This window comes from Lynx canadensis, chromosome A1, assembly GCF_007474595.2.
Source record: "Lynx canadensis isolate LIC74 chromosome A1, mLynCan4.pri.v2, whole genome shotgun sequence".
Classification (NCBI taxonomy): domain Eukaryota; kingdom Metazoa; phylum Chordata; class Mammalia; order Carnivora; family Felidae; genus Lynx; species Lynx canadensis.
The window spans coordinates 10,029,268-10,093,108 of record NC_044303.2 but is presented as its reverse complement, the minus strand read 5'-3'; the positions used below and the strand labels follow the sequence as shown (position 1 = coordinate 10,093,108).

Genomic DNA, 63,841 nt, shown 5'->3' with positions numbered 1-63,841 from the left:
GGGGGGCGTGAGGAGAGCTGAGGGGAGCGAGAGGAGAGCGGAGGGGGGCGTGAGGAGAGCTGAGGGGGGTTTGGGGGGACCTGAGGGGGGCGTGAGGAGAGCTGAGGGATGTGAGGAGAGCTGAGGGGTGCGTGAGGAGAGCTGAGGGGGACGAGAGGAGAGCTGAGGGGGACGAGAGGAGAGCTGAGGGGGACGTGAGGAGAGCTGAGGGGGGTGTGGGGGGACCTGAGGGGGGCGTGAGGAGAGCTGAGGGATGTGAGGAGAGCTGAGGGGGATGTGAGGAGAGCTGAGGGATGTGAGGAGAGCTGAGGGGTGCGTGAGGAGAGCTGAGGGGGACGAGAGGAGAGCTGAGGGGGACGTGAGGAGAGCTGAGGGGGGTGTGGGGGGACCTGAGGGGGGCGTGAGGAGAGCTGAGGGATGTGAGGAGAGCTGAGGGGGATGTGAGGAGAGCTGAGGGATGTGAGGAGAGCTGAGGGGTGCGTGAGGAGAGCTGAGGGGGACGAAAGGAGAGCTGAGGGGGATGAGAGGAGAGCTGAGGGGGGCATGAGGGGACCTGAGGGGGGCGTGAGGAGAGCTGAGGGATGTGAGGAGAGCTGAGGGGGATGTGAGGAGAGCTGAGGGATGTGAGGAGAGCTGAGGGGTGCGTGAGGAGAGCTGAGGGGGACGAAAGGAGAGCTGAGGGGGATGTGAGGAGAGCTGTGGGATGTGAGGAGAGCTGAGGGGGGTGTGGGGGAACTGAGGGAGGCACGAGGGGACCTGAGGGGGGCGTGAGGAGAGCTGAGGGACATGAGAAGAGCCTCAGACTCCTCTCCTTTGTTGCCCAAACTGGCTGTGACATCCTGACCTCTCTTTTTAATGTTTATTTATTCTTAGAGAGAGAGAGAGAGACAGAGCATGAGCCGGGGAGGGGCAGAGAGCGAGGGAGACACAGAATCCGATGCAGGCTCCAGGCTCTGAGCTGTCAGCACAGAGCCCGACGCGGGGCTTGAACTCATGGACCGTGAGATCGTGACCTGAGCCGAAATCCGACGCTTAACCGACCAAGCCACCCAGGCACCCCTGACCTCTCCTTTGAAAAGCAAGTGAAGATTTATTAGCTTATGTAAGAAATGAGGAGCCCTGTCAGGAACATGATCTGTGTGGGCTTCAGCTTGGGGTTGTTCTCAGTGGCCCAACAGATCCCTTTGTAGGCTCGTTTCCGGGGGCTGGTGGCAGCCCCCGCCCCGCACGTGCCCTCCCCCGACACTATGAAACAAAGCAAAGCCAGGACTGGCCACGTGTGGATTTCCACTTCCAACCCTGTTATTCCGAAGAGGTCTTTGTGTCATACAACTTTACCGTTTCTGTGAGGAATGGGGTTTGAAATCCACTCTTGACTAAAACTCTGGATAGCACGTGAAAGGGAAAAGACTCAATGCTCGGCTGCAGTTGAGATTCAGGAAGGTCCCAAGTAGGAAACAGGTGGAGGCAATGGGGCAAGGACCAGGAGACACCAGATGGACAGAAGGGAGCACCCAGGATGCTCGGGGTTCGTGCTGGTTTTCATGCTCGTGGCTGAAACAGGTGCTTCTGATTTCCAGGGCCTGTGTCCTCAGTGGGACAAAAGATACGTATATTAAGGCTGACATGGGTCAAACAAGGAGAAACCCAACTTCCTTTGATCCACATGACGCTCACCGCTGGACCTCTGCCGGCAGGCTCTCGTGGGACGCATGCAGTCACTAGAGGTAATTTAGGGTTCCAGTTTACTGCTCACTTTCCTAAGTTTACGTGTGGGAGAATGTTCTGCAAACACAATGTCCGTCGTTTCCTTACATTTGCTACAACCGCTCTGCTCTCAGAAATCACTAGGGAACTTTCTGGGGCTAAGTCGAGTGATCTTTCGGGCCTCCTCTCTGCTGGTGGCTCTGTGGCACTCAGTGTCCCCCATCTGTTGCTCCCCTCTCACTGGCCCGGAAGCCAGCAGTCTGAAATCAGGCTAGGGGTGGGCGCCCACTCCTTCCAAGGGCTCTGGGGGGAAGATCCTTCCTTTCCTCTCCCAGCTTCTGGTGGCTCCAGGGGTCCATTGGCTTGCGGCCACATCTCTCTCCCTTTTTCACATCGTCTTTCCCACGTGTCCCTTGATCTCTTGTACCTCTCTTCAAGGACACTTGTGATGGCATTTAGGGCCCACCCAAATAATCTGGGGTCATCTCCTCCTCTCATGATACCGAGTTTAATCACATCTGCAAAGACCCACTTCCCAATAAGGTCACATCCACAGGCTCTGGGGATTAGAACTTGCTAGCTCTGGGTGGCCATCATTCAGCCCACTACCGTGCCCCACGGTGGATGAGAAAAAATATTGCCTATGTCTTTCTTGCAATATTTTCCTGTCTGTGTTACACCAGAGAGAAATCTCCCAGATGAAACGTGCCTGCTTTGTTGTTGTGTAGGAATATGAAGCCGGTAATTAAAATTTGTAAGCCTTTCGAAATACCTCTGATGGTCATAAGGATGTCCGCAAATGACATCTTTCTTTGTGAGAGTCACCACAACAGGAGGCAGAAATGAAAGGGGAGACTGGAAAGTGTGTTTCGGGATGGGAGGTACAGGAAGGCGTGATACACTGAGCCAGACAAATTATTTCAGACTAGCATCTAAACTATAGAATATTCTCTTTGGGATCCTGGAACTGACGGGAAGGGGAGGGCAGGCCCAGGTTTAATCTGAGCAGAAAGGGCAAGAGGTGGTTTGAGGGATGGAGGGTAGAGGCTGGCCTCAGGGAGGGACCTGGGAGTAGTCAGGATTCAGGTAGGACAGAGTGGCTTCCAGGGTTTGGAGGAATATTCCTGTCCCCGTCCTGAATCTCACGGGCATCTGGCCAAGTATCTAGGAGCTATAGCTGGCCTCCCCTGAGTGAGCGCCTGGAGTGGAGAAAAGACCCCGGTTCCTCTTTGATGGTCCCCTACCTTCTCCCAGAGCATCCTGAGAAGACAGACAGATTGTGCTCCCAGGCTCAGCCAAGTGGTGCTACGCTGAGTTGTCCCAAACAGAGGAGAGAAGACAGTGCCGCTATTCTAATACCGCTGGTTAGAGACTGGGGTCCTGACTGGGCTTCACACTCACGGTGGGTCCCTCAGTCCAGAGTCCTCAGCTCCCTGAAACCTGGTGGTAAGACTTGGGCAGGAGAAGGAAAGACCGCTCAGGCTCTGAGCCTGTCATAATCCCAGCTCTGCTTCCTGGAAGAGTCCGTCTGAAGGACCACCAGTCGTCTCGGCTAAAATCAGTCGTCTTGGCTAAAACCAGTCATCTCAGCTAAAACCAGTCGTCTCGGCTAGCAATAAAATGGCCCTTGTTTCCATCTTCCATTATTCCCTGTTGTGGGTCTCCCTCTGGGATCTCACCAGAAGGGGGGGTTACTGGCGGGCCGAAGTTGGATCCCCCGGGGCCCCTGCTCGAATGCCAGGCACCATCAGCATCTCGGACCGTATCAAGTCTCATCCTTCCTACCAGCTGCCCACCCCACCTGCTGGTCCACGATGCCTCACGCTGTCCTTTACTTACAAAGGGAAGAGGACAGATGTAGGAATCTAGAGACATCATCGGTCCCAGACCTGGCTCTTGCCACCTTCTTGCTTATTATCCTGAGCAAGTCGCCTCTCTGTTATGGACTGAGTGTTGGTAACACTCCCACATCCATAGGCTGAAGCCCTGGCTGCCCTGTGGGGGTGGTGGGAGGTACTGCCTTTTGGAGGTGATCGGCTTGATGTGGGGTCAGAGGTAAACAAATCTGCTTAACGGTCATGAATCCAGCATTTCCCAAACTTACGTCAGCAAGGACCGGTGGGTAATGGCTGGTTTATCTCCGCTCCCGTTGTGACCGCCAGTGGACAGGTGAGAAAGCAGGATTCTGGCTGCAGAGGTAGGAAGAGTGGGAAGGGGGGAAAGAAGAACCGGGTCAGAAAAAAAAGGCAGATGTTTTCCACTGCTTTGCCCCATTTTCTCCCAACAAGTCCAGACCCACTGGAAGTTGCACCTGGAGGTATCTGGAACCCCGCTTGACATGATTTATAAGATAGGGTTTTGTTTTGAATGCCGCTGACTTCATATAATGGCATTATTTCCTCAAGGGATTAGTTAATGGAGGGAACACTGCCCTCAGCAAAACAGCATTAATGCAGAGCTCTCAATTTAAAATAGTACCAAGTAGGCAGGCTAGAACCCTGAGGATTAAACTCGAAATGTTATGGTCCAAAAATAAAGGATTAAAAATGAGTACTTCATTAAAATGGGGAGAGATCCAGTGTTTGAAGGTTTACATAAAGCAGGATGGGGAAAGGGGTCCGGCCAAGGTGGGTTGGTTGCTCAGGAGGCTCAAAGATTCCAACACGGAAGGGCAAAATGCGGGGGTGGGGTGCACACAGCTCCCCCTGCCCTTTGTAGCAGGTGAAGATATTCAGGCTTAAGGGATAAGTAGTAATATACTCTGGCCCATCCGCAAGCTGATGATAAAACTGAGAGTGGGTCCTCTCTGTGCCTCTGGAGCCTGGGTCCAGTAGGAAGGAGAAAACTCGGGATTTAAATCCATGTCAGGAAGAAGGGAAGGAAGAGGGAAGGAGAGAGGGAAGGTGGGGGAAAGGCAGGCAGATAGGCATAGTTTGCTAGTCTGAGGCAGTGGGAATCAATTGTCTAGCTTTCGGAGACACGGAGAGGATTGTTTGTCTACTCAGCACCCTCCTCTTCTCCAGGGAACAGTCCTTGGCATCACTGTGGCTCTACGAGACCAGCCATTTTTAAAGGAACCAGGCTGCGGCCCTCACTCGGTCTGAGCCAAGGTAAGTGCTGACTCAAGATATGTCAGCAAGTCCCTTTGCTAGGGCTGTGAGACTTAGAACCCCAAGAGAACCTGACATCAGTCTCTCTGTGGAGTTCAGGCTACAAATTAAACCCAGAGACTGTTGTGGCCATGTTTCCTGCACCGTGGACAGAACTGGTCTGCAGAGAGAGAGAGACAGACAGAGAACAGACAATATCACAGGGACAAGGATGGGACGTTAGCCCTGATGGGGCTTTTAAGTTCTTGGTCATAATGTTTCCCATGGTTCTACAAACCAACAAATTTCTCATTTTGCCTAAGCTTGGATTGCCTAACGGGTAGCCAGGAGCCAGGAGGGATGCACCTTCCCTAGGCTGCTTCAAGGTTAAATGATGCCCATGAAGAGATCAGCATAGCAAGTGCTCTGTAACTGGTAGTCGCATCATTATTCTTTCTCTACCGCTGTTGGGATCTCTGAGGGGGCTGAGAGCTTTCAAATGGCTGCTTTAGAGCCACACTTGGAAAGGACCCGGCAATTGGCCTTCTGATATTATTCCTGAAACTTGCTTTTCTCTACCCTGAGAGTCTGCGTTGTTGGTTAGAACTTGTGGCCTCTGAATTTTCTTGCGCCATTTACTTAACTGATAACCATCAGCCGGTCATTTAAACTCCCAGAACCTCACTTTCCTTGTTGGTGAAATGGGATAATCACAGTACCTATCCATAGGGGTGTTATTAGGAATAAAGGAGATAATACGTCCAAGGTCTTAACTGAGGCTTGCCTGGCACAAAACAGACTTTCAAAATTGTTAGTTATTTTTTTTTACCAACAGCGTCCCTTTCCTCTCCATGGTCCCACCCCACCTGGGGGCAGGAGGTGTCGGGGACACCTGGGTCGTGACGGAGCTGCAGCCCATCGGCTCTGTGCTGTCTGCACTCAGTGAAATCGAGGCTTCCGAGGAAGAAAAACCTCGAATCTGACCCGTGGGCTTCACTTCAAGCTCTAATTGTTTTGGGAGGAAGCCCACATTGGCAGACATCATTTCTTGTTTTGTTCTTCTTGGGCCCCGTCGGGCAAAGGTTACTCTGAGTCAGTCAACTGGATTAACTGGGGAAGAAGAATTTGCCAAGAAAAGAGCACCCTGGTCTCTTCAGAGCCCAGACACGGAAACTGCTATGTGATCAGTGCTCCTTCTGGGCGGCTTCGCTTCCTCCTTTTTCCTGTGCAGGACAATTTAAATTCAACAAATCCGAGCCGATAATAGGCAAGTCTGGTTTCTCCCCGACAGCCGACATGCAGGCGACCTGGTGGCACCGGAGGGTCTGGTAGGTGCCGGGCCACCCCAGCTCAGGCGTTCTCCGGGAAGGCTGGTTCCTCTCCAGCGGCAGCTTGCAGGAGAAGGACCAGATGAGCGTGTGGATTCCTCAGGCACCTGCTGCCTCCCGCTTAACCGGAAGCCCCCCCTTCGGCACGGTGGTCCTTCCCATCACAGCACCGCTTCCATTAGCAAAAACATGCGCGTGCTCCTCTCTTCGATTTGACCCTCTGTCACCAGCTCTTCTCCCTCCTGCTGAATTTGAAACACCTTGGAAAGCCTTCTACTTCCGCCCCTCAAAATCCTTCCTTCCGTGGTCAAGTCCTTGCCACGGTCACCTCCCCCCAGACTCTGTGCCAGCACATGGAGCTTCTCACACTCCCAGAACTCCTCCACCTTTCTCTCTTGCCCTGGGCCTTGCCTCATGCTCCTCCCTCCCTCCCTCCGCCCTGCCTTTCCCTTTTAATTGCGGTAAGACACGCATAACACACAATTGACCATCTTAGCCTTCGTTAACTGCAGGACAGTTGGGTGGCGTTAAGCCCGTTCACCACCACCCATGACTGGAGCTCTTGCATCTAGATCCCCATTAGACAACAGCTCTGTACTCCCCTCATCCCCCAGCCCCTGCACCCACCGTCCTACTCTCTGTCCCTATGAATCTGACTCCTCTCAGTCCCTCATGTAAGGGCAGTCGTACAGTCTTCGTCCTCCTGGGTCTGGCTGGTTTCACTCAGCTGAATGTCCTCAAGGTGCCTCCGTGCTGTAGCGGCAATTCCTTTTCCAAAAGTTCTCTTTCAATTGGCTGAGTTCTACTCAACTTTCAGGCTGGGGTGTGAATGCCTTTCCTCCAGGAAGCCCTCCCCTCCGTGGGCCCCCCACACTGATGTTCCCACAATGCTTTGCACCCCTGCTGTCAAGGGGCAGCTAAGCGGTGAAGGGTGGGGGAGCCTGGAGACTACCCCCTGCTTCCCTGAGTGTGGACTCCTTCGGGTCACAGACTCCCTCCTACTCCCACCGTGTCCCGCACAGAGCGGTGCTCAACGAATAGTGCAGCATGAATGCTGAACAAACTCCTTGGAAGTACTCACTGATGACTTTCAGCAAAAATCTCGAGACCAAGCCTGAATGTTCTTGATCTACCAGGGACAGGAGGTACACTCACCTACCCTTTGCTGGAGCATGGTTGTCTCTGTGGGGCTATTCTCTGTCTCTCTACTGGATTCCGTGGCCTCGGGCGGCACCCCCTCCACGTCTCTGAGAGCCCAAAGGTACCCTTTCCCTCTCTCCGTTCCATGCACAGCCACTGGGTCATCCGCTCGCCTTCCTGGTACCGTGTCTCTGGAGATGATTTCCCAGTCTGCCTCTCCCAGCCTCACTTCGCCCTACACAGCCTGGGAGCCATCTACTCTTGGCCACTTGGCCACCCCTCTCCGTGTAAGTGAACTCCAGCCAGCGTGTGTTTCAGCAAGTTAACACTAGCGCCATCACTCGGGCCCGCATTCAGGGGAGGACGCTTGATTCCACGATAATCTGCCCCCAGCCAACAGCTTCTACGTAGCGTCTGGAGCATTTTACAATTATGCTTTCCTTTCTGTGCTCAGACCCGAGCCCTTCTCTGCGGCATGGCCTTTCACAGAGCAGTGGTACCACGCGCCTGCCTCGCCACCGAACAGTGGTCTGACTTTGGGCAAACTCGAAGCCTCGGTTTCCTTATCCGTAAGTGTGGATAACACGTCGTACCTCTCCAGGATGTTGTGAGGACCAAACAAAATAATTTCGTGATTCCCACCTGACTGTCAGAGGTGGCCCCGGACAGAAGACCCTCAACATTTTTTGGCGTTGAGTAAGGCGTGTGCTATTGGAGAAGGCCGGGCCCCACTCAGAGAAGGTAGGTGAGGTAGCACCAACGCGGGTAGTGCAGTGACAGGATCTTCTCCCTCCTCCTTGCTGCTCGTGGTCTCTGCTTCTTGTCCTCAGTGCTACAGCCAAGCCGTCCAGGGAAAGCGTCAGTGAGATTTGTAGGGGAATCCTTGCCGCTCCAAGGCTCACATACAACAGACGCCCTCCTGATGGAACTCGCGGATTGACTGACTGACTCTGTAAACACCTGCCAGATGCCCGCAGCCTCCCAACGATCACATCTGGCAGATGGCACGTCTGCTCCCAATGGCCGAGGGTTGAGTTGTACACTTAACAAGGACCTTCTGTGTGTGTTCCCAGACCTGTTTATGCCAGTGGGACATTTTACTGCAATTATATATTTATTTAAATGAGATGAAAATGTGCCCAAAACCTTGTAAGAACTGAGATGAATTCTTTGGAAAGACTAGAGGAAGGGTGATATTGAATTGAGGATAGATGGGACAACTTTTAAAGCTTGGCGGAAAATTGTAAAAAATCTAGGAGTCCGCTGTGCTCATATTGTTTTGCAAACACCTTCAGGTTCTTGCTGTACTTAAAAAAAAGCAAAAAAAGGGGCGCCTGGGTGGCTCAGACTGTTGTGCGACTGACTCTACTCAGGTCACGGTCTCACAGATTGTGAGTTTGAGCTCCATGTCAGGCTCTGTGCTGACAGCTCAGAGCCCGGAACCTGCTTTGGATTCTGTGCCTCCCTCTGTCTCTGCCGCTCTCCCGCTCATGTTCTGTCTCTCTCCTTCAAAAATAAACATTAAAAAAAAAAAAGCAAAACCTGAAAGTCATGTAACGGATTTAAGGAAGACTGTGCTGAACTCATCTCTTAGTTGAAGAAAAAGCCTTGGCCCAACATCCAAAGATTGGGGAATGGGTGTACATTTCACTGTTGCAAGTTGAAATAAAACATTTACTGTACGTACGTTGGTTCCCTGCCTTAGAAAACATACATTTTTCAGTAGCCCAACAACCACAGGTGTTGATCCAGTTGGATGAGAGTATTTCCACTGGTTCCCTTCCTGGTTGGGACCTTCGAGGCAGCCCCGCTCTGGCCTCTTTCCTTCACTGTTCACAGCTCCCCCTTTGCATTCCATTCTTGAGGCCAGTCAGCAGAAAGAGGTAGAGAAACAGCTCTGTGTCCAGAGCCAGCTTCCATGCCAGCCCACTCGGAGTGGACGGAGCGAGTGTCGGTGGCATCTTACTGCTGGCTTATGCTGTTTGGAAGCCTTGCCCCGCCCCACACCCATAACACTCTCCGGTGATGGACTGCAAGGTGTCCCTCAAAGCTCAGATGTTGGAGCCCTAATCCCCAGTGTGATGGTATTTGGACACGGGGTCTTTGGGAGGTAATTAGGGTTGATGAGGTCATAGGATCGGTGCCTTCACAAGAAGAGGAAGAGACATTGTTCGTGTTTCACCCCATGAGGACACGGTGAGAAGGTGGCAACTGAAAGCCAGGAAGAAGGCCCTCACCTGGAACAGGATTGTCCAGAACCTTGATCTCAGACTTCCACCCTCCAGAGCTACGTGAATGAATGCCTGTGGCTTAAGCCGCTCAGTCTGATATTTTGTGACAGCAGCCTGAGCAGACTAATGCTCCCAGGAGGGGAAACTAAAACCCAAGCAGGTTCTGCGAAGGTGAATAAAGAATGACACCGATTCTGCTGCTGCCCACGATGACAGTGATGAAGACGCTGGTGATGTCAAACCCCACGTGTCTGAGGACAGAGGATCCCCTCCCTTTCCCTCTCCGGACCTACACACTGTCACGCTCACCAGCTCGTTGGATTGCAGACCCACGTGGGAGATCTCCATGTGTATAACAGGAAGTTTAAGTGACTTGCCTGAGGTCACACTGTTTTCAAAGACAGACCTGTAACTCTAATCCTAGTCCGTGTCATTTTCCAACTGGCCAAAAATTCTCCCAAAGCCAACTTTAGATTCGTGGCTAAATGATGCCCATGATGGATGGTGTTTCTGTGTGTGATGCTCTCCAATTTTGATAGCATCTGAGACATGTTCCTATGTGACCCCCTGAAACAGAGATTGCTAGCTGTCTACCAAAAATCCTTTGTTCCTTTCCTCCTTGGTTACAGAACTCTGAACTCCTCTTGCAGCTAGGTGTGGCCCACGTGACTGCGTTCTGGCCAACAGGATGTAAGCAGCAGTGTATGGGACCTCCTAGAAAAGTCCATAAAGGTTGCTGATCTGGCTGGGAGGTGCCTCCCCTTTGTCTTGGACGTCTGTTCGCCATGCCTCTGTTTCTTCACACTGTCTGGAAGGTGGGAGGCCCTGGCAGCTATAAGGTGGTAGGGAAGACAGAAACCGGAGCTAAGATAGTGGGTAGAAGTATGAAGAAGGGGTCTGGGCTCCTGATGACCTAGAGCCACTGCACCAAGGAACTGGGCATGGCGGGATGGTGTCGTCACTCACACAGCCCCACGGCCTAGATCTAAATCATGCAGGCAGGATGTTAAACTGGTGAGATTTGAATGGTGACCTCATTATACTCACAGGCTGCGGGGCTTAGGGACAAGTGACTCATGCTGATGGCAGAGTAGCCCAGGATGCCTCAGCCAGGACAGGCCGCCTTACTTCAAGGGGGCCCTCGCTTTGACCTGGCTGTTCCTGTTTGGCTCACCTGCCATTGCAAAATGCATACCATTGATTTATGTCTTGTTTCAGTTCAACTTCAAGGATGGAGTCTTCTGGAGAGCAAGGCTTAGGCGTTTTTTCAGGCCGGAAGAAGGAACACTTGTGGGAATGGGAACCCAGGAGCATAATGGTGACAGGGAACAGAGATAGCTTGTCAGTTACATGCATTTTTCTGTGTTGGAACAAGACACAGGCTGGCTGAATCCGTTAGAAAACAAGAGCATTTTCCCCCGAGCTTTTACTCAAATTTGAAACCACCAACTCCTATGTGATATTTTCCAGGTGAATGATTTTCTGCATTCCATCAACTTACTTCAGTTGTGGTTGTGTTTGATCTGCTGGTATTCGGGAAGAATCGCTACTGACACCCAGAATCCAATCAACACATTCGGTTTTGCAAAACAGACATTCAGAGAAACATAACATTTTTAGAGCTGGAATAAAACTCACAGATCAGCTAATCCCGCCTCTCATTTCACAGATTAATGGAAGTGATTGCTGGAGGTCACGCAACTAATGAAGGTGAATTTAACAGCAGAACTCAGGCGACCCTACCTCATAAACACTTTATTCTGCAATTTCACAGTTTGGGGTCCCATCGAATGGTCCAAATACACTATATAAGGGCTCAGGTTCTTTCCTTTTGCCCTATTTCTCTGGGAAAGAATTTGCAGACTGTTTCCTGGGGGTACCAGCAGTCAAATTGGACAGAAAAATAAACACAGATGCACCTAATGGTCTACCAGCAAAGACCAAAATCCATCCTGGAACGGACTGCCCCACTCTCTTTCACCCTCAGAGAACCAACATCATGTCAATGATCTGTTTTGATTTCTGGAACCGAGCGGCTTCCTCCCCACCCTGCCTCTTCCTTTTCCTCCTCTTCTCCCTCTTCCTCCTGCCTTGCCCTCCCTCCGCTCCCTTCCTGTTCCTACATTACACTTGCAGTGGGATTTCTCTCTAAGACTGCCTTCCAGCCAAGCACTCGCCTGGCTTCTGAGCACATCAGCATTTTTCCCTTCCTCTCGCCTTCCTTTCTTCCCTCCTCCCTCTGGGCTTTTGTTTTCAAATGGCGGGCCCATCAAAATTAATGAACTCATTTATTTGCTCCGTATCAAACGCACACTGAAATTATTGTATTTCTAAATAGACCAATGGTGCTGGGTAGACACATTCTGATCTCCTGAGGGCTACCACCGCACCTCTTTGTTACCTTGGGAATGCTTATGAGAACAGGATCGTGGAAATGTGAGAGGCCTCTGACAAGACAGAAGGTTTTCTTGATCTATGCCTGCCCAGTCCCTTTATTTCCTATTTTGAACGTGTTTGGGGCTCTACACAAAAGTCAGCGACGAGGTCATACCGTGTGATCAGTATTCCAGGAGGCTGCCAAGGAAAAACCCGAGACACATTATTTTGCTGGCAGAGCAGGTGTTCTGCTTTGAGTTGTAACATAACCAGTGAGCAATAGCTCATGAAATGACCTTCTTTTCAATTTATTAAAGGGCAAGCATTTCTTGGAAATCCATATATTTTCACTAAGCTCTAAATCAAGACTGCATCTACCAGGGCCCTCTTAAAATCTCTTTCTCCAGTTTTGACTTTCATAGACTGGGGCACTAACCCATTCATTTCTTCCTTTCACTTGGAAGCCAAGCTTCTGTGTGTATTTCTTAATAGAGAGTGTGTGCCGTGGGCTGAATTTGCAGTGTCTGTCCTTCTCAGATGTGACAGCTGGGCTGAGCATGATCCTGGGTCTCCTTACATTCCAAGGCCATGAATAATTGCCTTTTTATCAGTCAAAGGAGGACAAAGTCAAGCGACGCTAGGGGGATGAGCTTCAGTCATTCCCACAGATGCACCCACAACCACCCCCTCCCCCACCCTACCTGGTCGGAAGCACGATCTCGGGACACACTTTAAATCTCTATGTTTACTTGTTCTCTGGGTCATCCCCTGACTCTTTCAGTCTGCAGTTTGTATTCCATGCTGATCTGCCTGGAAGCCACAAAATCCGAAAATGCAGGTGAATTGGATGGACCAGGACCAACCTTAGCCTTTTCCTCCACCACACTGTCTCGCTCCTCCTTTCCTTTGTGCATAGCAGCAACATCCCCTTCCACCACTGGGGGAGCAGGCATGCTCTGGGGATCTGTCAAAATTTCATAGGGCACTCTAGGGTGGCTCCGGGAGGCAGGAATGAAAATATCCCAGGGGCTATGCTGCCCAAAGGTTCCTGGAGGAATAGAGACAAATAAGCATAGTACAGAAGCTAACCTATCTTCTAATCAGAGCAAAGCTTACTGCTAAGGTTGCTAGGTCAACCTAATCAAATTTAGTTCTGCTTCTGTGGTTCCGTAAGAAACAACTCCAGGGCAGTTGGCTCTGGAGACTTGAGCCTGGAATGCCTCCTACAGAATGCATCACATGGGTGCATAAGTTACTCAGTACTAAACTAAGGACGGACAGGATAAATTCTAAATAGTTTTAGCACTTGCTGCAAGGAATATCAGCTAGGGACACAAGCTGACCTGCTGAAATAGGTACAGAGTCTCTGTACATAGTGAGTCAGGTGAATCTCATTACTTTAGCCCACTCAGGCTAGGCCCTTCCCTGTGTTCTGAATTGTTCCAACCAAGATATGACCCTATGATAACACATTTCCTTACCAAACTCACTGCATTGAGTCTAGGTGAGCTCTCTAAGTTGAAATGTCTTTAATTTTGCCAATTTTTGTGAACGTAGGCTGACGTTAAGGTATAGACTGAATTTTGTTTCCTGCAAAACTCACATGTTAAAGCCCCACCCCCCAGTGCAACTATATTTGGAGATAAAGCCTATATGGAAGTAGTTAAGGTTAAAACGAGCTCATGAGGGTTGGACCCTGATCTGACAGCGATCTGATAAGAAGAGACACCAGAGCCATCTCTCTGCCACGCAAGGATACAATAAGATGACCCTCTGTAAGCCAGGAAGAGAGTTCTCTCCAGAACCCGACCATGTCAGCACCCTGATCTCAGACTTCCAGTCTCCAGAACCATTCTGATGTAGGAAAAGAAATGCCTATTGTTTCAGTCACCCAGTCAACAGTATTTGTTAGGCAGCTTGAGCTGACTAATACACTTGGCCTTAGAGAAGATATGTAGCCCTGAACTGAGACTGAGGAGGCAGCCAGGTAGGATATTCCATACCTATGTACGCCCCATCTCTGCTCCATAGGCACATGGTGCAGTCAAGGGAGGATGAGAGCAGAAACTATTCTTCTATCAGCTCTAAACTAATGAGATAAAAAGGGAGGAAAGATGCTCCAAAGCTGTTCCAGCATGAAAGGGACATTGAATCAATATGTCAATGCTCCATTAATGATGGTTGGAATGTAGAAGGCAGGTCAATCTTCTGAATTATCCTTGGTACCATTCTCTCCCTACCTCCTACCACATCACACCCTCCAAGTTCTCCAGCGCCAGTCCCAAGATATCAAACAAGATACGCCGAAAACCATCTTATGGGTGATAGGTCTGGGGGAAAGATCAAGATAGTGTAAAGAACAGCCCCACCAGAGTTCAGGTTGTGCCCTTAGCACTGACTCCTTTCAATTCAGTAAGAAAAAAAGGTGGGGGGACACCTGCACCTGGGTGGCTCAGTAGGTTGAGTGTCTGACTCTTGATTTCAGATCAAGTCACAATCAAGTCAGGTTCGTGGGATCAAACTCCGTATCAGGCTCTGCGCTAAGCGTGAAGACTGCTTAAGATTCTCTCTCTCTCCCTCTGCCCCTCTCACCTGTGCTCTCTCTCTCTCTCTCAAATTAAAAAATAAATTTAAATTTAAAAAGTAATAAAAAGATTAAATTTACCAAGTGTCTAAACTTAAAGGAAAATACCAGACCAATTCACGGAAGACGATGATCCATTTACAAGAAAAATGAAGACTTCCAATGGCTTCCTTTAGTCCTGTGCAAGCGGTACATACATCTTGTTTTTCCCAACAGTAGGATTCGGGATTACAATCCCGTTTTCCTATTTTGACTAATTCAGAGGCCTTTTGAGAGGGTTGATTTGATCAAAGCAATGGGAAGTATTTTAACTCTTACAAGTTCTTGAACTCTAAAATAGACGGTACTCGTGACGTCACAACACTGACATGGGCCGTGCGGAAGGTCACATCTAAATCAAAAGAAAGAACACACCTGAGTACAGTGGGAGAGTTAATCACCACAATGTTAGATGCCATACAGCAGTTTCATGGGATGGGGTCAGATCTGGGTGAGTGTCCAGCAAGGGAGAGGTACCGGTGTGGCAGTCATTGGTTTTGCTACACTAACTGCTAAGTGTTTATTGAGCACCTAACTACGTGAAAGACCCCATGCCAGGTCCAAAGACATATAAAATGGGTCCCTTGCAAGCTGCTTATGCTATGGTTTCCCTCAGTGCTTAGGGTTTGGAAAGCATGCAGGAGTAGACAAGTAATCAAAAGTGATTTGTAAAGTAGCCTGGCAAGTGCTATGCACCCAGTACTTGGAATAGAAGTCGGAGGCTAGGCAGGTGGCTCTTACTTCTAAATTCCAATTTCTCTTGCTGTAGCGTTTAAACTTCTGTGGGGAACAAGAAAAGGTGACTAAATGGAAGTCTGTATTTACCTCTATATTGGCCTTCCAGAAACGTGTTTATTGGGATTCTATACAGCCATTTAAATATGTTAGATTCTAAATATGCCGAACGGAGTTACATGTGCTTTTTTGGAAAGTTGTCTAAGGGATGCAAAGGTAAAAAACAAGTTCTGGAAATTATGTAGTGGGATATAGGTGCCCCTGTATATATATATGCATAGAAACTTTCTGAAAGAAAATTAAGATTCATTCACAGTGTTCCCAGGAGGCAGAAATGGCAGGTCAGGTGGTAAAAGAGGTCAGAGTAGCAACTAGTGCTTTTCATTTTCCATTCTTTGGTGCTCTCTGATTTTTTGCTAATCTTGAGCAAATCTTTTTACAATTGTATGAGAGGGTTTTAAATTTTTAAACATTTTTGTACCACCAAAGCAATGTTTCCATAAGACAGAATTTCTGGAATACAGATTTCCAAAAATAAAAAATAATGCACATTTATAACCTCATCTACCAAGAGATAACATTTGTGAAAGCCTTGGTGTGTGTCTTTCCAGACTTTCAATCTTCCACGTATTTCTTCGTTTTAACAAAGAATCATGCTCTCTTTATTTTTAAGATTCATACTTTAATGTTGTCTTGCGATCTGAATGTTTTCATTTAATAATTTACCGAGAATATTTTTCCTGTGAATACACCTTCATTTACAGCACTGTTCTTCAAAGACTGGATGGTATTCCAGTGTATTTGTCATACCATCATGTACTGAATCAATCCTCCTTATGTTGGATATCTAGGTTGCTTCTAATTATTCTCTTTCTCCCTTACGAACAATGTATTGATTCACCTGAAAACTAAATCTTTGTGCGCATGTCTTATTATTTCTTATGGCCAAATGCTTAGAAGTAGGATTGCCGGTTTGAAGCTTTCGATATGTAGAGTCAACTTACCCTTCCGATAGCATACACCAATTTGCTTCCTAGCCAAGAGCACATAGGAGTGCCCATTTTCCTGTATCCTTGCCAAGCTAAAAATATTTGTTTCTAAACCCATTCTTAAAGGGTTTTATAGACCGCCTCCCCCTACCCCCCATCCTCACTGGTACAATTCCATCTTACCAACCAGAATATTAAGTTAAAACTGAAGCTGTGCTCATTATGGTATTTAACATGAAGTGTTTATTGTCTACTCTTGGGGGACTGCAGCTCGGGTCCCTGCAGGCCATATTCTTTGATGTCATAGACGTGCACAAAGCCTTCCTCATCGGCCACGTAGGCGAGGGCATCTCTTGCTGTCACTGCGATGCTGCTGACCTGTGCTTTGTCTCTGGACTGAAAAACACATGCACATGGTCCATCACACACACACACATTGGGTCCATCATACACACACACACACACACACACACACACACGGCCCATCACAGATGCACACGGGGCCCATTGCCGATAAAGCTGACTTGTCAGACAATGGCAAGTGGAATGCTGCATCCCATTTGCAGTAAGAACTCATCACTGTGCCTGTGTTAATCTTTCAGCAAGATAGGGTATGCTATATAGATAATCAAGCTAAAAACTTGGAACCCAGAAGAGTCGCTGTGTTGCACAGTCAGGCTAGTGTCGATAAAGAAAAAAACGGGTGCCTGGGTGGCTCAGCTAGTTAAGCGTCCGACTTCAGCTCAGATCACGATCTCACAGCAGTGAGTTCGAGCCCCGCGTTGGGCTCTGTGCTGACAGCTCAGAACCTGGAGCCTGCTTTGGATTCGGTGTCTCCCTCTCTCTCTGCCCCTCCCCTGCTCGCACTCTGTCTCTCTATCTCTCTCAAAAATAAATAAACACTAAAAAAATTTTTTTAAGGAAAAAAAACAACAACAAACCCCAAGCGTGGAAGTTATTTCCAATCGACTGTCCAACTTATAGGAGTGAGGTTTGCAATGGGACGGGCCCCACCGAACAGCCTCCAGAAGGTGACAGAACCTGTGAGGAGAGGAGAGCAGGAAGACCACCGGGGGTGTGCACTTCGCCTGTGCCTCCGAGTCTCCTGAGACTTTGCTGCCAGGCACTGCAGCCTCGTGACACCAGGGGCCTCTTCTTATATCCTTGGCTAGAATTATCTGTGAATATAGGGGAAGAGGGTCCTCTTCGTGGGTTTTGAATCAAAGGGCTCAGTGGCCTTTTCTGTCTCCACTAATCTAGGCAACTTTCCTGATGAGAAGGGCAGATTCGGCTATGGAGGAAAGGTCTGGAAGTTAGAGCTGTGGCAATAATCAGTGCGTGTGTGTGCGCGTGCGTGTGTGTGTGCACGCACATGCATGTGTGTGTAAGTACTTATTTTAAACACACTGTGGGGCCTGCCTAGTCAAAGGGATTCTTGGGCCGGGGGGGGTCTTTGTCGCCTATCAGCCACAATTCTTGAATGTGTGAACACATGGGTGTTCATGTAGCAAGCCTTTGTGAAGTGGGGACCCCATGCGTATCACTTGCTCTTGGGAGTTCCCTAAATTACGAGGTTGAAGTTTCCTCCTCTTAGGGCCAAGGGGGCTCTGTGATCCCACCAGGCAAAGCAGAAGCCATGGATGCCTCAGTGTGGAGGGTGGAGAGGAACATCCAAGGGCATCTGCAGCTTTGGGGCTGGGGCCATGGGTCCAAAGTCCAGAGGACATAGCCTCCCTAACTACCTAACGAGAACACGAACGACCACCCCGGGATCCGTACACACAACTTGAGCTTCCCCTCTGCAACCGGAACACAGGTGGCTGGCTGTTTTCAACTCATAATTTTAATTAAAATCCTGGAGCTTTGGAGCAGGACTGTGGCCCACTTGTTACATTTTACTAAAGCCTGAGGGTCATGTCATTTGTGTAACGTCGCCTCACTAGTTAGTGGCAGATCTGGATTCAGAAGCTCATCCTCAGGCTCTCAGGGGAGCCCTGGCTTCTTCCTCCTAAAACGAGCAGGATACATAGCTGATCTACACTTAGGATGCTTTGTTCTTCTTAAGGCTCTTCCGTCAGGCTGCCTGTGCTTACTCGTGGCTCTCCCCTTAAAAGGCTGTGCTTGGTGTTCATTTAGCCTGACTACATGATGTCCTCGGTGACCCACTTCACTTGTAGAGGCCTCTGAGTGGGCAGCTGAGGCGAGGAAACTTGATTTGGAGGAAGTGAGAGTCAGGCCCTCACTCCCTGGGTGATCACCTCCCTGGCTGGCAGGACCGGGGCCAGAGCAGGTAGGGTAAGGGCTTTAGTCAGCCTGGGCTCCAAGGACAGAGCGGCTGGAAGGAGAGATAGCAGAGGTTGTGGAGGGGAGTAGTGAGTGCTTAGGGACCCTCCCTTTCCAGATCCAGGCCTGCAGTGGCCAAATATTAGAAAAGAGCAGCACAGCCCCTGCGGGAAGCTACTCTTACCTTGGGGCCCATTGGTGATTAGGGAAGTGGCCACTGATTCAAACTTGGCTGCTCGAGTCTTCAAGAGGGCAAGACAGGAAATGCTCCGATCTGGGCCTGGTGACCAGGGAGAGTTTGGGTGTGCTCACAGCCCTTTCTCCCACCTTCTTCTGTAGCTCTGCCCCCCAGCACACCCCCTCCCGCACCATGGGCCTGAAGCAGGAGCTGTGCACACAGGGGCGTGGACATGCTGGCGTCCTCGCTGGTTAAGAACCAACCCAGGTAGGGGCGCCTGGATGGCTCCGTCTGTTGAGCGTCCGACTTCAGCTCGGGTCATGATCTCACAGTCCATGAGTTCGAGCCCTGCATCGGGCTCTGTGCTGACAGCTCAGAGCCTGGAGCCTGCTTCAGATTCTGTGTCTCCCTCTCTCTCTGCCCCTCCCCCCTAATGCTCTCTCTCTCTCTCTCTGTCAAAAATAAATAAACATTAAAAAAAATTTTAAATAAAAAGAACCAACCCAGGTAAAGTCAGGTGTGAAGGCAGATGGCCCTGGCATCGCCCAGGACCCTGGGACTTTTGGAGAGAAACAAGGATTTAGGAGGCTTTGCCCAGGACTTTACAGGTGCTTCTCAAGAAGTCCCCACTCCCTAGAAATTCTTGGATTGAAATAATACGAATTAACCATTATGTCACCTCTTACACTTACCAAGATATAAAACCATGCGAAATCCTATGGTACTGGATTATTAGCCCCATGGTCAGAGAGAAAGCGGAGACTTAGAAAAGTCAGAAGCTTTGCTCAAGGCCAAAAAGATGTCCATTCTTTCATTCACTTGTTTTTGATGAACATGTGTTAAATCTCTGGTACAGCCCCGACATTGTGCTGAGAGCAGTGGATAGAAGGAGAGGCAGAGGGCCACACTGAGGCAAAAGAACTACTCCCAGGAACGAACGGGATGCTGCTGGCACATGCAGGACGGGGCTGGTTGTGTATGGAGAGGGGAGAGGTCAGAGAAGGCGTCTGAGGGGAAGCAGCATTGAATCTGGAATCTTGAAAGATGTCTCGGGCACTGGGCAGAGAGGGCTCTCTACGAAAAGTCGTCAAACTCTATCTTCTCTGTACAGCCAAGGGTTGGGATACGTTCTAAGTCCACCTCCCTGCTTCCTCCCGGTCTTCCACTCCCCCTGCTATACTTTAAGCACCATCGACACAGGAGCCACATCTGTCTTTTTTTTTTAAGCCACTTATCTGTAAATCCTCTCACCATGCTTACTACATAGAACTCAAATATTTGCTGTTAAATAAAAATCCTGCAAACTTACTTAGATGAAACCTGTGAGAACCACAAAGAACGTTGCTACTTGAGGTTGTGGGCAAGGAGCTCTCTTTACGTTTTTCTCCTTGAGTCTGTGGGCATCGGGGTACGTGGCCCAGAATGAAGGTGCCATGAATGGTCTCATGTAAATAAGGGGCTATATAAATAATGCGGCTGGTGCTGAAGTTAAATACAAGGGGTGCTGTCTCACTACCATGGGGGTACCCATGAACCAGGCTGTTAATCATTCAGCAATACTTACTTTGGCCTCTGAGCTCACCACAGTGGACATGATAGACTCAGGCCATGCCCTCAAGCAGAAAATGATTATAATTAGGATTATCTATTTAATGGACACTTTCTATGTGCCAGGCACTGAGCTAGGCATGTTCTCAACATTCCTGTACTTTAATCATCACAACAATCTTAGGTGGACATTATGTTTCTGATTTGACAGGTGGTGAGACTGTTTTAGAAAGAATTACATTGCCTAAGGCACACAAATTAACACACAGAAGGGCTGAGATTCAAACCCAGATGTGTTCACATCCAAAGCCCATGCCCTTGATATTGGATTTTGTAGTTGTCTTTGGAAGGCTGAGGATTCTTAGAAGCAGGATGGAGGGTCCACCCACATGGCGGTATGGCTCTTGCCCGTACCCAATGCCTGGGATATACCTATAGTGATTAGGCTAAGTGTTACCTTACTCTCAGTTTATCAGGTCCTTGGGATTATTGACACAAGGGGGGGACAAATGGGGGGCAGGTAAAAGAGGGGGATATGCAGCAAAGATAAAGTCCCTTCACTTTGCCCACATTCGTCCTGCAGAGGGCCTGCAGTCCCAAGAAATGGGTCTGCATGTCACTTCCCTACTTTCCTCAGGGAGAATTTCACTTCCCTAAACCTCAATCTTCTTCATCTGTGATATGGAGACAATACTTCCTATTTCATAGAGTTTGGCCAGGAGTAAGTGAGACACCATGTGAATTGCGCTACATGACCTTGCAGTGATAGCTGAATGGGGACGATGAACCTACAGTTCATGGCACAGAGACGCTCAACAAATGGTAGCTTTCATAATCATTTGTTACTGAACTCTCTGGCCTCAGTTTCCTCATCTGTGAAAACGGGTACAATAGCACCTATCTCTTAGGGTTAATGTGAATGCTAAATGAGGTAAAATATTAAAAGCACTCAGGAAAATACATACAGGATTAAATATATTATTTATATAATATTTGTATATTGTTATATTAATTATAATTCTATTAATAGTAGATACTATTTAAGTTATTATATTTATGAAATATTATATTGTTATAATAGACAAATATCATTATTTACAAACAAGAAAATATTATTATATTGTTTTCCTAGTTAAAAAGCCTTAGTATCTAAGAACTAATAAATGAATTCAGCGTAATAGCAGGATACAAAGTCAACACACAAAAATCTGTGCATTTCTACACACAGACAAGAAACACTCTGAAAAGGAAATTGCAAAAACAACCCCAGTAGACTAAAAAAGAATAAAATACTTAGGAATTAACTAAGGAAGTGAAAGACTTGTACAACGAAAACAACAAATAAATTCAAAACATTTATGTTATGAAAGAAATTGATAACCTAAATAAATGGAAACATATCCATGTTCATGGATTGGCAGACTTAATATTGTGAATACTACCCAAAGTGATCTACAGACTCAATGCAATCTCTATCAAAATCCCAATGATGATTTTTGCAGAAATAGAATACCTATCCTAAAATTCGTATGGGATCTCAAAGACCCCGGATAGCCAAAATTTTTTCAAGATTTTTTTAATCTTGAAAAAAAAAAAGAGCAAAATTGAAATTCTCACACTTTTTGATTTTAACATTTACTGTAAAACCACAGGAATCAAAACAGTGTGGTACTGGTATAAAGACAGACATGTAGATGAATGGAATAGAATAAAGAGCCCCAAAATGAACCCTGACGTTTATGGTCAAATGATCTTTGACAAGGGTGCCCAGATTGTTCAATGGGGAAAGGAGAGTCTTTTCAACAAATGGTGTGGGGAAACTGGAATATCCACATGCAAAAGGATGAAGTTGGACCCTTATCTAACGCCACATACAAAAATTAACTCAAAATAGATCAGAGGACTAAACGTAAAACCTAAACGAGAAAAACGCTTGGAAGAAAACACAGGCCAAAAATTTCATGACGTTGAATGTGGCAATGATTTCTGGGCTATGACACTAAAGGCACAGGGACAAAATTAAAAATAGACAATTTGGACTTTGTGAAAATTTTGAAAAATGTACATCAGAAGACACTACCCAGAGTAAAAGGGCAACCTATAGAATGAGAGAAAATATTTGCAAATCACATATCTGGTAAGGGATTCATATCCAGAATATAGAGAGAACTTCTAAAACTCAACAACAACAAAAAAACCCCAAACAACCTGATTCAAAAATGGGTAAAGGGCTTGAACAGATGTTTTTCCAATAAAGATATACAAGTGGCTGATATGCACATGAAAAGATGCTCAACATCACTGATCTTTAGGGCAATGCAAATCAAAATCATAATGAGATACCCCCTCATACCCATTAAGATGACTATTAAGACAAACAAACAAACAAATGAAATAACAAGGGTTGGTGAGAACGTGGAGAACTTGGAAACCTGTGCACTGTCGGTGGCCATGTAGAATGACAGAACCACTGTGGAAAACAGTACAGAGGTTCCTCAAAAATCTAAAATAAAACTGCCACACGATCCAGTAATTCTACTTCTGGACGTATACCCAAAAGAACTGAAAAGCAGGGTCTTGGAGAGATACCGGCACACCCATGCTCACGGCAACGCTATTCACAGTGGCTAAAATGCAGAAGCAACCCAAGCGTCTACTAATGGGAGAAGGGATAAGCAGACTGCGGTACATCCACAATGGAATATTATTCAGCCTTAAAAAGGAAGGAAATTCTGTGATATGCTACAACAGGGTGAAACTTGAGGACATTACATTAAGTCAAATAAGGCAGTCACAAAAAAGACAAATATCGTATGATTCCACTTACACGAAGGACCTATGGTAGTCAAAATCGTAAACATAGAAAGTATCATGGTGGTTGCAGGGGATGCGGGGAGGGGAGAATAAGGACTTAGTGTTTAGGGGTGACAGTTTCGGTTGGGGATGATGAAAGGTTCTGTGGACAGGAAGTGGTGATGGTGCGCAGCCACGTGATTGTGTTTAATACCACCCAACTTTTGTGGTGTGTGTGTTTTACCACAATAAACAAAGAGGAAGAGGAAAGGAGGCAGAGGGGAGGGAGGGGGAGGAAAGGGAAGTGGAGGAGCAGAGAGAAAAAGCCTTAGTCTCCCAGTGAGCTGACTGCTTTCCTGGATTTTAGCCTGGTTGAAATCTGCCTCTCTCTTTCACTCTCAAATTCTTTCTCTTTGTTGTGAAGGAAGATGTAACAATCCCAAATGTAAGGAAGAACGAAGCTAAAATGTTGGAAAGTCAGCAGAAAGGATGTGTTTCCAGCTCATTTGGCTTTGCCTGCTCAATTGCCTCTCTCTCTCTCAGCTCCCCTCTCTACTAAGAATGACTTCAGAAGAATTGTCCAGACAGTTTTCCAAATAAGATGATGACCTCTTAACCAATCCCATGTGAAAAAGACCACTGGGTTCTTTGACCTTCCAGAAGAGCCAGGACTGCTCTTTCCTGGAAGGGTGGGGAGCTTTCACATACTTTCACCTCGTTTTTTGCAATGTAGAAATGTGAATTATTGGTAACGATGGCTGGCTTTGCATTTGGGGAGCAGAAAAGGAGTTTCTCAAAGCCAACAGTCACATAACTTGAAGCAATAAATGCTGCTGCAAACAGGGTTTTAAATTAGAGCTGCAGGCTAAAAGGTCAACATCGCATTCTTGGCCAGTGACTTTATTTTCATTTTAATGGCAATGAAAATAATCTTTTAGAAGGAAATGCCATCACTTTTTCCCCAAAGGTTTTTAAAACTTTTAGGCACTCTGGGAAAGAGCTTCATAGAAGAATCTTTTTTGTTATCGTAAAGGGGGTAGGAATAGACTGGATAGTAAGTCTATAGGTAAGAATTTCTTTTTAATCTCATGGTGCTTAGTGGTTTCCGTTGCTAGCCACTGCCTTCCGGAGTGTCTCTCTCGCAGTCCAGAGGCTGATCACATTGCTTTACCATTATTTTACTTACTGGGCATTCATATCTTGTCTCTGAATTTAGACTCTGAGCCCCCTGAAGGCAGGGTCAGGCCTCACATCTCTCTCTCATCTTTTCTATGCATCTCCCTCAGGGTTATGCCCATGGGAGTGGTTCAAAGATATTTTCTGATCAAGTAAGTCATTAGAACTTTTCCTTGGCTAGTAAGTTATCAAATGCCTAAAGCGGGGATTGCAGGGTAGGGTTCTCTGAGGGTTTGCTGCTTGGGCTTCAGGAAATGCAAGAACTTACCAGTTTTATGCAAAATCACCAGTGCCTTGTGTCTCCCCTGTTGGGGCTCCATGGGTATGAGGTAGTGGGTCCCCTGGCTGTTGGCAGATGAGTGGCTGCAGACTGCGACTTGGGAAAGATAAGCCTGGACTCTGGAGGTAGGGCAAGGACTGGTAGGAAGCCTTTGGCGGCTGTGGGTTCCCATGGTTTTCCATCCAGCACAGCCAGCCATGAAACTGATAAATTAGTGTGTTTTTCAAATGGTTCATGACTTGGAGGGAGAGGGGTGTGGTTACCAGCCCCAGGACCCAGCCCTGGACCTGCACATAGCAGGAGCTCATCAATATGTTTTGAATGAAGATGTGAATGAATGGGCCCATGATCACATTAGCAGTGAGAGGGAGTCTTGAAGAAATGGAACCAGGGTAGAGAAATTAGAGAGAATGGGGTGGGAGAGTGGGGAAAAGTTTTGCAATAAAATATACAAGTAGTAAGGACTGACCCATGTGGGGGCGTGTGGGGGATCATGGGACCCTGGGGGCACCCGAAGGGCTAATGCGTGTGGTGAGGGTGGCATTAAGCTTGAGGGCACACAGCTGAGTGACACATCAGGAGATGATGTTTGAGGTGGGATGGGGGGCAGGAGTGATAGCTGGGGAAAGGAGCCCATAAAGAGTGGTATTAAAGACACAGGGCTAAAATCGACACTGTAGCAGAGACCAAGGGGCTCAGCAGGAGAGACAATCCTTCATGTGGACAGTGGATGAGACAAGGCTCCCAAAGGTAGTGGGCAAGGCTGTGAGATAGGCTCTAATGGATGAGTGCCTGGGATATGGACTGAGCTAGCTAAACTCTTAAGCTCCCTCCCAGCTTTGGGAATTTCCATTTGACAGGTTAAACCTGAAACCAGGCTAATCCCTTCTCACCTGGATGCTGTCCAGAACTGAGATTTCTTTAGCCGATGAGCCAGGAGTCCAAGCCTGCTGGGACCTGTGCGGAACGGCCATGGAGCCTGCCCCTCACCTACCTGTTCTTTCTTCTGCAACCATGAGAGGGGCTGGGAGTGTTCAGCTTGCAGTAAATGTGGCCTGAGATGATGTTCCAAATGATGACCTCTCCATCGTAACTGGAAGTCATGAGAAGAAAAGGTGGGCATTGAGCCACACAGAGGATGTCCTCTTTGTGCCCATGGTTCTGAGAAGGAGAGAGATGGAGAGGGACAGGGTAAGAAATCAAATTCTCAATCACCCATAGATAGTTCTCCTTCATCTGATCCCTAAGACAGAGGATGCAGACGGGTTCCTCCTCCTGTGCTTGCCCACGATGGAGACTCACCTAGAACCTCATGACCCAGCCCCAAGGATCAGGGCATCCTTCCAGGCAGGAGTCTGTGTACAGGTCAGCCAGAGAGGTGCTGCCTCTCCTTGGGTCAGTTCTACTACCTTCCCCAGGGAAGTGATAATCCTAGCAGCTTCCTGACCTCCCCACACAGCTGGCAAATGGAGTGTTTGCAGGGAGCCCTGGTTGGGGCTGAAATGGTGATGGCAATGGGATAATGGAAACCAGCTCTGGGCCAAGGTGATTTGGCTTCCCAACAGCTCAGTTCTAAGTTCCAGAGTGTGCTGTCCCTTGACTTGATTCCTACAGGGCTCCCATCTGCGGCTTACACATGCAGTTAGGAATTTAGATCACCTACTCTCCTCAAAAGGAGGATTTGGATATGGATCCTTGAGAAAGATGAGAAACCAAAATGGAGTTTTTTGAGGGCAGTGCTGCAGAGAGCTTAAAGAGCTCCGGGCCACAGTCCCTCAACATCCTCACTGGGGTACAGTTTCCATGTGAAGAGACTTGGCTTCTCCTGGTGCTGTAGAGGCATCATTTCTCCCTTGCTCTCACATACTTTCCACAGAGTGTCCCCTGGGGACCTGTCCATGTCATCTAAGATGTCCCTTCTGCCTGAAAGTGGCTGGGAAGGTGGTGGCGTAAGACAGTTGGAAAAGAGAAGGTCAATGGCTCTCTCTTTCCCACAATCTTCTGCCAAATCCTGTCTCCTTCTGTGACTTGTGACCATGTATGTCTGGGATCCTCCTCCTCCTGTGATCCCCCACTGCCCACACCATGAAGTGTACATGCCTTAGCATGACTGTCAAGCTCTAACTTTTCAACCTCATTTCCCTCCTGTGTCTGATGCCCCAGCCCCTCAAACTTTTCATAGCCCTCCAGACAACATGCTTTTCATGCATGCTTCCCGACTTGGCTCATGCTTTCATGCTTTCCCCCTTCCCATCATCTACATTGCTTTCCTCACCTCGGCCTCCTGGGAAAATCCTAGTAATCTTTCGATCTCCTGTGTGATGTTAGAGCAAAGTTAGTAGTTCCCACCTCTAGGCTTCTCCCACATCTTTTACGTTATTATATCATTTGTCACATTGCATGATTATTATTTCCGTAGTTTATCTCCTCACCAGGCTGTGAGATTCTGGGCCAAGAATCACATTGTTTTTTAAAAACATTTTTTAACGTTTATTTATCCTTGAGAGACGGAGCATGAGCAGGGGAGGGGCAGAGAGAGGGGGAGACACAGAATCCGAAGCAGGCTCCAGGCTCTGAGCTGTCAGCACAGAGATCGACGTGGGGCTCGAATCCACGAACTATGAGATCATGACCTGCGCCGAAGTCGGACGCTCAACCGACTGGGCCACCCAGGCACCCCAGGAATCACATTTTATTCACGTTGTATCTCCTGGGCCTATCCATTAAGCATGACACTATAAAAGTGCCCAAAAATACGTGTTGAGCGAGTTAATAGTTGAATGAATAAATATTCGAATGCACTAACACTTCACTGACTTGCCTGACAATGCCTCCTTGCAATGGCCTTCACTTCCAGGCATTTTCTGCACAACTTTGTTCTTTCACTCAATAATCACTAATCTGCGAACTCCGGGAAGGCAGAGATCATGAGATGACCCTTTTGATCATAACTTCATCTTCAGTGAACAAAGCACACTTGGTCCACAATCTGCACTTGGCATATGCTAGTTGAATGGAATCAAATTAATTAGGCATTGCTATAAAGTGGGCACTGGGCTAGGTCCTGGGAATACCATGGTGAAGGCAGACAAGGCCTGGCCTCATGGAGTTTGTATTCTAGTGACTTGTACCTTTTGGAATGTTTATGGGGGTTTAAGGTAGGGTTGAGCTGTAGCACACGGTTGGGCACAGTGACTTTGCTTTCTTAGCACTTGTCTTATTGGCTTGGCATCCAGACAATTCTGAGGGAGGTCATTCAACCATAGGAAGCTATAGAAAGTTGGGGCACTTTGCTAATAAGAATCACAAGAAGTATCCCGGTTGTGGGCCCCCAACAAGCCACAGGGCAGGAATGTCATCTCTTCGGCTCCCTGGCTGCCCAAAGGTGACACAGCAAATGCATACAATTTTGCATGCCAAGCAGAAATAGGAAGTACATGCTTCTTTCAGGAAAGTCACACCCACCACATCTTGGGCTGCCATTCCTGTACCACATGAATCCTGGCTGAGCTCATGGAGAGCTGCATGGATTGGCTTCCGTAGCCCCATGCCCCAATCTGAACACAAGGCCATCACTCTTCCTGGAGGGGAAGCAGCTGCCTGGAGCCCAGTACTTCTGGCTCTACCTGGACCCCAGTCATGATTCCTGACACAGCAGAGGCTTTTGAGGTCCTTGTGACAACCCTAGGCAGGCCCAGGAGAGTCAGGGTGAGCCTCTGAGTGACAGATATCCTCAACATGTGCCACTGTTTGGGTTGAGAGCCAGACAGTGTGGACCAGGGCTCACCAGGTCATCCTGCCAGTGTGGCTGCGGCTTCCAGAAGTGATGAAAGTCACATGGTGCATCCTGTATGCAAAGCCAAGGAAGAGACGTTGTATAAGCAGTAAAATGAGCTGCCAACACACTCACAACTTCAGAGAGAAGGTGTTGGCACATTTTATAACCCTACCCCTCACCCCACCAGTGATGTAGTTTTTCGAAATGTCAAAGCAAATTCCTCTAGTGCTAGTGGGAATAAAAAGCAATCCACTTCTGACGTTTGGGTGATTGCATTTCAACAAATCATATGTCAACTGACAAACCCTCCTTGGATGGTCTGCATAGCTTTGCCTTCATAATAAGAAGCCATAGCCGCTGCATGTGTTAAAACAAAAGCCGTCAGCTCAGGAACCTATAATACCAAAGGATGGATTCAACACCAGAGCTTCTCAGGTAGTCGTCTCTCAAATCATCTGGGGATGCAAGGCTTAGGCTGTGAAATACGGCTCGCCTTCAAACGAATAAAGAACTTACAATGTTTAAAGACCTTCAGAAATCCATGACCATCCAGCATAGTGAGCAGGGGAAATAAAATGTCACAGGTAGATTTAAAACTTAGTTTCAGTCAGCATTTTCAACTTCTCCTGTCCCTGAATCCTTTCTCCATCTCTAAGCAATAAAAAAATACTTTTTCCCCCCAGAGATGCTTATAGATGGCATTTCGTCTCCTCTTCCCACTTACAGAGGGAAAGACAAGGTGGGAGGAAGAAGGGAGAAAGTAAGGGCTGGACAATTGACAGAGTGGTTAGCCCTCACTTAGGGGCAAGGATATGCGAGATATGCTGACGCCCCAGCGCGCCGGGGAGGAGGGAGCATGACAGCCCGGGTACGAGGGGTAAGAATACAAGGCAAACTGTGTAGAGCTCCACGTTCCAGGCACAGTCTGCTTTGAATTCCCAGGGATGCCCTCTGTGCCTCTGATAGCTCTTCTAGCTAACGCTTCGTGATACTGCGACTTACGATAGGAAATAGGTATTCGGTCTCTGTCCCCACTTCTGGCAGATAGCTCCTAAAACCCTTGGAATTCCCTAAGTGCTGAGAGCATGGGAGGTGTCTGAAGTTGGTGGGGGGGCACGAAGACTGGGCTTGTGGGACTGAGCCTGTAACCTTGTGGATCTGATGCTATCCCCGGGTAGATGGGCCAGGATTGAGCTGAATTGCAGGACACCAGCTGGTGTCAGAGAATTGATTGTTGATGTGGGAACCAGCGCCCTCCCAGAGTTAGGTGAAGAGTCATTATACTTCCTCCCATAAAAGAGAGCTAGAGGGGTGCCTGGGTGGCTCAGTCAGTTAAGCGTCTGCCTTCGGTTCAGGTCATGATCTCATGATTCATGAGTTGGAGCCCCACATCGGGCTTTCTGATGTCAGTACAGAGCGTGCTTCAGATCCTTTGTGCTCCTCTTTCTCTGCCCCTGCCCCACTATGTCTCTCTCTCTATCTTAAAAATAAATAAATAAACTTAAAAAAAAAAAGAAAACTAGAGGGAAGAAACAGAAACAAAAACCAAAGTAAAAAAGGTTTCTAAAAGGGAGGAAGAGAGGGAGGGAGGAAATTCTTCTGTCTCTATCATGGCTTAACTTGTAGAGAGAGCAGAACTACTACAAACTGATTTTAGTGTGAAAACAATCAAGGGTAGGGTTGGTGGGGAGAGGATAGCAATCTGAAACAGGGTTTTGAATGGCTCATTTTGTACATTTCACTTACAAAATACACATTTATTCTCCTGTCCCATCCAACAGCTATGATGCACCTAGAGCAGTAACAGAGTAGTAGTACATGTCAATACTTGAGCTTATCATCTCTTTACTTTTTGCACGCAATCAATACTGTGGTTTAGTTTTGCCGTGTCTATATGATACATGGAGAGAGCAAGATAAAATGTGATTTGATAAATTAGGGTCAGCGTTTTCACTGCTACTTAAGGGATCTATAATTTCCGAGGTCTACGGATGCTACTCCGTAGAGCAGTTGCCCTCCTGAAGGTTAAGTGATCCTAAGAGCTCGGTTGAAACACGGAGGCAAGGGCACAAACAGAAACCAATCGGGAATTGTTTTCACTCTTTTTGTGCTCAGGAGAGAATTTATTGGATTTTTATTCTTGGCCTTGTGGCTGCTGAATTTAATTACTCTGGTAACCTCGTCTGTGATTTATTCCTCAAGAAAGCATTTGGTGGAGAGATGCAGTGCTCCCTATCTCTACCTCTAAATAGTCATCAAAATGTGCAGAGAATTGCTTCCAATATTCTAGAAGAGCCTAGTTGCCTAAATTACCATCAGGAAGCAACCAGGGTTCTCGGGAATGCTTTGACATATTTCCTTCTGGAAAATTCCCTTCATTGTCTTGGTGTCCTCCTCCAGCATAGATTTTGTATCAAAAAGATGCATCCCCCTCTTACATCCAAGCTGAATATAACTCACTTATTTTGGTTCACCTCCAAGGAGGTACAATCACAGACTTCACTTTGCTTTTCATCTAGAAAGATAACATTGTCAACTTCTATTAGACATTCTTCTTTATTAGTCCTTAAATCAGTTTACACGTGTTGTCTCAATTCAATGATGATTGGGGAAAAGTTGCGTACTAACTTTCTAGTTTTCAGACCACAGTTAGGTGTCTTTCAAACCACCAAAGCCCTGCTGGTTTCCTGCACCCCCCCCCCCCCCCTTGCCCTAAAATGCTGGTTCTGCCCTTGCTCAGCTTTGGGAAGAAGCTCGCCTTCTCCTGACAGGACCCTACACGGTGCCCGGCCCCTCCTGAGTGAGGAGACAAGTGAACACAGGCAGGTCAAAAGCAGAACTTGGAATCACAAACTCATTACTTTGAGTGATTTTTGTCTTTTTTTACTTTGGATTCTTTTATATTCTCTGGTAGTTGAAAAGTTTTTGCCTCTTATCTTCCTCATGGAAAGTCAACAGGCCAGAACTGTGGAAATTGAACCAAAATCAGGTACAGCACATGAACAAGTGGAAAAGTGGCCTTGGAAAAAAAATCACTAACACACAGAACAGACTACTAGCTTTTAGTTTGCTCATCCATATTTTGACTTATGTGATGCTTAAAATGTTTAGAAAAGCTAAGCTCTTTTTTTTTTTTTATTTTTTTTCCAACGTTTATTTATTTTTAAGACAGAGAGAGACAGAGCATGAACGGGGGAGGGGCAGAGAGAGAGGGAGACACAGAATCGGAAACAGGCTCCAGGCTCTGAGCCATCAGCCCAGAGCCTGACGCGGGGCTCGAACTCCCGGACCGCGAGATCGTGACCTGGCTGAAGTCGGACGCTTAACTGACTGCGCCACCCAGGCGCCCCAGCTAAGCTCTTTTAAGAACGCAGATAAACATACCGGGTGATGAAGGAGCAGGTGCACAAGGCTTAGCTGGGAGCACATACATTCATGTAAAGTACATCTCTCCTCAGTAGAAGTTTAAAGTCACTGGTAAAATGAAGGGCCAGAGAAAAAGAATGTAGGATTGTCACGTGCACCCTAGATCCCATCTCATTTGTTTCTTCTACCTTGACAACAAATGCCCAATCTTGCATCATTATGTTATGGGGAGCCTTGGTAGGAAGCAACTTGCCATGTTTCAGTGTGTGCAGACAATGTCCGTTGTTGGAGCTCCATATCTTCAGACAGCCATCTCTGCCCCCAGTGACTAGCCTAGGAAACAGTCTTCTGTTAGGAAATCATGTCAGGGAGCTCACCGCCTAATGGCTGAAGCTACTGGAGAAGACACATACCTTCTTCCACTGGAGTCAAAGGTCAGAATGTGATTCCAGCATTGCCATGAGCCCCGGTAAATCCAGAAACAACCTTCCTGTTTCAAAGTCCCATACTTTCACCACCTGTATCCGGAAGTTGAAAAAAAAAAAGTGACCTTGAGATACTGGCTATCAAATTAAAGGGAATTTGCATTCAGAAGTCTAGTGCCACAGATATGTAAGATGAAAACTTACCCTGAAGGTATCTTTACTTCCAATACAAGTTGGCTTACCTTGGTGTATTCATTTGCTGGGCTGTATTATAAAATACCACAGAACAGGGGGATTAAATAATACACATTTAGTTTCTCACAGCTCTTGGGGCTGGAAGTCCAAGATCAAATTGTTTGCAGGTTTGGTTTCTTTTGAGGCATCTCTTCCTGGCTTGCAAATGGCCACCTTCTCATTGTGTCCTCACATGGTCTTTCCCCTGTGTATGCACACCCAGGGTTTCCTTATGTGTCCAAATTTTCTCTTGTTATACGGACACCAGTCAGATTGGCTCAGGACCCACCCTAATATCCTCATTTTAACTTAATCCCCTCTTTAAAGGCTCTATCTCTGCATGCAGTCACATTCTGAGCTGCTGGGATTGGGCCTTCAACATAGGAATATCCGGGAAACAAAATTCATCCCATAACACTCAGCGAGAAGATTAGAAAATTTAGAAGTCTTTGGGTAAAAATCTCCTGACTACCTAGGCTCAGAGAAATAGGTGTGGATTGAATTTTGAGCAGCAAAATTTATTCAGCACCAAGGCGAAGCTGAGTGCGGAAGACAGCCTGTTTGGGGGGAAGGATATATCTTCTAAACCCTCAGCTTTCAGGTTTCACTCAGTCTAACTAGTTTGAGTCTTGGAGTGGCTTTCTTTCTGCCCCATTCCTTGAGCAACCTTTGAATGAGAATCCTCTGTCAAGGGAGATGAATGTCAGCTTTCATGACCGGTTGAGGTAAGTGCCTACCCCAAGGAGGGCTTCCTCTGGGGCAGGCTTTCTGGAGCCTGTACCCAAAGGCATGGTGGCGTGGGAGGAGAAATGCTTGAGGACAACACTCTGTCTCAGAACCACTGAATGTTGCTATTAATCTTCCACTTTGTAAAAGAGGCTATTCCATCGACATAGAGAAATTTCCAGGTCTCCAACCCAGAAACCAGAAGGCATCCTCTCACTGGTGTTGATTTAAATGCCTAAGAGCAGGTTTTTAGTAACGTACACTTTGCTTCCTGCCCCTCTGTCCTTTTACAACGCCAGGGCTCGTGGGGGTGGGAAGGAGGGCGGGGTGTGTCTATAGCTCCGGAGCATCCATTTGTTCCCCTTAATATTGCAATAGACCCTTAGCATTACTGGGTATTACTTTAATTATTCCAACCTTTGCAAACATCCCGAAGTTTCACAACATGCGTGACTTGTAATATGGTCAAGGTCCAGAAAGGAATGTGGCACCTGTTGGCATGGAAGAATGAGCAGAGGGCGCTGAGTGGGGCAGATAGCCCGGGATTGACACAGAGCGGAGGCAACCTCCCTGTGGACCTGCCTTCTGGTTAAGTGGTTAAACAGTCACACATTCGCTTCCTTAAAAACAAATTCCCCCAACACCACCACCTGCTACTGCCAGTTACGGTTACGGGAGTGAAAAGATTGAAGTGAGCAATTACAATATCTTTAAAAACGACTTAGGGTTCTATTTATAGAATCAAGAAAAGTCTAGGGATGCCTGGGAGGCTCAGTTGGTAAAGCATCCAACTCTTGATCTCGGCTCAAGTCATGATCTCACGGTTCATGGGATAGAGGCCTGTGTCGGGCTCTGTGCTGACAGTGCGGAGCCGGCTTGGGATTCTCCCTCTCCCTCTCTCTCTGGCCCTCCTGCTCTCTCTCTCACTCTTAAAATAAGTAAATAAAAACTTAAAATATATATATATAAAAAAGAATACAAAAAAGTCTAAAGGTGCTACTTAACTTTTTAGGTGCATTTTGTAGAGGGAATTTCAAGCCTTAGCTGGACCTAAGAACCTCTTTGCCCCAAGTGATTCTTGCTTTTGGAGTTCCCATTCAATTAAACATATTAAACTGCAACCACATCCCAAATTAAATATAATTTTGCTATTAAATGTTAAAATCTTTGTAAAATATCTACAGTTTTAAGCTCTGTTGATAAAAAAATTCATTATTCGTAACAAATAAATGTCCATATCACGTATACCTGTATATGTGTAAGTTGCAGTTCCTATGTAACACATTGCAAACATTTAATTGAATATTTATTAGTTTACACTGTGCCATTTTCAAGCATTTTCAGAGGCATTGAAAGTTGGTGGCCCCTAGCACTTTGCTATGCAACTCAATGAGTAATGTGTGGCATAGAGGTATTCATAACTTCAGGATCGTGAAAATCTTGGGCTATGTTCTCTCCTTCACAAATAAAGACTGCAATGTGGCTTAGATGCTATGGATCATGACAGTGGGCATAGATTTCACACAGATCTGCAGGATGAGCAAATACTCAGATCAATAATTCAATTCAGTAAGTGTCTGAGAGTTTATTACCAGCATGTGCTTAATACAGTAAGAGTTGACAGAGTATTTATATCTCAATTCAACATCTCCTTACCACCCACAGGCAGGGAAGATATGCATATCAAAAGTAATGCTATTGAAGGAGGCTGACTGTTAGCACAGAATTAGGAGCCCAAATGCTAATGGAGCCCTTCATTCTGCCTGGATGTGGGAGGGATCTAGAAACTTTTCTCAGAGGAGTTGATATCCGAGTTGTGCGTTGAAGAATAAGAAGGGTTTTGACAGATTAAGAGGAAAGAAGGGGGAAACATAGATGAGGTGCTAGTTGCCCTAACTGCCTGCTGAATTGTTAGAAAGGCGGGGCTCATGCCTGGGAAACAGAGCAGGATGGGTGAGGACTGAATCTACACCACATGGGTGAGGACTGAATCTACAGGAAGAGGGAGATGCTTGTGTGAGTCCAGAGCAGTGAAGACACATTTTGTGGAGGAGACAGGACTTGAGTTGGACCTTGAAGGGTTGCTAAGGTGTGTGTAGGAAAAGAGGGAGAAGCAGGAAATTCCAGGGTGGAGATGGGAAAAAGTTGGACAGAGCCAGGAACAGGCATGTGCAGGATGCTGAGACCAGAAGGTTGGCGTCCTTGGAGTCGCAGGTGATTCTGAAAGATCTGGAGGACAAATGCTTCTGTATAAGTATGAACCCAAATTAGACAAGAACCCACCTTCTTTGAGATGAGTTGAGACTGAGTCATCATAACAAATTTTTGATCAACAGACCAAGTAATCTGTTTCATTTAATACTTAATAAACCCATGGTGATGACTAATTTCTAGAGCAGGAACTGGCAAGAACACATGCAAAGACAACCGAGTCTCACTGGGAGAGAAGCCGAAATGAGTGTGAACATGAAGATGACACTACCAGACTGTGGTGCTCCCGAGGCTATAAATCCTAAAGACAGGGTGTGCCAGGCAATTGCAGGAAGAAGAAAAGAGGATGCTGCCAGATGGCCTGGGACACGGGCGTGTAATGCCAGAGCCTAGGCCAGTGGTTCGGAAAGTGATTGAACTGATATTTAGGTGATTTCAGAACATTTAAAGTTGAGTGTACTTGGGGTGTGTCCTCCCATTACCTCAAGGGCAGGAGTACATGAATTATGGGATGTGTGCACTTCTCTACTCCCACTCTTTATGCAAGGAGCATTGGTTGTGTCCGTTCTGTGGGCCAGAACTGTGTCATGCATCCAGGACCGGGCCAGCATGATCCTCGAGAGCCCCAGTGAAAGAGGGAGTAGACGTGGAATGCTCCATACCTTCATCCCCAGATTACACTACAGTAGAGTTCTATTAATCATCCTACACCATACAAGAGAACCACCATGAAATAATGCCATCCTTTAGTAGCAGATGGACCTTCCAAAGAGCTCATACTACAAGCCACTGGGGCAACTGTGAGCTCTTCCAGTCAGCTTTCAAAGAAGAGTGTCCAAATAATACTTGATAAGTAGCAGAGTTGAAGAATTCTAGTAGAATTCTTAACTTCCAGGGACGGACTGTCCCTGGAACACTCCGCTCAGCTCCAAGGTGAGGACCATGGGGCTAGACTCACACTCACAAACACATCATTGCTAAAGAGAACAAAAGTTGATACTTACAGATGCTTCCGTGCAGCTGACCACTTGCCTGAAGGCCCGGTTGTAGCGGTAGCAAACCGCGGGCTCTTGGTGGGAAATCACCAGGGAAGGCTCCGGGGGAGATCTTACTCATGAAAAACAGAGAGAGGATGAGAACCTGAACCAAGTGTAGGACACAGATACCCAGGATGAGGCATCTATTGCCTTACAGAGAAAGGTTAAGAGGATAGAAATGGGTCTGTGACCTTGGACACGTTGTTTAACTGCTCAAAACTCTTTCTTATCTCTTAAATGGGGATAATGGCATCTACTTTAAAGGGCTGTTTTGAGAATTAGATGAGAAGATTCATATAATGTCCTTCCCAAAGACCCTCACATGGCATAATTGGTATTCAATGGGCAGCAGGCACTAATCATGAAAACTGACACCACATGTCTCCTTGGGGCAGGAGGAATGTGATTTCATTTAACTATGGAGTGGACCTTCTTTGCTATTAATTTACATCTTCCCTGCCCCCCCCACCCCCTGCAAATAAATACAAGCTGTATTATCCCGTTCTGAATCTTCAAGCCTGAATAGCAGCACCTTTCATTCAAGCAGGGACAAGGCCCTGTGCTGTGCTTCCCATGGGCAACCAGGGGCCAAGGGCTTACCTGTGTCCTCCAGCCTTGCCCCGTGAGCTACCTCTGGGACAACAGCACATAGAACAGACACTTGTAGGGGTTAAGCAGTCCAACTGTTTAGCACTAATGTCCTCATCTGTAAAGTGGAATCTGGAATCCTTTGTAGAAATTTAGTGAGGAGTGGGGATGCCTGGGTGGCTCAGTTGGTTAAGCATCTGACTCTAATTTTGGCTCAGGTCATGATCTTACAGTTCATGAGTTTGAGCCCTGCATCAGGCTCTGTGCTGGCAGTGTGGAGCCTGCTTGGTACTCTCTCTCTCTCTCTCTCTCAAAGTAAATAAATAAACTTTAAAAAAAAAAAAAGAAATTTTGTGAGGAGTGAGGAAAAGGATATAAAATGTCTGGAGAAGCCTGGCATGTAGTGAACACTCAATAAATGAATGTTGGTTCCCAGTACTGCTGCTCTGCCTTCTCTCTCTCTTTTTTTTTTTAATATATGAAATTTATTGTCAAATTGGTTTCCATACAACACCCAGTGCTCATCCCCAAAGGTGCCCTCCTCAATACCCATCACCCACCCTCCCCTCCCTCCCACCCCCCATCAACCCTCAGTTTGTTCTCAGTTTTTAACAGTCTCTTATGCTTTGGCTCTCTCCCACTCTAACCTCTTTTTTTTTTTTCCTTCCCCTCCCCCATGGGTTTCTGTTAAGTTTCTCAGGATCCACATAAGAGTGAAACCATATGGTATCTGTCTTTCTCTGTATGGCTTATTTCACTTAGCATCACACTCTCCAGTTCCATCCACGTTGCTACAAAAGGACATATTTCATTTTTTCTCATTGCCACGTAGTATTCCATTGTGTATATAAACCACAATTTCTTTATCCATTCATCAGTTGATGGACATTTAGGCTTTTTCCATAATTTGGCTATTGTTGAGAGTGCTGCTATAAACATTGGGGTACAAGTGCCCCTATGCATCAGTACTCCCGTATCCCTTGGATAAATTCCTAGCAGTGCTATTGCTGGGTCATAGGGTAGGTCTATTTTTAATTTTCTGAGGAACCTCCACACTGCTTTCCAGAGTGGCTGCACCAATTTGCATTCCCACCAACAGTGCAAGAGGGTTCCCGTTTCTCCACATCCTCTCCAGCATCTATAGTCTCCTGATTTGTTCATTTTGGCCACTCTGACTGGCGTGAGGTGATATCTGAGTGTGGTTTTGATTTGTATTTCCCTGATAAGGAGCGACGTTGAACATCTTTTCATGTGCCTGTTGGCCATCCGGATGTCTTCTTTAGAGAAGTGTCTATTCATGTTTTCTTCCCATTTCTTCACTGGGTTATTTGTTTTTCGGGTGTGGAGTTTGGTGAGCTCTTTATAGATTTTGGATACTAGCCCTTTGTCCGATATGTCATTTGCAAATATCTTTTCCCATTCCGTTGGTTGCCTTTTAGTTTTGTTGGTTGTTTCCTTTGCTGTGCAGAAGCTTTTTATCTTCATAAGGTCCCAGTAATTCACTTTTGCTTTTAATTCCCTTGCCTTTGGGGATGTGTCGAGTAAGAGATTGCTACGGCTGAGGTCAGAGAGGTCTTTTCCTGCTTTCTCCTCTAGGGTTTTGATGGTTTCCTGTCTCACATTCAGGTCCTTTATCCATTTTGAGTTTATTTTTGTGAATGGTGTGAGAAAGTGGTCTAGTTTCAACCTTCTGCATGTTGCTGTCCAGTTCTCCCAGCACCATTTGTTAAAGAGACTGTCTTTTTTCCATTGGATGTTCTTTCCTGCTTTGTCAAAGATGAGTTGGCCATACGTTTGTGGGTCTAGTTCTGGGGTTTCTATTCTATTCCATTGGTCTATGTGTCTGTTTTTGTGCCATCTGCCTTCTCTCTTGATTGTCCCTCCAATGCCCGGGTTCCAAGGCTGGGGCCACTAGAAGAGGTTCAGTGGGTCTGAAACCTCCAACTTAGTGCCAGACTATTCTCAGTGTGTGGAATCCTTTCCAAGGAAAAATAACATTTGACAGAAGGACGATTTGCACTTTCCCATGAATGGTCTCTGGACTCCTGTGATGGCAGAGTCTTGCCTGTGGGGGAGGAGGAGGGAAGGGTGTGTGGGGCACAGTCCCAGAGAGACAGCGCCGGGCCCGTAGCCAGAGCCTACTGGCTTTACCTACATCCCTTCCCCAACGCGGGTTGGAAGGCGCTGAGTCTCCCCGCTTCGCAGGTGGAACCACCAGAAGGCTGAGAAGGACCAGGTCCCTTGACCAAGATCACAAAGCTCCCAAGCGACAGAGCAGGGACCGGCAGACATTATCTGGCACCTAAGCGTTGGCGCTAGAGACGGAGTCTGTTTTTGCCACGAGGTGGAATTTCAGTCTTCGCTTAAAAACAAAATCCAACAGGCTGTTTTTCTACACACTGATACCATGTAGAACAAACAGCCGCCCGATTGACGGAAGTCCCGCTTTTCAGCCAGTTCCTCTGCCATCTTGAGCAGAGCGCCTGCTCTCCCAGGCCTGGCCGTGACGATGACCGGGTGGGAGTTCTGCCAGGCACTCTGGATCCACGGGCGACTTGCCCGTGGCCTCAGGGGGGCAAATTAGGAACGGTGGGTACAGACACGGGCAGCGGCCATACACGCTGGACTTCTCAGTAGAGTTCTGGTGCTGTGAAATCTGATCGCTTTTCTGTAGAGTTAATTCTTGATCTGTGGTTTAGTCACCGAACACAATAAAGGTTCTTCCTAGACATATGTTCACAAATCAAAAAAAACAGAACACTTTTCGAGACCGTATGCCATCACTTTTGGCTCAGGAAATCCGTTTGCCATTTTCATATAGATGGGATGTGACACCTGCAAACCGCGGTAGCCAGCCTAAACCTTCCCTGCCTCCTTTCCTTGGTTTTCAAAGGCTGCAGATTTGGGATTCGGAATCCTGCTGAACACCGAGGGGGAAACTGCAGGCAGAGAATGAGGGATGTATTCCTGGGTGGCGGGGTCGGGGGGAATAGCCAGGGGCCAGGTTGGAACCACGAGAAGGCTCTAATGACGTTCCGAGGGCCCGTCACTTCTCAAAGCACCAGCAGTGCGCCTGGCCAGCCCTGCTGAGCCCGGGGAAGAGGTCTGATCTACCTCGAGACAACTGGGCCCAGGGAAGCTCTCTACCCCCGACACGTGCCTCTTAGGAGCATCTGAGAGAAGCCTCCCTGCGGGCTCTGGAGAAGGAAGACTAGACAATGTGCTTCCCATTGTCTACTTAAAAAATAGTAATAAGCACCGAGCTCTCCTTCCCCTTCGAAATCTCAGACAGACTTTTGCCCTTGCAGTGGGAGGAGCACCACACAGGGAGGAGGCCGGGTGCCAGGCATCTGGAGAGGCGGTCTAGCCCCAGGTCTGCTCCAGACTCCCAATTCATTCCCTTCTCCCGGCCTCCGTCGCTCATCTGTAAAACTGCAGCCTTGTGCTAGGTGACTCGTGGGTCTCCGGGAGGCGGGACTTAAACTCTTCAGGAAGACCAGGCAGTCTCAGCCTAGGCAGGCCAGGGGCGGGCCCTGGAGGGGACATTCGGCGCTAAGGGGAGGATTGTGTGAGTGACCTCCCTGACCGTGGAAAGGGCAGCCGGCACCCACTTTCCTGGCCGAGGAGGAAATGACAGGTGGCCTGGCAAAGGGGTGCCGAGGCAACCGAGGCGGCCTCATTTGTAGAGGAATCAGGGAGACAAGTCTTCAAGGCATTTAAGGGCCCTGGGCAGGAGAAGCCTGCTAGGGGACCCTCCACAAGGACCCGTCCCATCACCTGGGACTGAATGGCTACCCTGCTGTAGGGATGGGGTCTCAGATGTGGGCCTCCAGGGCTTCCTGGACAATTTCCTATAGACGTAGAGCCAGTGGGTCGATAAGGGTTCGAGAGGTAAATTCCAGACTTGTGGATAACATAGGGAGGTGGTGCTGGAGTGATTAATGGGAGCTGTTAATGGGAGCTCACCAAACACATAGTGCAAGATAAGGACGTGGGGCATAGAGCTGAGGAGGTCACCCAGAGGCCTTAACTGTGGATCGTGATATAAAAGGTTGCAGGCAGCTGCACTGGGCTCGCCGTGCCCTCTAGACAGCTGACGGCTTGGGGCCAAGAGGGTAACCTCATACCTGAGTCGCAGGTGCAGGGGTGCAATCGTGTTGGTGGCCACACGCAGGGCTCTGGGGTGGGGGAGATAGAGGCAGGCCGCGCCCTCCCCCTGGATACCACTGGCTTTGGAGGAGGCCATAAACGAGCGGCTGTCTGTTTCCAGACAGATCTGAGGAGGAAATGAGGAAAAAGTCACCGAGGTCGTGAACCGGCTGCTTTGCTGTGTTTCCGAAGCCGTCACCTGGGGCAGGGGTCTGGTCAGGACTGATGGAAGTTTACACGCTGCCCTGCCCCACTCACCAAAAGGAAAAAGGGTGAAAGGGGCTTCTTGTCCCCCGTTGTTTGTAAAGGAAGCAGAAAGCGGGGCCCTTGTCCCTGAGCCCCTCTGCCATGCTGAAGCTGCCCACGGAGCAGGGATGCCAGAGGCCAAGCCACCATAGGAGTGGCCAGTGGCTTCTCTTCCCGTGGACCGGCTGAAAGCAGGAGCTCGACATCGTGGGTCAGATTTGGGCACAGAGCTACCCCCGTCTCCCAGATACGTTCCCATTTCTTAACGCAGTTCTTCCATACCAGCCACTGGGGAGATATTTGGAGCACTCAGGGAACAGACCTCAGCGTGGTTATTGGTTAAGGGCATGGAGGTCCAGAACCCCCCTGCCTGGGGTGGCCTTGGGCAAATTACCACTCTCCCTTTCCCTCAGTTTCTTCATCTGTAAAATAGGGAGACTAATAATAGTGCCTATCTTATAGGACTTTAAAGTCTTAGGACTTCTTAAATATTAACAAAAACAGCGTTTAGGATCATGGCTAGGCCACAGTATAATGGTATATGATTAGAACGCTAATATTATTGTTAATCCTTTATTACGATTATTGCATAAAGTCATGCCACGACTCTTGTGTTATTTTAAGGTGATCTGATGAGAGCTGCAAGGGAGGGCTCACTCCCTGGGGAGGAGCAGATGGGCCAAGTGCAAAACTGGGAAGACAGAATCATCACGAAGGCAGCTGTTGCTTAGTGGGCTGGCATGCGCCAGGCATTGTGTTAAATGCTTTCCATGCGTCGTTTCATCTACTCTTTGTTAGGGGCTGAGTTGCGTCCCCCCAGAACTCGTATGTTGAACAACCCCCAGTATTTCAGAATGTGCCCTCATTTGGAAATAGGGCTGGAGTCTGGCGCGACGAGCAGAGATGAAGTCACGCCTCAGACAATTTGACTGCCGTCCTTGTAAGAAGGGGGAGTTTGGAGAGAGATGCACCGAAGGGGAGAGTGTCATGTAAGATGAAGGCAAGTATCAGGGTGACGCTTCTATGAGGCAAAAATGCCAAAAGTTGCCAGCGAACCCCCAGCAGCGAGGAGGGAGGCAGTCTCCTTCAGTCTCGGAAGGGACCAGACCTGCTAATACCTTGATTTTAGACTTCCGGCCTCTAGAACTGCGAGACGAACCTTTCCATTCTTCAAGCCACCCAGCTTGAGGTATTTTGTCACAAACTAATTCGATCTGAAACCAACTTTGGGAGGTAGGTATAATCCACCGGGTTCCGGCGAGGTTCAGTGACTCTCCTGACGCAGACCTAGTGAGCCGCTAAAGTAAAAAAGAGCCCATCTTAGGCTCGTCTCCCGCCAGAGCTGCGCTGGAAAATCTGAGGACTAAGCTGGGTGGGATGTACTTGGATGGAGCTTCTTTCCCCCACTTTGAGACTCCAGGAAGCAAATCAGCTATCGGGAAATTTGAAGCCTTTACCCCTGAAGCCAGACTCTTATTTGTTGTATTTATACTGTTAGTTTTCCTTAGTTCTCCCCAGCAGGTAGCAAACTCACTTTGAAAGTTCTAGCCTGCTTTTTTAGCTGTGATTTTTAGGTCATGGCATGAAAGGCAGGAAGCAATACACTTTGGGAGGTCAGTCTCGGGATGACAATAGTGATCAAAGTAAAATAATCCCATGGAAAAGATGATCTCAGGCCCTTCTTGTTCAAGGGATGTCCCCCCTTCCTTTCTGGAGAACTAAATTGTTTGAAAACGCTCATTTTCCTGGATAGAAAGGTAACACACGGTCACTTAAACCACAATAGGAATCCATTTATCTAGTAATTTCTTCTTACTTCATGAAATAATGTTACTGAGAGAGAGAAGGTTTTGATGAGGACAAAAATAAGGTAATTCTGGAGTCTGGCAGAGGGATCTTAGTTGGAATGCTATCGGGGGACCCCTCCAAGGTCTGTGAAAGGGAAAGGTAGGAAGGAATTCTTCACACTGCTGTTGTCATTGATTCAGAAAGTTGGCATTAAATCCCCAAAGTAAAAGTAGCTACAACAAATTCGTATCACTGACCTATCCATGGTCTGTCCAGCACCCTCGTGTCTTCTGTTAGGAGAACTGCCTCTCTGATTATAAGCAGTAGACATGGGATGGACCCAAGCCTGGTCAATCTGTGTCTTCCCTTAGATTTTTCTGTCTAGAGCTGATAGTGAATCTGGAATTGGGTTGTGGGTTTAGACTGGGCATCAATGGTCCCAGCCATTTGGAAGGAGAAAACCTTTCTGCAGTAGGAGTCAATATCGGTGTGCACCAAGGAGCAGAAATTCGTAGCGCAGGCAGAAAGTGTAGAAATAACAGTGCCGTGTTTGAACCCAGCTGCCTGTGAGGCCACCTGTCTGATGATCGGGTTTCAATAACCAATAAATTCTCCCTTTTTAGCTTAAACTGTTTGAATTAGATTTTTGTCTCTTTGGCCTAAAAGAGTCTTAACTGGTAAAACTACTCTGTGGTGAGCACAGTTCATACCTTATCTTTTATGAGCACAACTAACCTACGAGGTGGGTCATTTTGCAGAAGAGTGACCAAAGTCCAAGAGAATTAAGAGTGACCAATGACCAAGAGAATTAAGAGTGACCAATGTCCAAGAGAATTAAGAGTGACCAATGACCAAGAGAATTAAGAGTGACCGATGACCAAGAGAATTAAGAGTGACCAATGACCAAGAGAATTAAGAGTGACCAATGACCAAGAGAATTAAGAGTGACCAAAGTCCAAGAGAATTGAGAGTGACCAATGTCCAAGAGAATTTAGAGTGACCAATGACCAAGAGAATTAAGAGTGACCAATGTCCAAGAGAATTGAGAGTGACCAATGTCCAAGAGAATTGAGAGTGACCAATGACCAAGAGAATTAAGAGTGACCAAAGTCCAAGAGAATTAAGAGTGACCAAAGTCCAAGAGAATTAAGAGTGACCAATGTCCAAGAGAATTGAGAGTGACCAATGACCAAGAGAATTAAGAGTGACCAATGTTCGGGGCGCCTGGGTGGCGCAGTCGGTTAAGCATCCGACTTCAGCCAGGTCACGATCTCGCAGTCTGTGAGTTCGAGCCCCGCGTCAGGCTCTGGGCTGATGGCTCAGAGCCTGGAGCCTGTTTCCGATTCTGTGTCTCCCTCTCTCTCTGCCCCTCCCCCGTTCATGCTCTGTCTCTCTCTGTCCCAAAAATAAATAAACGTTGAAAAAAAAAAATTTAAAAAAAAAAAAAAAAAAAAAAAAGAGTGACCAATGTCCAAGAGTTTAGCAAGATTGAATCCTTCACCCAAGGTCACTGAGTTTCTGGTAGTTTCAGAGTTTAAACTCAAGTCTGTATTTCTCCAAAGCATTCTGTACCCCACGCCCAAATGCACACTTCTCTGTCCACACTGGAAAGGAGTTTCTGGGGGAATGGCCACCAAAATAAGGCATTTCCTGGTTTTCCTTTCACCCAGAGTTATGAACTTCGCAGTAGAGTCTGAAAGAAAGTGATGGGTCATTTATGGCTGGGGTTTTAAGAGGCAGATATGCGTTATCTGCTCTCATGCCCATCGCCCCAGGATGAAGAAGACTCTGGGAGTCTAGGACCCCACATGAAGACAGCCTAGTTCTTGAATGGGAGAAAAATGCCCCTCACCAGGAGCACTGGCCTTGGGTTATGAAAACAAACAGGAATAACCTTCTGTTGTCTCAACCTCTAGAAAATATGGGGTTTATTTGTTACAGTGGCAAGCCTTACCTCAGCTGATACACCATGCTATCTTCCTTCCAAGAAATAACTTCCTTTCAAGAAATAACTTTTCTGTACTGATTCCTGTTAACACAAAACAGCCGTCTTTGTGGTGTGCAATGTTAAATTCACAGAAAATAACAAGTGAAAACAGAAAACCGAACCTGTCACTTTACTCTCCTTTAGAGTAATGCCAGAAACCAGCAGACTCCTGAAACGTTCCATGTGTCCCCATGATTTAGAGAAGTGAAATATTTGGGCTGAAAAATCAATTCAAAGAACGAAGACCATCTGATCAGGCATGCTAGAAATTTAGCTGTTTGGTTCCTGGTTGATTACTTTTTATTTGATAGGAATAATGTATTCTGAAATAAATTACACACCATATTTCCAAGATAGGATTTCAATATATTTTAAACACATTTTGGGAAGTGATTCAATATGCCTGAATCATCACAGGCAAGATGCTAATCTTGTAATCATGATTTTAGATTGGAAGAAAATGGAGAGGCACTAGGAAAAGAAAATAGGATAGAAGACGTGTTCTTACATACAGAATTATGATTATCTGATGGTGCCAAGTTTTGAGGAAAAAAAGCTCATTAAAAATATGAAGTCTCCAACTTTGTGGCTTTGAGGATGCCTTTGGATGGATTTGATTTTCAAAATAAATCAAAAACTGAAGTCCATAGGTTTTACCATTTTAATCAAATTTTCTTGGAGGACTGAATTGAGTTTGGGTCCTGGTTGCACCACGACCTGTGAAGTCAACAATTAATTTTATGTAAAATGTCCTCATTGGTGCCATGAGGTGGACTCTAAGCTCACTATACAGGAGCCATATTGGATCCTATCAACATGGCAGCGTCCCTGTGCTCAGTCTTTGAGGCTTTTCTCCCCATTGCCCACTCTTGTTCTCTTTTCTATTTCATCCACTCCATGGCTTAAAATTTCATCTAAATGCTAATGAATTCCAAATTTATATCTCCAGTTCTGACATCTCCCCTCAACTCAGGATGACTCTATCCAACACATCTACTACTGAGCTCCTGGTCAGGCTCCTTCTACCCACTATCTGCCCTGTCTCAGTTGGGTGGGGCCCAAAGCCTTGGTGTCCCCCTTGACTCCTCTTTCTCTCTCCTCTCCCCCTCCTTTAAAAAAAATAACGGTTTTGTTGAGATATAATTTACATCACACAAAATTCACGTTTTTAAAGTGTATAATACAGGGGTTTTTAGCATATTCACAGAGTTGTGCAACCATCAGCATTGTTTAATTTCAAAAAATTTTCATTACTTTGAAAAGAACCCCCATACCCATTAGCGGCCACTCCCTATCCCTCCGCCCTCCTCCCTGCAACTACTAAACAAGTTTCTGTCCCTGTGGATTTGCCAATTCTGGACATTTCACATAAATGGAATCATCCAATACATGGCCTTCTGTGACCGGCTTTCACTTAACATAAACTTTTCAAGTTTCATCCATGTTGTAACACATATTAGTACTTCATTTCTTTTTGTTTCTGAGGAAAAGTTCATCGTAATGATATGCCACATCTTGTTTATCCACTTATTAGTTCATGGACATTTGGGTTATTTCTACTCTCTGGCTATTATGAATAATGTTGCCCTGAATATTCATATGTAAGTGTGTGAATATAAGTTTCCAATTTTCCTGGGTGTAAATCTAGGAGTAGGCTTGGTGGGTCATAAGATAACTCTATGGCTAATGTTTGAAGAACTGCCAAAATGTTTTCCAAAGTGGCTGCACCATTTTAAATTCCCACTAACAATGTATGGAGGGCTCCGATTTCCCTGCATCCTTGCCAACGCTTGTTATTATCTATATTCTTATTTTAGCCATCTTAATGGGTATGAAGTGGTAACTCACGGTGGTTTTGTTTTGCATTTCCCTAATGACTAATGATGTGAAACATCTTGTCATGTGTTTATTGGCCATTTGAATATTTCTTTGAGGAAATTTCTGTTCAAGTCCTTTGCCCATTTTTAAATCAAGCCATTTGTGTTTCTATTATTGAGCATACAGATTTTTTGGTATTCTACGTGCAAGTCCCTTGTTAGATGCGTGATCGGCAAAATTCTTTCCCATTCTGTAGGCGGTCTAATCATTTTCTTAATGGTGTCTTCTGAAGTTTTTAATTTTGATGGCGTCCAACTCATTTATTTTCTCCTTTCTGTCTCTTGTGTTTTTGATATCATATCTAAGAAATCATTCCCTAGTCCAAGGTCATGAGGACTTACTCCTATGTTTTCTCCCAAGAGTTTTGAAATTGTAGCTCTTTTTACATTAGGTCTATGGCCTATTCTGAGTTAACTTTTATATATGGTGTGCGCTTAGGGATTAAACTCCTAGATTGAGGTGTCGGCAGGCTTGCTTTCTTCTGAGGCCTTGCTCCTCGGCTTGCAGATGCCCACCTTCTTGTGGTGTCTTCCCATGGTTGCTCTTCCTCTAAGTGTGCTGATTTCCTCTTCTTACAAGGACACCCATCATATTGGATTAGGGCCCACCAATATAGCCTCACATCACTTCAATTACTTCTTTATAGGCCCCGTCTCCAGACATAGTCACATTGTAAGGCACTGGTGGTTAAGACCTCAACGTGTAGATTTTGAGGGGATATGATTCAGCCCAGAGCATCTGTAAATCATTTATTATGTGAGTGGTCAGTGAACTGGTTTATGTGTCTATACTGACCAGTCATACTGACTTGCCTGAGGCTCCAGGAGTTCTTTGACTCAGACTGCTCTAAACTCCCACCCTCTGGCCCCATGAGAGTAAAAAAAAAAAAAAAAAAAAAAAAGGATGAAATCATGAAAACTTTTCATATTCTTTGGAAAAGCATATGAAATGATGGAAAAAGCAAATCTGTGAACTTTCTTTCTTTCTTTCTTTCTTTCTTTCTTTCTTTCTTTCGGTAGAAAAGCAACGCATTACAAAGATCACAGGGGCAACTGAATTTTAGAGGTAGATAGGACCCTAGGTATACAAGTACAAAAAGAGGTGTGAAGGCAAACAAAATGAAAATGGTAATATCACTGCTTCTAAAGGACTCTAAGTGTTTAAATCCTAAGCCTTACAGACAACATTTCAGAAAAGGCCCACCTGCCCTATGTGTATCGCACAATAAGATGACCAATAGTAGCAAGGGACTGCTGCCTCCCCCGTGTCCCCATTCTGTCCCCTGCTCCTCCTCTCCATCCTCCAACATACATTCTCCCGGGGGAATCAGGGCAGCATGCAAACGGGGGCTGAAATGCCATAAGGTTTACTCATCCCAACAAAACACCAGGTATAGAAAATTTTCTAAGAGACTACCCTTCCATTGCCCACGTATCTTCTTTTTCCAAAACAAATCCTGCTAATGTAACTACCATTTGAGTATCTGCTAATGCAGAGGCCTCTAAAGCCGAAGAGGGGAAAGAAAACAGGAAAAGAACACATTCTCTATCGGAAACTGTTGGACAATGTATCAAAACATAAAAGGGCAAAGACCTTAATAGTGTTGTCCGAGGACCTGGAAGATATTTCGTTATCCTCAGCAGATGCATGGATGTCGATCACTGGAGCTGTGTGGCTTTTCAGCGTACCTGTTGGTTTTCTAGAATGAAAAAAGAACAGATGAACACCAAGCAGTTCTAAGCGCTGTTTCTAAATAAAAATGCAAGACTAAACTTGGTCCGGATCTGGCAGTTCTATTCAGCCTGGAGGAGGGTTACGTCTCCTTCTGAAATCACGCAAGTATATATCTTGTGTGATAAAAGGACTGAAGCAAATAATACCCAGTTACAGCAACACAACTCAGTGCGAGCTGAAGCCCTGGGCTTTGTTTCACCAACTGCTGACAACATCACTATAAAAGGAATAACGAGGAATGGCACAGGGTGGGGCTGGAATAGATCCTGTGGCAAGTTGTTGCTTTATGCAGGCCAGAGTTAACAGTATTCAGCTCTAGGGGGAATGTCTTTTTGATATAAGTTTATTTCAAGGAACTCTGAGGGATCAAGGTGCCCTCAGGGTCGCAGGGCTGGGTGTGTAGTGAGAGGGTGGGAGGTGGGGAGAAGGGAGGCAGGGCTGAAATGGAAGGGGAGAGCACACTATCGTTTGATAACCAAGTCCCTGGAAGGTAAGTGGATTGTTCTACGTCAGCAGACAAACGGGCGCCTAAGGTAATAGAAGTGGGTAGAAAATCATTTTTCTTTCTCTCTGATTAGGCATCTGACCTTGTGCTGGGCGCTATACGTGGATGACCCCATCAGTAATCTTTATGACTGCTGGAGGGGTAGGTACTCTTGGGATCATCATTATCGAGGAGGAAACCAGCAGAACCCCTTGAGCAGGATCACTTGGCTACCAAGTGACAGGGACAGAATCAGATCCCTCATGCCCACCTGCTCCTAGTGCTGCCTCCACCACTGCCTGTTGTTGCTGAGGGGCATGGGTCACCTTTCAGATCCTCCACTGACGCCTGATACAGAGGCTCGGGGAGGAAGCTTGGCGCACCCTAGAGGACCTGTTCTTGTCCCCAGATCCCCACCATTAATGCACGAGAAGACTCCTCCCTATTTTCCACTGTCCTTCCATCTTCAACACTTACCAGTGGAAATGATATAGGCTTTTAGAATCAGCCAAAATGCATTTGAACCCAATTCCAGTGTTATTTCCAAAAAGGTAAACTCCTCTGAGCTTCCGTGTTACCCCGTTGGTAAATGGGGCCAGGGAGTGGCTGGGGCGCCTGGGTGGCTCAGGTGGTTAAGCATCCAACTCTTGGTCTTGGCTCAGGTCATGATCTCGCGGTTCGTGAGTTTGAGCTCCACATTAGGCTCTCTGCTCTCAGCACAGAGCAAGCTTCAGATCCCCTCTCTCTCTCTCTCTGCCTCGCTCAAAATAAATAAACTTAGAAAAACGGGCCCAATGATTTGCTTATTAATCCCCAAGAATGAGTCTCTAGTGGCCACAAACAGGAGTTTCCCAGGCTGTGTGCGTGCGAGATCAATGTCAGGCAGGGGTTCTTAAATTATCCTGAAGGGGAATTGGCGATCCCTTGTCCTGCTCTCAGGTACTTTACTAGATCAATGGCACTCTTGGTTGGAGAAAGAAAACAAACTCACCCAGGCAGATAAGGATTCCAGACTTGAATGATTCGATCCATCCCACCTGTCAGCAGCAAGTTCATTCTTTCATTTACAGAATGAAAATGCCTTGATTCCTCTGTAGATGCGAAAAACGGTTTGATCCCATTCTGCTCGCCTTTGGGGCAAACCAAGGAACGCTTGGTGCCTTCTTGCCTCAACATCTTTTCTAACATCCCTTATCCTTTCATCTTTTGCTTGACATTTGTTGTTCCCATAGTACGACCTAAAAATATTCACAGAAAAACAAAACACAGCCTCTTAATACGATCAATTTTCTGACAAGTTGCTGATTTTGAAAGTCCCGCTTTTGCTTTCAGTGAGGACTACTTTTTTCTTCCTCTCTCACCCTCTGGTGTTACACCATGGATCATCTGAAGAATGAAAATGATTTCTGTAAGGACGTCAAGATTCATTTCCCCTCCTTCTCTAGAGAGAGACAAGAAGGGTCACCTGGAGGAAGGAGGAAGCGTGAAGAAGGCCAACTCATTCTGAGGTGGGTAACCCAGCTTTTAATAAATCTCTGCTGAGCACCAGGCAGTATGCCAGGGTCTCGCCATCCATGATTTTATTGGAACCTCACAGAAACTCAGTGAGGCAAGCACCTTTACCTCCAGGGTACAGATAAGAAAACTTACACCTTTGGGATGTTAAGAAACTTGTCATTAAGAGAGCGATGAAACCAACATCTTAAACCCTAAATCAGAGCTCATTAAGGCAACCTACCCGTTTCATCCACCAACCAGCCAACTTTTTCCTACAATTATTTTGACATATTTTTAGTCAAATGACTTTTTGGCTTATGAATCTACTAAACAGTAAAATCAAAATAGTAGCATCATCCAGAAGCAATCAAAGGCCTTCATGTGGTGTCAGACATCAGTTTCACCGGGAGATCACAAAGGAACTCTCCATCGAGCTTACCCTGACCTCCGACCTCGGCTGTGTCCAAGGTGGCCGAGGGGCCTTGGATGAAGAAGGTCGAAGAATATTTCATCTTCAGCCTCCCCTTGCCCCCACGCCCAAGTTCATCTCGGAGGGCGGTGCTATTTCAGTCCAGCAGACTCTCCCGAAGTAGGACTCTGATGCAGGTCTGCTGAGTTTCGGGAGAAATGGGAAATCTTTATTCTCACTGGAAAACTTCCAGAATTTTAAATGCTGGTGCACAGTTTCAAAACATGTTTTAAATCCGTCTGTGGTTGCTTCGCCCATTGCTGTCTCTGAAGGCCTCCGGTTTAGGAACGTGTTGGTGTGGGGAAGACAGGAACGTATCTAGGAAGGGGAAGGGGGCCGCCATCTTTCCACTCCTTCTGAGCCCTTTTCCCTCAGTCACCTGGCCGCTCTTCAGTCTATGAACTCCATTTGCAAATGACCAGGGTATGTGATTTCCACCTTCTTTGGGGCTGCGGTCTGGGTGCCGGGACAGTTTACTGATGGTGAGTTGAGGTCACAACCTTGCTGCCCGTGGTTTCTCCCAGCACTGGCAAAGAGCTGGCTTGGGTAGGGTACCTTGCTAGTCTCTCTGGCCCTGTCCTTCCCTTCCTCCTTTGGTAGGCAGCAGGAAGGTAAACAGTCTTGAACCCAGGGCTCTTTCATCTGCTAGACAGAGGGGAGGGGAGGGTGAGTGCTGAGTGCAGATAATTACTTAAGACGGGAGAGCGGAGGTGCGTATCTGGATGAGCACCTGAAGTATCAAAGCCACGCAGCAAACCCCCCTCAAACACCAGTTTGACACCTTCACCCGTCTTGTTATGAGCAAAGATCTGAAACTTCTAAGCAGGTGTGTCATTTTTTTTTTTAAGTAGAGGGAGAGCAGCCAGTTCATTTGCATGATCTCTAGCAGTTCTTTTCCAACACAGCCAGACAGAGATACATGTTTAAATGGTCGTCATGGAAACCAGAGAGCATAGCTCTCCCCCAAGGTCTGAAGGAAGGATGATGAAAAGTTTAAAGCAATCACCATGGAAACCTAGAGCAGATTCAAGGCAGGTTCAGATCCCTAGCACACTAACTAGCAAATAAATCTTCAGGTGCTGGAATCCTACAGGAGGGTAGATTCTATGCTTCTAGCACCAGTGCTGACCCAGAAGCCAGGTCTACAGTAATGGGCTCCCAGCATCCTCTGGGGTTGACAGCAAGGTGTCTGTGTTCCCCCAAAGCTCAGACTTTGACTCTTCCTCTTTCGATATGGGTCTTGGAGCCTCTCCTGCACATCCTTCCTTTTATCTTATTCCTCCCTTCCATCAGTTTCCTCAGTATGGTAGGAACCCACAGAACTGCTGTGACAAGTGAATCCCTGACCAGGTCTGCAGGAGGGAAGACATTCAAGGTCCAGCCTTGGTTTGTCCATAGCTGACCAAGATGTAACTCCCTTTCATGTTTATTAGTGACCAAAATGAGGGGCGCATGGGTGGTTCAGTCGGTTAAGCATCCAGCTTCAGCTCAGGTCATGATCTCATGGTTCATGAGTTCAAGCCCCACTTCAAGCTCTGTGCTGACAGCTCAGAGCTTGGAACCTGCTTCGGATTCTGTGTCTCCCTCTCTGTCTTCCCCTCCCCTGCTCGCACTCTGTCTCTCTCTCTCAAAAATAAATAAATATTAAAAAAATTTTTAAATAACCAAAATGAAGTCAAGGATTTCTGTCTTCCATCACCTTAAGTAAATGAATGCACTTGAAAGCACTTCCTGTATTACAGAGCCCTCTCTGTAACCCCCATTTAGGGGTGGGGAGCTGGTGCTGTAGCACCTTTTGGAGGAGTGTGTGTGTGTGTGCGAACATATGGATACCTGATTGAAGCAGTGATGTGACTGTAGGACACTGTGGGAACATGTTGGGGGGACATGTTGGATGGGAAGATGGAAAGAGAAAACACGTGAGGAACCTGTCACCACAGAATTCTACTTTTCCTGGAGGGCAAAGCTTCAGAGCACCGCGTGGGGAGAGAGAGGTATGTGGTTTGAATTCTGACCACAAGTAAGTTCATTCAATAAATATTTACTGAGCACCTATTATGTACCAGGCACTAGTCCTAGCACTTGGGACATAACAATGAGCAACACAGATAGAAACCTCTACCTTTGTGGGGTTAACCTTCTGATGGGGGAGGGCAGACCATAAACAACAAACAAGAGATACATTATATAGCCTAAAGGAAGGTGATTGGATATATGGAATTAGCGAAGGGTAGAGAAAAGTAAGGAAGATTGGAAATGCCAGGAGCAGGAGCTGGGCTGTTTCAGGATGTGTATAATAAAGTGGGCAAGGAGGACCTCCCCAAGAGGTGACATCTGAGCAAAGACTTCAAGGAGGTGAGGGAATGAGCAATGTAGACATTTGCAGGGAGAACTTTCCAGGCAGAGGGAGGATCTGGTGAAAAGATCTTAAATATATCCCAGGAGATTGGTATGACTGGGAGGGAGTGGGTGAGGGAGAGAAGTGGGAAACCAGGCCAGAGATGTAAGGGCTGGGTTGACACACAAGGCCCTGGAAGACTTTGGCTTTGACTGTGAAGGAGATGGGGGGCCTGATGGAAGATTTGGAGGGATCTGACATCTAGTTTTCCAGGCTCTCTCTGGCTGCTTTGTGGAAAAGAGACCATAGGGGTGGGGTGGAAGCAGGGAGAGTTGCAAGGCTCTTGTCGTAATCCAGGCGAGAGGAGAGAGTGACTCTCACTGGATAGTAGGAGAGGGATTGGGGCAAAGTGGCCAGATCCTGGGTGCAGTATGAAGATAAAGCCAATGGGCTGGCTGTGGGTGGCAGAGAGGGTCAAGGGTGACTATTAGGTTTTGACTGGAGCAACTGGAAGGATGGACTTAGAACCAACTGAGCCGGGGAAGATGGAGTGAGGGGAAGATGTGGATCTGGGTTTGGATTTAATTTTTATGTCTGTGAGACATCCAAAGGGAAAGGTCCTGTACAGAGAGACCCATGGCAACTGGAAATGCCAGACTGAAGTTTGAGGGGCAGAGCTGGGTTAGAGACATAAATTTGGGATCTGACAGCAATGGCGCCGGAGGGCATCACTGAGGGGCTGAAGGAGATCGAAGAGAGGAAGAGCAAGGACAGAATCCTGGGCTCCAGCCCAGGGAAGGAGAGAAGAGGGGCTGGGGGCCTGGAGCCCAGTGAGAGAAGTGCAGGAAGGGAGTGGGAGCCACCTGTTGCTTTGGGTGCTGAGCGGCCAGTGGGAGGAGCATCCACCCTGCGTTTAGCAGCACGAGGGGCCCTGGTGGCCCTGACAAGAGAGAGTTTGGAGGTGTGGCAGGGACAAAGGCCAGCTTGCTGGGGGCTTGAGACAGACTGGGAAATGAGGCATGGGAAAGAGCTCTTCCTAGGAGTCTCGGTGCAAAGGCTCCCTAAGCCCCACTATTCTCCTCTTAGCACCATGCCAGAGCAAAAAACACAGATGGTAACTGGGGTGAGGAGGGCGCCGACTCTTTCGGTCACAGACTTGTCTAGATCTCTAAAGACACTTGGCAGTTCAGGGTGTAAGGAGCTTTAGTGGCCCCTGCTTTCTGGAACGTGAGAAGAAAGAAGGGATGCACAGGAAGCTCATGGAAAAATTAGGGATCTGGGAGTGTGAGCTGGATGAATCTTTAGAACTCACATCCAGCATTTTTGTTGAACTAGAAAGGAAACTGAAGCCTGCGGTCACAGTTCTGTGAGTTGCAGAGCCAGGGGCTAGAACTCAGAGATCCTCATGACGGATTCTTTGCTTCTGTTCTGCACAAACACTCAATTTTGAGCTGCTTCAGTTTCTGAAGGCTGAGTGTTAGTTTCTTAGTATTCCTCTCCATCACAGTTCCAGAAAGCCACAATTTCCCAGTTCTAAGAACGTCTAATGAAAATTCCCAAGAAACTTCTTAACCATTGCACATCTCTTTCTAATGCTTTGGTGATTTAAATGTCAGTGAATCAGAAATGTATAAAGGAAGATTTCCTTGAAAGACAACGTGAGCTCGAAGGCTGTGAATCAGGGGTGGAAGAGGCCTCGGGGAAGCAAGGTAGTATTTCATAGGAGGCTGAGCTCTCAGGCATGACTCATTACTGATTTTCCATGATGTTCAGGGGCAACTGGAACAAGATTCTAAAGGAAAGGAGGAAAAATACCCCTAGGATTTCAGCCTTTCCAAAGCTAAGAAATGCTCAGGCAGAGCTAGGCTGAAAGGCATCATGAGAGAAATGGCTGTCGTCATTACGCAGGTGGACGGTTGACTTCTGAGTCATTTAAAAAGGTGTCAAATATTTTATTCATTACAAATGCACTGACTGGTGAGTTCCAACCAGGCCCTTAAAATCGACGGGTGCAGGGAGAGAAAGGGAAGGTAAGGGCCAGTTAGAAAGGCCAAGAGGAAAAGGTGAAGATAATTCCAGCAAGTGAAATACCTGGAAAAGAACTTGGGTAGGAAGAGACCCCAAGTCATGACTATCCTCTTGGTGATGAGCACTCAACTCCTGCCTCCCAGCCTCCCCCTTCTCTCTCTGCCGGTGAGCCTGGCTGGGCAGCAGACATGAGTGTCTGTGATGGGCTCTTCCAAAGATTCCTCTCTCGGGATGCTGCTGCTGCTAAGCAGCCCACCCAGACAGCACAAAGATGGCAGAAGGCGGCTTTTATTGGCTACAACTTTCTTACTATCCTAGGGTGAATGATAACATTTCTTTTCTCTGTGGTCAGAGATGTATTCTGCTCCAGGGTCAGAATCTTCCTTTTGAACCCAGGTTGTCCTAAAACAAGTCCCAGGATCAGAGGGATAGGCTTTCCCAGCCCAGCCTTAGGGGATGGCAGGTGGACTCCTGGCCTTGGGGTCAGAAAAACTGGACTTGGGTCCCAATTCCACTTCTTCTAGCTAAGTGCCCAATGGGGAAATTTTAGCCTACTGGTAAAATGGGGTGCACACAGCTCATACCTCACCTGGCTACCATGAATATCAAATAATAAATATAGTGCATGTGAGTGATTCTTGAACTTGGCTGCAAATTAAAGCCACTGTGAAGTGTCCACAAAATACAGATGCCTGGGTCACACTGCCTTCAACAGTGGTTTTCAACCTTGGCCACATTAGAATCACTGGGGGAGATTTTAAAGGTCCTGATGCCCAGTCTTTATCCCAGGCCGATTAGGTCAGAATTATCTGAGGGTAAGACCCAGGCAACCAGTTTCTATAAAGTCTCCAGATGATTCCAATAGGCAGCCAAGACTGAGAATCACTAATGATATGAGAGTTCTTTATCAATTAGCAAGTGCCAAATACATGTAAGGAATCATCATCAGTATCAACTTGAACATTAAGTATGTTGATAGTGATTTTGAATTGGATGGGGCTTTCCCACATACTCCCAAGGGCTTCACAAAATGAGCAGGAAGTTTAACAAAGTAAATGTGAGGAATTGAGACTGGCCTTCAAAGGGCAATTTATTAGAAAAAAATATAAAAATATTAGTATAATTAGAAACATAGAAAAATTCGTGTTGTTGTGTTTAAAGGGTGCTTCTCAGACTTGACATGTATACAAGTCACCCTCGGTTCTTTTTCAAGCACAGACTCGGGTCCCATTGTTCCGAGGGAGGCCCGGGACTCTTCAATTCTAGCCCACACCCCGGGGAGGCCATCGCGGTGGGTCCCAAGATGACTAGCACAGATGACCTATATTCAAGTCCTCGTTCTTCCATTTCTGAGTTGTGGGGCTGAGTGCAGGCACCATTCTTCACTTTTTTGTAATGGGTAAACCACCTCTTCCCATCCCCACTTCTGGAAAGCATGCCTCCTCCTACGTCATGTAGTTGCATGGGCACGGTCAGCCTCTTACTGTCCCTGCCTTTCCCAGGTCAGTTGGCTTGCAATTGTCCCAAAGATGGGCCAGACTGGTGCAACGAGAACCTTCCCAGAGGTGGCTGTACCGGGGACCAAGAGTGGCAGCTAGTCTTTATCGGTGACCAAGCAGCATGAGAGGCGGGCCCATCACCATCTGAGGGAACTGATGTGCGGAGGAGAGAGAGAAACAGAGTCGAAGAAGCAGCTGAGACCCTGCTTCCAGGACTTCCCCATGCTGGGTTACGCGTCTGCCCTTCTCACGTCATATGAGCCATCCACAAAATTCTCCTTTTGCTTCTTCATTTGAATGACACTTCTTTCGATACAGAAAACAACAACAACAACAACAAAAAACCCTGAACAAGACCCCAGGACAAGTTAATGAATTCTTCTGTGCTTCGCTTTATTCATCTATAAGGTGGGACTAGTAGTGGGACCTAAACCACAAGGTTGTTACAGAGATTAAATGAAATAATACATGGAAGGAGCTTAGTATAGTATCAGATACTTAGTGTTCAGGGCCAGAGATGGCATCTAGTGCAGACCATGAGCTCATAGCCAGGGCATGATCCCTTATAAAGGGAGTGGATTCCTGGTTCCAATCTAGACCAGTCCCTCCCGCCGTACCAGGATGTATGTCCTCCATCTGGTCCCGACAAAATGATTCCCACATGAATAGCACAGACGGGCTCTGCCACCTTCCCTACTTCATGGACCCAAGATCAGCCTGGCCAAGCCCATGACCATACCAGGTGTGCATCTGGGGATGTGAGAGTAAGGGATGGGTTGGGCTCTTGGTTCTCCCTTGACCTTCCTCTGAGTTCACTTGGTCAGAGTCCAGCTTCCAGAAAAATGCAAAGGTCTTCAGGTTCTGGTTCTTCCTGTTGCCATCACTTAAAACTGTTATTTTCAGCATGCCTTTTGAATTCACAGAAATGACCCTATCCCATTTCACACCAACGCCCCAAGACCACTGTCCGATGTTGATATTACTGCATATTCAATAGCATGTAGCACATTAGGGGCACTCATACGGTGTGGCCTGAGGTTGCTTAAAGTGGATTTTGCTCTTATTTCAAATCAGCAAATATTGATCGAGCTCTCAGCATGTGTGATGCCCTGTGAAGCCCTCCCTCTGTCTCTCCAGCAGCCTAGTGTGAGGCTTCTAAAGCTAAAGGCAGACAGAAGAGTGGAGGATGTCACATTCTGAGCTACAGAGTGTGGGATGCCTGTTGCAATGCAGAAATTATAAAGGTGGGAGACATCCAAGGATCTGGCGCACAAAGAACATTACAAACGTAAGGGGAATGTAAGCAGTACCTATTACTAGAGCTGTAGGCTCGTGGTTGGAGCTTGAAATGACGGCTTTGATAGGATCGTAGTAGTTCAGCTGGAAATGACAAAGAGAGAGAGAGAGAGAGAGAGAGAGAGAGAGAGAGAGAGAAGATGCTAATTAACATGAAGATCACATGCCAGGTCAAGGAAGAGTTTGTAACAACATCTAAAGCATTCTTTTGACCCCCATTTCGAGAAGGAGAAAGGAACCTCTTGTTCAGAGGATGGGCACATTTTTTGAAACTGTACTTTTGGAGTGGGCAGATGTGTGTGGGTGGCCTGGCGGAGTGTGGAGTGCGTGGGGGTTCTCTCTCCTTGACGCTCGCTCAAGGCGAACACCAGAACCACAATTCCTGGGTATCCTGTCTGACAGACCGTGCTGAAGTTTCTACCACCTATTTTAGATATTTCTGAGAAAATCGAATGCTGCCTGCCTAGCCGCAGGGGTTTCACGGAGAAAACAGCTTATCCTTCGCCATAAATCATATTTAAATTGGAAGCTATGCTGAGCGTCATACTGGGAAGGGTAAAAGACTCTCTTCCCCTGTCTTTGAAAATTGAGAGCCAGCCTCTGAAGCACACGTGCCAGGATCCGGGAAGCGTGCCTTTCAGGCAGGTGCCAGGGCTCATCTCAGGTGCAAGGTACAGGAGTCAGTGGGATCTGAGGAGTTTCTCTGCTCTTGGGACATTTCCTTCCTGGAGGAAGTCCTTATTAAGAAGATAAGCATGTAAAATGGATAAACCCGTAGTAGTGTTGAAAGAGCAGCATTAGCTACAAGGGATGACAGGTGTCTCTTTGAGACCTTGCAGGCACTATGCTAGGCTCAGAGGGGGCATGCGCCGAGGATAACCCTTGGTTCTAACCCCCATGGACGGCAGAAACCATAGAGCCAAAGACACAGGAAGAGGAAGGGGAAGTCTAGGGGAAGAGAGGGTTTCTGGAACTTGGGACCTGACCCAGCACAACAGGACTCGGTGCCCTGAACAATCTAACAGAGCTTAGAATTGTCTCTGTCTTTTCTCTATTAGAAAGGGCTCCCTGGAGACGGCCCACAAGGCAGAAGTCTCAGTGGAGAGATCATGAACACACCCCCCGAGGTGGTGGGAGGAGAAAAGGAGAGCAGACCCCTGGGGAATTCTCCTCTCATACAGCTCCTCTCTGTTAGCTCCCTTTCTATGCTGCCAAGGCCAATGCCAATGCCAATGCCCGGCTTTGTTTTCTCCCCACTCCGCCCCACCCCCTCCACGTGTGGTCATCTCTTGGATGGGACTAGTTCTGGATGTTGTTGGTTTTGGTTCCTACTGCCTTCCAAGGCAATAGGGGCTGATCATTCAGTGGGACAAAACGTCCACCCTCCAAGCATGGCTCCACTTTGCAAAGTGGCAGAAGCCGGGCACAACAGGCCACACAGTGTATGATTTCATTTACATGGCATGGCCAGAAAAGGCAAATCAACAGAGACAGGAAGTAGATCAGCGGTTGCCTGGCACAGAGATCTTATTGGGGTGATGGAAATGCTCTTAAACTGCATTATGGTGATAGCTGCACAATTCAGTAAACTTAACAATCATTAACTGTACGTTTAAAATGTAAAAAGTTAAGTGTAATTAGAATGCACGTTAAAATGTAAAAGTTGAAGAAAAGAAGGATCTTGTCCCAATCACCTTCGAGAAACATACCGGTATTACATATGGCGAATTTGCCTGTGCTTGTTAAGTTGGATTGTTTTCTTTTTGTATTCTTACTTAATTCACCTTATCTTTCTTCTCCAGAATTGGTATTTTGTTTGCTTCTCTTTGTGTTTGAAATTTTGTTGGTCTTAATCTTTTAGACAAATGCTATTTTCCTGGTCCAATTTTCCTTCCCGTTGAATTTTCCTTTTTTACTTAGCAAATAAGTTTGGCTGTTTTCCTATTATTTCCTTTCGCCCAATAATATTTCCCGACTTTCTTGTCTTGCATAGGTCTTCTTTATTAAGAATCTTCCCCACCTATTGTAAGCCTGATGTGTTAGGAGGACACAAGAGATGTTTCCAGGAGTCTATGCTCCCCTAACAGCTCTCGGAAAAACCCCTGCTCTCTCTCTCTACTCAGGAGGACAGCGTGTCCAATCGGTATTTGGTTTCTGATCTGCCTCAACATAAAGAACAATGTCTTGTTTGTTTATGCGCTTAAGAAATACTAATTTAGCTTCTCAGAGCCAGTAGAAATGTCAGGGAAAGGACTCTCATGTTCAAAGTCATATTATTGGTCCTAAGACACTCGGGTCATTTGAGTTGGCTCTCATTCCTACAAGAGGAAGGAAAACACACCAACTGTCTTTAGACCCAAAGGACAGTCAGATGGGAGCCCCCCAACACAAGTATACCAGGAAGTTCAAATCAATCAATTTCTCTAGCTTCTAGAAACCAGATGTTTATCATTCTTTGTACCATTCTTGGTATTTCATGCAGCATTTTTATTTGTTTTCAACTAGGCTAATAAAGTTATCTTGGGAACAGTGGTCACTCATTAAATTATATATATATATTTGATTGGCTGATACATCTGGAGAGAGCCATTTCTTTCTTTTCTTTTCCCTTACTTTTCTCTCCCTCCCTCCCTTCCTCCTTCCTTCCTTCCTTCCTCCCTCCTGCTCTTCCTTCTTTGTTTCTCTCTCCCTCCTCTCTTTTTTCCCTCCCTCCCTTCCTCCTTCCTTCCTTCTTTTCTTTTCTTTTCTTTCTTTCTTCTCTCCCTTTCTTTCTCCCTTCATTTCTCTCTCTCTTCTTTCTTTCTTTCTTTCTTTCTTTCTTTCTTTCTTTCCCTCCCTTCCTTCCTTCCTTCCTTCCTTCCTTCCTTCCTTCCTTCTTAGTTTTACCTGAGTAATCCAGTCTCCATGCACTTTCCAGCAGATATAGTTCACATTTGGAGAGGCCACAGCATTTTTAATGCTAATGTTTGGCATGTTTTCAATTTTGGGCAGTTTCTTCCAAGTTCTAAGGAAAAAGCTATAAAAATCTCAAAGAGATAAGAACGAATGTCCCTCCCACATCTTGCTCATTCCAACCAGGAACCTTTTGTCAGATTATTCTTCTGGCCAGGAATCCCCTCCCATCCTCTGAGACCTCACTAAATCCTCCACGGGACCCTCTCTGATTAAGCTAGACCATCTGATCACTCCCTTTCCTGGACTCCAGGATAGGCTTGACATGTCCTGCCTTTATTTTCTTACTCAGATGTGTACAACCAGAAGGCTTTTAGAGCCCCAGGAAGCCCAGTAGAGAACAAGGACTCAACCAGTATTGAGTATCCTTGTGTGTCCCAGCTGGGGTTTGAGCAGCCTTTCAGAAGAAGATAGTGGGTTTTTGAAGTCAGTCGTACAAAGAAGCAGGCCTTGTTTATAGGCATCGTGTACGAAGTCAAATGGGAAGAACTTGGAGATGGCATCAGTGACCATGTTATAAACCCTCCTTAATTATTGAGTAATTCACATGAATGCTCTGGGAGATAGATTGTCCTTCCATGGCTGAAACAGGAACAAAACGCTAGGAACGAAACAAAAGAATGTTTCCTTGTGGAGGACCCGTGTCAGTCCAACAGGTACTCCCCTACTTGTTCCCTGCCAACAAAAGCAAGGCACAGATCCCTTGATTTCAGAGCGGTCATGTGACTCATTTCTGGCCAATTGGATAAGGTAAAATCAGCGAAGCGCTCTGGGAAAATATTTTGCTTCTTCCAAAAATGTGAAAATAGTGTGAAGCAGTCTCCCTCCCTCTCTATCTCTCTGTCTCTCTCTCTCCCTCTCTCTCTCTGTCTCATTTTTCTTTCTCACTTTTCCTCTTCCTTGGCTGGCATTATTTCTGATTTTTAAACACAGTCAGTATGTGAAATGATGTCTAGAGCTATGGCAGCCACTGTGGGACCATGAGGCCATAGGCTGAAGGACAAAAAGCCAATGTGCTAAAAGATGGTGAAGTGACATAATAGAGGTTGAAGGCTCTTCATGAAGCCATTGATCAGCTAAACCAGCACAGCAAACACCTATATCCTGACGTTTTTGTTAATGAAAGGAAGATAAACTCTTCTCTCCTTTGCTGGTCATTTTTCTGTCATTTAAAAATAGCAAACGTTTAGCTTTTTCCTGTGTGTCAGGCACTGTTGCAAGCACGGTGTACGTATTAACCCGTTTACTCCTCAGCATAAACCTATAAGACAGGCACTGTTATTATTCCCTTTTTAAAGATGAGGAATGTGGGGCACGGGATTAGATAAACTGCCAAAATCTGTAAATAGAAGAGCTGGGACTCAAACCCAAGGAGCCCGGATTGCAACTTAAAGCATTCTTAGTGGACAGACCAACTGTACACAATCGTCTGCAACTGATGCTCAGGTAGTGCAACTTGTCACAGGATTATGGATTGTTTTCGAGCTGCAGGCGATCCTTTGAGATGACCTTGAAAATAACCTGAGTTAGATAGAACCTGGAATGGTGGTCAATGTATCGCGGCAGCCTGTGAGTAGGCCATTTTTCTCCGTACCTCCAGCAACCATAGAAATGTGCTGGCTTCCTCAAAAGCAGTCCCGAGCAGTCCCAATGTTGGATTTTTTCCCTAATCATTGTGTTTCATTTGGTTACTTATATCATAATAAAGTTCTCTTACTCTGCACTCGTGATTTTACTTTTTATCTTCTAACCGATCCTTACTCTGTACTTCTCAACTGCTGGCATGGCAATGTATACTTTTTCACTTACATTGCTCATTTGCTTTTGACTACTTTGAAGTACTAATTTTTCATGCTTCAATCCACTCAAAATTTATTTCTTGAGACGCTTCTGTGAGCAGTGGTCCTATCAGACTGATAAGCGACCTTCTCAACTGGTAATCACTCAGCACTCCCTCTCAGTTTGGTTGTAACCCTTGCTGTATTGTCTCACATCGTAGAGGGGTGAGTGAGAGTCTATGGGAAGACTCACTTTCTCTCCAAATGAATTTCCTGTCAGGTTACCTCATCTCTTGGACTTGCCTTTCCAGCCACCTTTGCCTGATGAAACTCTTTACTGCTGAATTTTCTCAAATTTTCCACCCAAGCCCCCTCCTCCCCTACCCACCTGAACCAAAGAGAAGGGGAAGTTATAGACTGAAAAGATCTCAATTCCCAAACTTCAGAACTCAAGGCCTAGTATTTGTCTTGTTTCTGCTTTCAGATTAGGACACCTCAGAAACCAATGCTGACTACCGGACGACCTCCATTTTACCTGTGGAATTGTCCTTTTAAGATTTATTTTATGGTCTAAATCGACGTGGCTTCCATAACAATACCCCAATGAATCTGATCTCACTGGTTAAATGGAACATCTTTCTTTAAAAAGCAATTTTCAAGAAGTAGTTTAAAACATCTGATATTGTTACTTTATAAAGCGTCTCTTCTCCAACAATAGAGCAAATAACGAGTACATCTCCTCAGTCTGCACCTTCCTTTACGGTACTCTGAGAATCCCTCAACTTGCTCTTTCTGTCAATTAATCTCTTGCCTAAATTTCTCTTGAATAAAAATTTTGCTGACCTTGTTCCATTAACCTCTCCTTCATAATACCATT

At 46.6% G+C, this 63,841-nt stretch overlaps 1 protein-coding gene across 1 annotated transcript; it reads right to left on the bottom strand.

Annotated features, from left to right (window-relative positions):
• Nucleotides 1-10,209: 10,209 nt before the first annotated feature.
• LOC115509266 lies at nucleotides 10,210-50,192 on the bottom strand. The gene is given in 21 exon segments (XM_030308930.1): nucleotides 10,210-10,327; nucleotides 10,670-10,782; nucleotides 12,735-12,919; nucleotides 16,473-16,614; nucleotides 17,189-17,259; nucleotides 18,686-18,781; nucleotides 19,989-20,073; nucleotides 23,729-23,853; nucleotides 24,465-24,595; nucleotides 25,471-25,637; nucleotides 28,264-28,323; nucleotides 30,001-30,046; nucleotides 30,715-30,769; nucleotides 31,874-31,953; nucleotides 32,034-32,061; nucleotides 32,064-32,105; nucleotides 32,108-32,138; nucleotides 36,221-36,323; nucleotides 40,969-41,117; nucleotides 48,483-48,588; nucleotides 50,099-50,192. Coding segments are annotated over 21 exon segments (1,998 nt in total). The 5' UTR covers nucleotides 50,164-50,192.
• Nucleotides 50,193-63,841: the final 13,649 nt, after the last annotated feature.